The following is a 72,089-nucleotide window of genomic DNA, read 5'->3' on the forward strand; positions in this document are numbered from 1 at the left end:
AATAACTGCCCATGAACTGAGAAAAGTCAAGCGTGCAGCTGCCAAGATGCCACTTGCCACCAGTTTGGCCATATTTCAGAGCTGCAACATCACTGGAGTGCCCAAAAGCACAAGGTGTGCAATACTCAGAGACATGGCCAAGGTAAGAAAGGCTGAAAGACGACCACCACTAAACAAGACACACAAGCTGAAACGTCAAGACTGGGCCAAGAAATATCTCAAGACTGATTTTTCTAAGGTTTTATGGACTGATGAAATGAGAGTGAGTCTTGATGGGCCAGATGGATGGGCCCGTGGCTGGATTGGTAAAGGGCAGAGAGCTCCTAATGACATGGCCTCCTTGTTCACCTGATCTGAACCCCATTGAGAACCTGTGGTCCATCATCAAATGTGAGATTTACAAGGAGGGAAAACAGTACACCTCTCTGAACAGTGTCTGGGAGGCTGTGGTTGCTGCTGCACGCAATGTTGATGGTGAACAGATCAAAACACTCACAGAATCCATGGATGGCAGGCTTTTGAGTGTCCTTGCAAAGAAAGGTGGCTATATTGGTCACTGATTTGTTTTTGTTTTGTTTTTGAATGTCAGAAATGTATATTTGTGAAAGTTGAGATGTTATATTGGTTTCACTGGTAAAAATAAATAATTGAAATGGGTATATATTTGTTTTTTGTTATGTTGCCTAATAATTACGCACAGTAATAGTCACCTGCACACACAGATATCCCCCTAAAATAGCTAAAACTAAAAACAAGCTAAAAACTACTTCCAAAAATATTCAGCTTTGATATTAATGAGTTTTTTGGGTTCATTGAGAACATGGTTGCTGTTCAATAATAAAATTAATCCTCAAAAATACAACTTGCCTAATAATTCTGCACTCCCTGTAATTATTAGTTATATTGTAGCTATATTAGGGTTTATTTTACAGGTAAGTATTTAGTGTTAAATAGGAATACTTTAGTTAATAAGATTTAATTTGTTTCGTTAGATTAAAATTATATTTAATTTAGGGGGGTGTTAGGGTTAGGGTTAGACTTAGCTTTAGGAGTTAATACATTAATTAGAGTAGCGGCGAGGTCCGGTCGGCAGATTAGGGGTTAATACTTGAAGTTAAGTGGTGGCGATGTTATGGAGGGCAGATTAGGGGTTAATACTATTTATTATAGGGTTTGCGAGGCGGGAGTGTGGCGGTTTAGGGGTTAACAACTTTATTAGAGTAGCGGCGAGGTCCGGTCGGCAGATTAGGGGTTAATAAGTGTAGGTAAGGTAGCGGCGACATTGGGGGGGCAGATTAGGGGTTAATAAATATAATATAGGTGTCAGCGATGTTAGGGGCAGCAGATTAGGGGTACATAGGTATAATGTAGGTTGCGACGGTGTCCGGAGTGGCAGATTAGGGGTTAATTGTGTAATGCAGGTGTCAGCAATAGTGGGGGTGGCAGATTAGGGGTTAATTGTGTAATGCAGGTGTCAGCAATAGCGGGGGTGGCAGATTAGGGGTTAATAAGTGTAAGGTTAGGGGTGTTTAGACTCGGGGTTCATGTTAGGGTGTTAGGTGCAGACTTAGAAACTGTTTCCCCATAGGAAACAATGGGGCTGCGTTGGGAGCTTAACGCTGCTTTTTTGCAGGTATTGTTTTTTTTCAGACCAAACTGCCCCATTGTTTCCTATGGGGGAATCATGCACAAGCACATTTTAGCTGCTTTCCGCTACCGTAAGCAACGCTGGTATTGAGGGTTGAAGTGGCGGTAAATTCGGCTCAACGCACCCTTTTTTGAGCCTAACGCAGCCCCTCAGACAACTCTCAATACCAGCGTTGTTTGGAAGCAGCGGTAGGAAAAAAAGTAGCATTAGCTACGCGGGTCTTTACCGACAAAACTCTAAATCTAGCCGATAGTTACCTGTAAAATAAACCCTAAGCTAATATAACTAATAGTTAGATTGCAGCTAGCTTAGGTTTTATTTTTATTTCACAGGCAAGATTGTATTTATTTTAGCTAGGTAGACTAGTTAGTAAATAGTTATTAACTATTTACTAGCTACGTAGTTAAAATAAATACAAATTTACCTGTAAAATAAAACCTAACCTGTCTTACACTAACACCTAACATTACACTACAATTAAATGAATTACATTCATTATTCCTTAAAGGGACATCATCCAAGAAGGTGTCCCTTGAATTCCGATTGGCTGATATAATTCTATCAGCCAATCGAAATTAAAGTTGAAAAAATCCTATTGGATGATGCAATTAGCCAATAGGATTGAGCTTCAATCCTATTGGCTGATCCAATCAGCCAATAGGATTAAGCTTGCATTCTATTGGCTGTTCCAATCAGCCAATAGAATGCAAGCCCAATCCTATTGGCTGATTGCATCAGCCAATAGGATTTTTTCAACTTTAATTCCAATTGGCTGATAGAATTAAGCCAATAGGATTAAGCTTGCATTCTATTGGCTGTTCCAATCAGCCAATAGAATGCAAGCCCAATCCTATTGGTTGATTGGATTGCATCTGCCAATAGGATTTTTTCAACTTTAATTCCGATTGGCTGATAGAATTCTATCAGCCAATCAAAATTCAAGGGATGCCATCTTGAATGATGTCCCTTAAAGGATCCTTCATTCTTCAGTAGCCATCAATAGAAGAGGATGCTCCACGCTGGATGTCTTGAAGATGGAGCCACTCCACGTCAGAAGGATGAAGATAAAAGATGCCGTTTGGATGAAGACTTCTGTCTGCCTGGAGGACCACTTCTTGCCACTTGGATGAAGACTTCTCCCAGCTTCGTTGAGGAATTCTGCCCACTTGGATGAAGGTTTGATGAGGATGGATGTCCGGTCTTCAAAAACTGTAAGTGGATCTTTGGGGGTTAGTGTTAGTTTTTAAGGGTTTATTGAATGGGTTTTATTTTTAGCTTAGGGTTTGGCTGAAAAAGAGCTAAATGCCCTTTTAAGGACAATGCCCATCCAAATGCCCTTTTCAGGGCAATGGGGAGCTTAGGTTTTTTATATAAAGGATTTTATTTGGTGGGTTCGGTTGTGTGGGTGGTGGGTTTTACTGTTGGGGGGTTGTTTGTATTTTTTTTTACAGGTGAAAGAGCTGATATTTTTGGGGCAATGTCCTGCAAAAGGCCCTTTTAAGGGCTATTGACAGTTTAGTTTAGACTAGTTTTTTTTATTTTGGGGTGGGCTTTTTATTTTGATAGGGCTATTAGATTAGGTGTAATTAGTTTAAATATTTTATAATTTCTTTTTTATTTTGTGTAATTTAGTGTTTATTTGTTTTGCATTTTAGCTAATTGTATTTAATTAATGTAATTTATTTAATTGTAGTGTAAGTTTAGGTGTTAGTGTAAGACAGGTTAGGTTTTATTTTACATGTAAGTTTGGGTTAACTTTAACTAGGTAGTTAGTAAATAGTTAATAACTATTTACTAACTAGTCTACCTAGTAAAAATAAATACAAACTTAGCTGTGAAATAAAAATAAAACCTAAGGTTAGGTTAGGTTTTAATTTATAGGTAAGTAATTAGTTTTAAATAGGAATTATTTCGGTATTAAATGTAATTTTTATTTAGATTTATTTTAATTATGTTAAAGTTAATGGGTGTTAGGGTTAAGTTTAGGGGTTAATAACATTAGTATAGTGGTGGTGACATTGGAGGTGGAAGATTAGGGGTTAATAAGTGTAATAAAGGTAGTGATGACATTGGGGGTGGCAGATTATTAGTGATTAATAAGTGTAGGTAGGTGGTGGCGATGTGGGGGGTGGCAGAGTAGGGGTTAATAAGTGTAATGTAGGTGTTGGCGATGTCGAGGGAAGCAGATTAGGGGTGTTTAGACTCGGGCTTTATGTTAGGGTGTTAGGTGTAAACATAACTTTTCTTTCCCCATAGGAATCAATGGGGCTGCTTTACCGAGCTTTACGCTCCTTTATTGCAGGTGTTAGGCCTAGTTAAAATAAATACAAATAAATTCTACTGAGTTAAAATAAATACAAATTTACCTGTAAAATAAAACCTAACCTGTCTTACACTAACACCTAACATTACACTACAATTAAATGAATTACATTAATTATTCCTTTAAGGGACGTCATCCAAGAAGGCGTCCCTTGAATTCCGATTGGCTGATAGAATTCTATCAGCCAATCGGAATTAAAATTGAAAAAATCCTATTGGCTGATCCAATCAGCCAATAGGATTAAGCTTGCATTCTATTGGCTGTTCCAATCAGACAGTAGAATGCAAGCCCAAACCTATTGGTTGATTGGATCAGCAAATAGGATTGAAGCTCAATCCTATTGGCTGATTGCATCAGCCAATAGGATTTTTTCAACTTTAATTCCGATTGGCTGATTCTATCAGCCAATTGGAATTCAAGGGACGCCATCTTGGATGATGTCCCTTAAAGGATCCTTCATTCTTCAGTAGCCATCAACAGAAGAGGATGCTCAACGCCGGTTGTCTTGAAGATGGAGCCGCTCCGCGTCAGAAGGATGAAGATAGAAGATGCCATCTGGATGAAGACTTCTGCCCTACTGGAGAACCACTTCTTGCCACTTGGATGAAGACTTCTCCCGGCTTTGTTGAGGACTTCTGCCCACTTGGATGAAGACTTCTCCTGGCTTGATGAGGATGGATGTCCGGTCTTCAAAAACTGTAAGTGGATCTTCGTGAGGGCCATTGGTAGTTTATTGTAGGCTAGGGGTCTTTTTATTTTGGGGGAACTTCTTATTTTTATAGGGCTATTAGATTAGGTGTAATTCTTTTTTATTTTGGATAATTTGTTATTTTTTTGTAATTTTTTTTTTTTAATTAGATAGGTGTTAGGATTTTTTTAATCTGTAGTTTAGTTTTATTTAATTGGTATTTAGTTTAATTTTAGATTAATAATTATAACAGTTTAATTGTTAGTATAAAATTAATTTTATAAATTTGACAGGTAAGTTTTAATTTAATTTAAGATAGGGACATTGTAATTTTAATTTAAAGTTAGGGGGTCATTAGGTTTAGGGGTTAATAGTTTATTTTAGTATATTCCATTGTGGGGGCTTTTGATTTAGGGGTTATTAGTTTATTTTAGTTTATTTCGTTGTGGGAGGCTTGCGGTTTAGGGGTAATAGGTTTATTATAGTGGCGGTGTGGGTGGATGGCAGATTAGGGGTTAATAATATTTAAATAGTGTTTGCGATGCAGGAGGGTGGCAGTTTAGGGGTTAATAGGTTTATTATAGTGGCAACGATGTCGGGGAGCGGCGGAATAGAGGTTAATACATTTTATTAGTGGTGGCGATGTCGGGAGTGGCAGATTAGGGGTTAATGAATTTATTATAGTGTTTGCGATGCAGGAGGGCTTCTGTTTAGGGGTTAATAGGTAGTTATGGGTGTTAGTGTACTTTTTAACACTTTAGTTATGAGTTGTATGCTACAGCTTTGTACTGGAAAACTCATAACTGCTGACTTTAGATGGCGGTACGGATCTTGTCGTTATAGGGTGTAACGCTCACTTTTTAGCCTCACCGCAAAACTCGTAATACCGGCGAGTGCGGTACTGACATTGCGTTACAGGCTAAAAGGTGTGCGGCACACCTATCCCGACAAGACTTTTAAATGCAGTAGGGAAAAAGATGCTTTATGGGCCACAACGCTGCTATTTGACTCATAACGCAAAACTCGTAATCTAGGTGTATGTTTCCATATACTTATAAATCTATTTAAACCATTCAGCATTATTTATCACTTTTTTTTTCAAATCACTTTTTTAAATACAAGCATAAATGATCATCATGTTATTATGGTATTTTGTTTATGTTATTGCTGATCTTAATGTGAAGCTGAGAATGTTTATGTTAGTGCTTTGTCTCAGTATATAACTTAAAATGGAATTTGTGGCAAACAGGGAAGTAGGTTTATGCTAAGGCTCATTTTATTTATTAGTTTTCTACTTGCATTTGAATAAAGCTGAACAGACGTGACAATATACATTATAGTTAGTGCACAGCTGTGCAACATTTGTTCAGTGGTCCAATTATAATATCACAGAACTTAGTAACTTTACAATGCGTTTTATTGGCTAACTTTCAGATAGATTACGAGCTTTGAGCGCTATAGGGAAATTAACAAGCGCCACAAAAGCGTTGTTATTTAACCTGTCGATAGCACTGCTATTACAGGTTTTGAAAAACCCGGCTTGGGCAGGTGATATGGTGGCATTAAGCTCCATACCTCACCCAAATACAAGCGCTGTTTTGACGTGCTCGTGCACGATTTCTCCATAGACATTAATGGGGAGAGCCGGCAAAAAAAAAAGCCTAACACCTGCAATTGCAGAAAAAAAGCTCAGTTGATGTCTATGGGGAAAGAAAAAGTTATGTTTAAACCTAACACCCTAAAATAAAAACCACATCTAAACATCCCTAATCTGCCACCCCCGACATCACCGCCACCTACATTACAATTATTAACTCCTAATCTGCCGTTCCCGACAACGCCACCATCTAAATAAAGTTATTAACCCCTAATCTGCTGCCCCTAACATCGCGGCCACCTATATTACAGTTATTAACCCCTAATCTGCCGCCCCGACATTGCCACCACCTAAATAAAGTTATTAACCCCTAATCTGCTGTCCCTAACATCACCGCCACCTACATTACAGTTATTAACCCCTAATCTGCCGCCCACGACATCGCTGCCACCTACATTACAGTAATTAACCACTAATCTGCCGCCCCCAACATTGCCGCCACCTACATTACTGTTATTAACCCCTAATCTGCCGCCCCCAATGTCGCTGCCACTATACTAAAGTTATTAACCCCTAAACCTCTGGCCTCCAACATCACTAACACTAAATAAATATATAAACCCCTAAACCTAACCATAACGTAACCCTAAGCCTAAGTCTAACTCTACCCCCAACTTAAATATAATTAAAATAAATCTAAATTAAACTTACAATTATTAACTAAATAATTCCTATTCAAAACTAAATACTTACCTGTAAAAAAAACTAAGCTAGCTACAAAATAACTAATAGTTATATTGTAGCTATCTTATGGCTAGATTACGAGTTTTGCGTATGAGTGAAAAAGCAGCGTTAAGGCTCTTTTTCACTACCGCTGGTATTATGAGTTTTGCAGCTTTAGCTGTACCGCACACTTTTTTGGCTGTAACGCAACGTAACTACCGCAGCTTTCAAAAAGTCCTTTTTCAATGGGACTTCCTTTGCGCCGGTATTACGAGTTTGCCTAGGAAGCCAAAAAGTGAGCGATACAGCCAATACCATCAAGATCCATACCGTAAACTGAAAGTCAGTAGTTATGGGTTTTATGCTACAACGCTGTAATAAAACTCATAACTAAAGTGCTAAAAAATACACTAACAGCCATAAACTACCTATTAACCCCTAAACCAAGGCCCTCCCGCATCGCAAACACTAAAATAAAATTATTAACCCCTAATCTGCTGCTCCGGACATCGCTGCCACTATAATAAACATATTAACCCCTAAACTGCCGTACTCCCGCATAGCAAACACTAGTTAAATATTATTAACCCCTAATCTGCTGCCCCTAACATTGCCACCACCTACCTACATGTATTAACCCCTAATCTTCCGCCCCAACGTCATCGCCACTATACTAAAGTTATTAACCCCTAGCCCTAAGTCTAACCCTAACCCTAACATCCACTAACTTTAATGTAATTAAAATAAATCTAAATAAAACCTAATATTAATAACTAAATAATTCCTATTTTAAACTAAATACTTACCTGTAAAATAAACCCTAAGCTAGCTACAATATAACTAATAATTACATTGTGTCAAGCTTAGGGTTTATTTTTATTTCACAGCTAAGTTTGTATTTATTAACTATTTACTAACTACCTAGTTAAAATAAATACAAATTTATCTGTAAAATAAAACCTACCTAACCTATCTTACACTAACACCTAACCTTACACAACAATTAAATAAATTACATTTATTAAATAAATTACAAAAAACCCCCACTAAATTACACAAAATAAAAAAGAAATTATCAAATATTTAAACTAATTACATCTAATCTAATAGCCCTATCAAAATAATAAAAAACCTAGCCTAAACTAAACTGCAAATAGCCCATAAAAGGGCCTTTTGCAGAGCATTGCCCCAAAGAAATCAGCTCTTTTACCTGTAAAAAAATACAAACACCCCCAACAGTAAAACCCACCACCCACACAACTAAACCCCCCCCAAATAAAATCCTAAGTAAAAAAACCTAAGCTCCCCATTGCCCTGAAAAGGGCATTTGTATGGGCATTGCCCTTAAAAGGGTATTTAGCTCTTTTTTCGCCCAAACCCTAAACTAAAAATAAAACCCAACCAATAAACCCTTATAAAAATCTAACACTAACCCCTGAAGATCCACTTACAGTTTTTGAAGACCCAACATCCATCCTCAACGAAGCAGGGAGAAGTCTACATCCAAGCTGCATGAACTCCTCAATGAAGCCGGGAGAAGTCTTCATCGAAGCGGCAAGAAGTGGTCCTCCAGACGGGCAGAAGTCATCATCCAGACGGCATCTTCTATCTTCATCCATCAGCCGATCGGAATTCAAGGGACACCATCTTGGATGACGTCACTTAAAGGAACCTTCATTCGAGAAGAGCCGTGGAAAGAAGAGGATGCTTCGTACCGGATGTCTTGAAGATGGACCCGCTCCCTGCCGGATGGATGAAGATAGAAGATGTTGTCTAGATGAAGACTTCTGCCGGCTTCGTTAAGGACTTCTGCCCGCTTCGATGAAGACTTCTGATGCCTGGATGAGGATGAATTTCCAGTCTTTGAAAACTGTAAGTGGATCAACGGGGGTTAGTGTTAGGTATTTTTAAGGGTTTATTGGGTGGGTTTTATTTTTAGCTTAGGGTTTAGACAATGTAAAAGAGCTAAATGCCCTTTTAAGGGCAATGCCTATCCAAATGCCTTTTTCAGGTCATTGGTTAGCTTAGGTTTATTTAGATAGAATTTTATTTGGGGCGTTTTTGGATCCATTATTCATATTTGGAATTTTTCATTGTCCCTAATGTAAACCGCACATCGCCGACACTAACTCTAAGTCTAAATCATTAAATAAAGCTATTAACCCCTAAACCACAGTTCCCCGACATTGCCTACACTAACTAAACCTATTAGCCCCAAAACCGCCTTTTCGAAACATTGCTGACAAGAACTAAACCTATTAACCCCTAAACCGCACCCCCCATATCACCAACACTACCTAAACCTATTAACTCCTAAACCGCACCCCCTCCACTTCGCCAACACTAACTAAACCTATTAACCCCTAAACAGCAGTTCCCCGACATCGCCGACACTAACTAAATCACTAAATAAAGCTATTAACCCCTAAACCGCCATTCCCCAACATTGCCGACACTAACTAAACCTATTAACCCCTAAAATGCAGTTCCAAAATATCGCCGACACTAACTAAACCTATTAACCCCAAATCCACCATTTTCAAACATCGCTGACACAAACTAAACCTATTAACCTCTAAACTGCACCCCCCACACATTGCCAACACTAACTAAACCTATTAACTCCTAAACCGCTGTTCCCAAACATTGCCAACACTAACTAAATCACTAAATAAAGTATTCACCCCTAAACCACCGTTCCCCGAATTTGCCAACATGATCTAAACCTATTACCCCCTAAACCGCACCCCCCCTACATCGCCAACACTACCTAAACCTATTAGCCCCTAAACTGCTGGCCCCCACATTGCAACAACCTAAATTAAACTATATTAACCCTTAAACCTAACCGTGACCCTAACACTAAACCTAACCGTAACCCTAACCCTAAACCTAACACGCCCTAACTTTAACATAATTAAAATAGACCTAAATTAAAGTTACAATTATTAACTAAATAACACCTATTTAAAACTAAAAACAAACTTACCTGTGAAATAAAAATAAAACCTTAGCTAGCTACAATATAAATATTAGTTATGTTGTAGCTAGCTTAGGTTTTTATTTCACAGGTAAGTTTGTATTTATTTTAACTAGGTAGACTAGTAAGTAAATAGTTATTAACTATTTTTTACTAACTACCTAGTTAAAATAAATATACAAACTTACCTGTGAAATAAAAGCAAAACCTAAGCTGCCTTACACTAAAACCTAACATTACAACAAAAAAACCCTTAACAAAAATAAAAAAAAACTACCATTACAAAAAATAACAAACAAAAAGATCAAACACAATAAAAATTATTCCTATTCTAATACCCCGTTAAAAAAAAAACAAAAAAACACCCCGAAATATAAAACCCTAATCTATAATAAACTACCAAGGGCCCTTAAAATAAAAAGTACCTTTTGTAGGGCATTGCCCTAAAGAAATCAGCTCTTTTGCTAAAAAAGAAAAACAAACACCACCTAACAGTATACAAACCCCCACAATAAAAATAAAATTAAACCTAATCTACCCATTGCCCTGAAAATGGCATTTGTTTGGGCATTGCCCTTAAAAGGGCATTCAGCTCTTTATACAAAATAATACAAATGATTCCTATTCTAATACCCGTTTAAAAAATTACCACCCCAAAATAAAATAACCCTAATCTATAATAAACTACCAATAGCCATTAAAAGGGCCTTTTGTAGGGCATTGCCCCTAATGAAATCAGCTCTTTTGCTACAAACCCCCCCCCCCCCCCCCCTAACATTACAAACCCCCACCCACAAAATAAAAAAAAAACCTAACTAAAAAAAAAACCTAATCTAACCATTGGCCTGAAAAGGGCATTAGCCCTAATAAAAAAAAAAAAACACTACAAAAAAAACTAAAAAAAAATTAACCCCTCTTTAGGCACTCACAGTTGCTGAAGTCCCGCTTGAACAATATTCGTCCCAGCGGCTCCATCTTCATCCAGGCGGCTCCATCTTCATCCATCGAGGGACTGGCATCTTCTTCATCCCTGCGGAGGCGGAGAGGTCGATGCGTGGAGGTGGAGGTCCAGGTGGTCCATCGATCAAATGTGGAGGTCCTCATTAAATCAGCCAATAGGATTTAAGCATCTCTCATTCCTATTGTCTGATTTACATTTTTCAGCCAATAGGAATGCAATGGTACCCCCAGTATAAAAGGAGTACCTTGCATTTGAATCCTCAGTGTGCGGCAGACGATCACATGAAGAGGACCTCCACGTCGGATCGATGGACCTCCGCCAGGACATCCGCCTTGGACCTTCACCTAGACCTCCGCCTGGACCTCCACCCCCACGCATCGACCACTCCGCCTCCGCAGGGATGAAGTAGATGCCTGTGGAAGAAGATCCCGGTCCCTCAATGGATGAAGATGTAGCTATCTGGATGAAGATGGAGTTGCTGGGATGAAGATCATTCAAGCCAGACTTCAGCAACTGTGAGTGCCTAAAGAAGGGTTAGTTTGCATACAAAGAGAGAAACGCTCTACCAGGAACAAACAACAGCTCATCAGCTAGTTCTATGGTGATTTACCACCCGGAAGTAGCCTCTTTTAGACCAGTGTGCTTTTCACAAAGGAAAACATTCCTGAAGTATATCAGTCTGATCCTGCCAATTAAGGTCAGTCCAGCCCCAAAATACCAGGCAATTCTCCTTTGAACAAGGAACATGACAACCCCAGATGATCGTTTCGGCCTCCTATGGGCCTCGTCAGGTTAGTGTTAGGTTTTTTTAAGGTTTTTTGGGGGTTGGGTTCTTTTTAGATTAGGGCTATTGGGCAATCTTAAAAGAGCTGAATGCCTTTTTAAGGGTAATGCCCATACAAACGACCTTTTCAGGGCAATGGGTAGATTAGTTTTTTTTTAGTTAGGTTAGCATAAATGATCATCATGTTATTATGGTATTTTGTTTATGTTATTGCTGATCTTAATGTGAAGCTGAGAATGTTTATGTTAGTGCTTTGTCTCAGTATATAACTTAAAATGGAATTTGTGGCAAACAGGGAAGTAGGTTTATGCTAAGGCTCATTTTATTTATTAGTTTTCTACTTGCATTTGAATAAAGCTGAACAGACGTGACAATATACATTATAGTTAGTGCACAGCTGTGCAACATTTGTTCAGTGGTCCAATTATAATATCACAGAACTTAGTAACTTTACAATGCGTTTTATTGGCTAACTTTCAGATAGATTACGAGCTTTGAGCGCTATAGGGAAATTAACAAGCGCCACAAAAGCGTTGTTATTTAACCTGTCGATAGCACTGCTATTACAGGTTTTGAAAAACCCGGCTTGGGCAGGTGATATGGTGGCATTAAGCTCCATACCTCACCCAAATACAAGCGCTGTTTTGACGTGCTCGTGCACGATTTCTCCATAGACATTAATGGGGAGAGCCGGCAAAAAAAAAAGCCTAACACCTGCAATTGCAGAAAAAAAGCTCAGTTGATGTCTATGGGGAAAGAAAAAGTTATGTTTAAACCTAACACCCTAAAATAAAAACCACATCTAAACATCCCTAATCTGCCACCCCCGACATCACCGCCACCTACATTACAATTATTAACTCCTAATCTGCCGTTCCCGACAACGCCACCATCTAAATAAAGTTATTAACCCCTAATCTGCTGCCCCTAACATCGCGGCCACCTATATTACAGTTATTAACCCCTAATCTGCCGCCCCGACATTGCCACCACCTAAATAAAGTTATTAACCCCTAATCTGCTGTCCCTAACATCACCGCCACCTACATTACAGTTATTAACCCCTAATCTGCCGCCCACGACATCGCTGCCACCTACATTACAGTAATTAACCACTAATCTGCCGCCCCCAACATTGCCGCCACCTACATTACTGTTATTAACCCCTAATCTGCCGCCCCCAATGTCGCTGCCACTATACTAAAGTTATTAACCCCTAAACCTCTGGCCTCCAACATCACTAACACTAAATAAATATATAAACCCCTAAACCTAACCATAACGTAACCCTAAGCCTAAGTCTAACTCTACCACCAACTTAAATATAATTAAAATAAATCTAAATTAAACTTACAATTATTAACTAAATAATTCCTATTCAAAACTAAATACTTACCTGTAAAAAAAACTAAGCTAGCTACAAAATAACTAATAGTTATATTGTAGCTATCTTATGGCTAGATTACGAGTTTTGCGTATGAGTGAAAAAGCAGCGTTAAGGCTCTTTTTCACTACCGCTGGTATTATGAGTTTTGCAGCTTTAGCTGTACCGCACACTTTTTTGGCTGTAACGCAACGTAACTACCGCAGCTTTCAAAAAGTCCTTTTTCAATGGGACTTCCTTTGCGCCGGTATTACGAGTTTGCCTAGGAAGCCAAAAAGTGAGCGATACAGCCAATACCATCAAGATCCATACCGTAAACTGAAAGTCAGTAGTTATGGGTTTTATGCTACAACGCTGTAATAAAACTCATAACTAAAGTGCTAAAAAATACACTAACAGCCATAAACTACCTATTAACCCCTAAACCAAGGCCCTCCCGCATCGCAAACACTAAAATAAAATTATTAACCCCTAATCTGCTGCTCCGGACATCGCTGCCACTATAATAAACATATTAACCCCTAAACCGCCGTACTCCCGCATAGCAAACACTAGTTAAATATTATTAACCCCTAATCTGCTGCCCCTAACATTGCCACCACCTACCTACATGTATTAACCCCTAATCTTCCGCCCCAACGTCATCGCCACTATACTAAAGTTATTAACCCCTAGCCCTAAGTCTAACCCTAACCCTAACATCCACTAACTTTAATGTAATTAAAATAAATCTAAATAAAACCTAATATTAATAACTAAATAATTCCTATTTTAAACTAAATACTTACCTGTAAAATAAACCCTAAGCTAGCTACAATATAACTAATAATTACATTGTGTCAAGCTTAGGGTTTATTTTTATTTCACAGCTAAGTTTGTATTTATTAACTATTTACTAACTACCTAGTTAAAATAAATACAAATTTATCTGTAAAATAAAACCTACCTAACCTATCTTACACTAACACCTAACCTTACACTACAATTAAATAAATTACATTTATTAAATAAATTACAAAAAACCCCCACTAAATTACACAAAATAAAAAAGAAATTATCAAATATTTAAACTAATTACATCTAATCTAATAGCCCTATCAAAATAATAAAAAACCTAGCCTAAACTAAACTGCAAATAGCCCATAAAAGGGCCTTTTGCAGAGCATTGCCCCAAAGAAATCAGCTCTTTTACCTGTAAAAAAATACAAACACCCCCAACAGTAAAACCCACCACCCACACAACTAAACCCCCCCCAAATAAAATCCTAAGTAAAAAAACCTAAGCTCCCCATTGCCCTGAAAAGGGCATTTGTATGGGCATTGCCCTTAAAAGGGTATTTAGCTCTTTTTTCGCCCAAACCCTAAACTAAAAATAAAACCCAACCAATAAACCCTTATAAAAATCTAACACTAACCCCTGAAGATCCACTTACAGTTTTTGAAGACCCAACATCCATCCTCAACGAAGCAGGGAGAAGTCTACATCCAAGCTGCATGAACTCCTCAATGAAGCCGGGAGAAGTCTTCATCGAAGCGGCAAGAAGTGGTCCTCCAGACGGGCAGAAGTCATCATCCAGACGGCATCTTCTATCTTCATCCATCAGCCGATCGGAATTCAAGGGACACCATCTTGGATGACGTCACTTAAAGGAACCTTCATTCGAGAAGAGCCGTGGAAAGAAGAGGATGCTTCGTACCGGATGTCTTGAAGATGGACCCGCTCCCTGCCGGATGGATGAAGATAGAAGATGTTGTCTAGATGAAGACTTCTGCCGGCTTCGTTAAGGACTTCTGCCCGCTTCGATGAAGACTTCTGATGCCTGGATGAGGATGAATTTCCAGTCTTTGAAAACTGTAAGTGGATCAACGGGGGTTAGTGTTAGGTATTTTTAAGGGTTTATTGGGTGGGTTTTATTTTTAGCTTAGGGTTTAGACAATGTAAAAGAGCTAAATGCCCTTTTAAGGGCAATGCCTATCCAAATGCCTTTTTCAGGTCATTGGTTAGCTTAGGTTTATTTAGATAGAATTTTATTTGGGGCGTTTTTGGATCCATTATTCATATTTGGAATTTTTCATTGTCCCTAATGTAAACCGCACATCGCCGACACTAACTCTAAGTCTAAATCATTAAATAAAGCTATTAACCCCTAAACCACAGTTCCCCGACATTGCCTACACTAACTAAACCTATTAGCCCCAAAACCGCCTTTTCGAAACATTGCTGACAAGAACTAAACCTATTAACCCCTAAACCGCACCCCCCATATCACCAACACTACCTAAACCTATTAACTCCTAAACCGCACCCCCTCCACTTCGCCAACACTAACTAAACCTATTAACCCCTAAACAGCAGTTCCCCGACATCGCCGACACTAACTAAATCACTAAATAAAGCTATTAACCCCTAAACCGCCATTCCCCAACATTGCCGACACTAACTAAACCTATTAACCCCTAAAATGCAGTTCCAAAATATCGCCGACACTAACTAAACCTATTAACCCCAAATCCACCATTTTCAAACATCGCTGACACAAACTAAACCTATTAACCTCTAAACTGCACCCCCCACACATTGCCAACACTAACTAAACCTATTAACTCCTAAACCGCTGTTCCCAAACATTGCCAACACTAACTAAATCACTAAATAAAGTATTCACCCCTAAACCACCGTTCCCCGAATTTGCCAACATGATCTAAACCTATTACCCCCTAAACCGCACCCCCCCTACATCGCCAACACTACCTAAACCTATTAGCCCCTAAACTGCTGGCCCCCACATTGCAACAACCTAAATTAAACTATATTAACCCTTAAACCTAACCGTGACCCTAACACTAAACCTAACCGTAACCCTAACCCTAAACCTAACACGCCCTAACTTTAACATAATTAAAATAGACCTAAATTAAAGTTACAATTATTAACTAAATAACACCTATTTAAAACTAAAAACAAACTTACCTGTGAAATAAAAATAAAACCTTAGCTAGCTACAATATAAATATTAGTTATGTTGTAGCTAGCTTAGGTTTTTATTTCACAGGTAAGTTTGTATTTATTTTAACTAGGTAGACTAGTAAGTAAATAGTTATTAACTATTTTTTACTAACTACCTAGTTAAAATAAATATACAAACTTACCTGTGAAATAAAAGCAAAACCTAAGCTGCCTTACACTAAAACCTAACATTACAACAAAAAAACCCTTAACAAAAATAAAAAAAAACTACCATTACAAAAAATAACAAACAAAAAGATCAAACACAATAAAAATTATTCCTATTCTAATACCCCGTTAAAAAAAAAACAAAAAAACACCCCGAAATATAAAACCCTAATCTATAATAAACTACCAAGGGCCCTTAAAATAAAAAGTACCTTTTGTAGGGCATTGCCCTAAAGAAATCAGCTCTTTTGCTAAAAAAGAAAAACAAACACCACCTAACAGTATACAAACCCCCACAATAAAAATAAAATTAAACCTAATCTACCCATTGCCCTGAAAATGGCATTTGTTTGGGCATTGCCCTTAAAAGGGCATTCAGCTCTTTATACAAAATAATACAAATGATTCCTATTCTAATACCCGTTTAAAAAATTACCACCCCAAAATAAAATAACCCTAATCTATAATAAACTACCAATAGCCATTAAAAGGGCCTTTTGTAGGGCATTGCCCCTAATGAAATCAGCTCTTTTGCTACAAACCCCCCCCCCCCTAACATTACAAACCCCCACCCACAAAATAAAAAAAAAACCTAACTAAAAAAAAAACCTAATCTAACCATTGGCCTGAAAAGGGCATTAGCCCTAATAAAAAAAAAAAACACTACAAAAAAAACTAAAAAAAAATTAACCCCTCTTTAGGCACTCACAGTTGCTGAAGTCCCGCTTGAACAATATTCGTCCCAGCGGCTCCATCTTCATCCAGGCGGCTCCATCTTCATCCATCGAGGGACTGGCATCTTCTTCATCCCTGCGGAGGCGGAGAGGTCGATGCGTGGAGGTGGAGGTCCAGGTGGTCCATCGATCAAATGTGGAGGTCCTCATTAAATCAGCCAATAGGATTTAAGCATCTCTCATTCCTATTGTCTGATTTACATTTTTCAGCCAATAGGAATGCAATGGTACCCCCAGTATAAAAGGAGTACCTTGCATTTGAATCCTCAGTGTGCGGCAGACGATCACATGAAGAGGACCTCCACGTCGGATCGATGGACCTCCGCCAGGACATCCGCCTTGGACCTTCACCTAGACCTCCGCCTGGACCTCCACCCCCACGCATCGACCACTCCGCCTCCGCAGGGATGAAGTAGATGCCTGTGGAAGAAGATCCCGGTCCCTCAATGGATGAAGATGTAGCTATCTGGATGAAGATGGAGTTGCTGGGATGAAGATCATTCAAGCCAGACTTCAGCAACTGTGAGTGCCTAAAGAAGGGTTAGTTTGCATACAAAGAGAGAAACGCTCTACCAGGAACAAACAACAGCTCATCAGCTAGTTCTATGGTGATTTACCACCCGGAAGTAGCCTCTTTTAGACCAGTGTGCTTTTCACAAAGGAAAACATTCCTGAAGTATATCAGTCTGATCCTGCCAATTAAGGTCAGTCCAGCCCCAAAATACCAGGCAATTCTCCTTTGAACAAGGAACATGACAACCCCAGATGATCGTTTCGGCCTCCTATGGGCCTCGTCAGGTTAGTGTTAGGTTTTTTTAAGGTTTTTTGGGGGTTGGGTTCTTTTTAGATTAGGGCTATTGGGCAATCTTAAAAGAGCTGAATGCCTTTTTAAGGGTAATGCCCATACAAACGACCTTTTCAGGGCAATGGGTAGATTAGTTTTTTTTTTAGTTAGGTTTTTTTATTTTGTGGGTTTGGGGGTGTTTGTTTTTATTTTGTAGCAAAAGAGCTGATTTCTATAGGGCAGTGCCCTACAAAAGGCACTTTTAAGGGCCTACAAAAGTCCATTTTAAAGGTCCTTGGTAGCTTATTATAGATTAGGGTTATTTTATTTCAGGGTATTTTTTTTTTTAAAACTGAGTATTAGATTAGGAATAATGATATTAGATTAGGAATAATTGTTATTGTTTTGGATAATTTTGTTTGTTATTTTTTTTAATGGTATTATTATTTTTTTTTATTTTTGTGTTTTTTTTTTGTAATGTTAGGTTTTAGTGTAAGGCAGCTTAGGTATTACTTTTATTTCACAGGTAAGTTTGTATTTAATTTAACTAGGTGGTTAGTAAACAATAGTTAATAACTATTTACTAACTAGTCTACCTAGTTAAAATAAATACAAACTTACCTGTAAAATAAAAACCTAAATTACGAGTTTTGCGTTATGAGTGGAAAAGCAGTGTTATGGGTCATAACGTTGCTTTTTCACTACCGCTGCTATTATGAGTCTTGTCAAAAAAGCTGCACTGCACACTTTTTTGTCCGTAAAGCAAATTAACTAACGCACCTTTCAAAAAGTCATTTTTCCATGGGACTTCCATGGTGCTGGTATTACGAGTCTGCCTGGGAGGCCAAAAAGTGAGCAGTACAGCCTATAACGCCAAGATTCGTAACGCAATCTAAAGTCAGTAGTTATGAGTTTTGTGCTACAAAGCTGTACACTAACACCCATAAACTACCTATTAACCCCTAAACTGAGGCCCTCACGCATCGCAAACACTAAAATAAAATTATTAACCCCTAATCTGCCACTCCCGACATCGCCGCCAATATAATATACATATTAACCCCTAAACCGCCGCACTCCCGCATTGCAAACACTAGTTAAATATTATTAACCCCTAATCTGCTGCCCCTAACATCGCCGCTACCTACCTCCATTTATTAACCCCTAATCTGCCGCTCCGGACATTGCCGCCACTATAATAAACATATTAACCCCTAAACCTAACCCTAAATCTAACCCTAACACCCCCTTACTTTAATATAATTAAAATAAATCTAAATAAAACCTATTAATAACTAAATAATTCCTATTTAAAACAAATAGTTAGATTGTATCTAGCTTAGGTTTTATTTTTATTTCACAGGCAAGTTTATATTTATTTTAACTTGGTAGAATAGTTACTAAATAGTTATTATCTATTTACTAACTACCTAGCTAAAATAAATACAAATTTATCTGTAAAATAAAACCTAACCTGTCTTACACTAACACCTAACCTTACACTACAATTAAATAAATTACCTAAATTAAATACAATTAACTAAATTAAATACAAATAACTAAATTACAAAAATATCAAACAATAAATTACACAAAATAAAAAACTAATTACAAGATATTTAAACTAATTACACCTAATCTAATAGCCTTATCAAAATAAAAAAGCCCCCCCCCAAAATAACCCCCCCCCCAGCCTAAACTAAACTACCAATAGCCCTTAAAAGGGCATTGCCCCAAAGAAATCAGCTCTTTTACATGTAAAAAAAAATACAAACAACCCCCAACAGTAAGACCCACAACCCACACAACCAAATCCCCCAAATAAAACCCTAAGTAAAAAAACCTAAGCTCCCCATTGCCCTGAAAAGGGCATTTGGAAGGGCATTACCCTTAAAAGGGCATTTAGGTCTATTGCTGCTAACCTATAAATAAAAGCCACCCAATAAACCCTTAAAAAAACCTAACACTAACCCCCGAAGATCCACTTACAGTTTTGAAGAGCCGACATCCATCCTCAACGAAGCCGGGAGAAGTCCTCAACAAAGCCAGGAGAAGTTGCAAATTTAGGTCAAATTGTCAGAGAGATTTGACACAAAAGGGTGCACTTATATAGCACTTCTAACACCCCTTAAATTGGAGCACATCAAACTTAATAGAAAAACAAAAACTTGGATTCATAGATTAAAACGTAATTATTAGGACACAATGGAATAAAATAAGTGTGTGTGTATGTGTGTAATTTTAAAATCACATAGAGACTGGACTGGCATAAAGATTTCTATCGATTGGCATAAAAAGCTCAAGATGGAATGTGAACAACACCACTGTATAAGAAAAGTTGACACTGGGATTTGGAAATATCAACTGGGATATTACCGCTATGTCCTTTGTCACGTGATGATGTAACAGTTCTAATGAACTTCGTATCTATAGATAGTGATGTCACGAACCTAAAATTTTGCGTTCGCGAACGGCGAACGCAAATGTTCGCGAACCGGCGAACCGGGCGAACCGCCATTTACTTCAATGGGCAGGCGAATTTTAAAACCCACAGGGACTCTTTCTGGCCACAATAGTGATGGAAAAGTTGTTTCAAGGGGACTAACACCTGGACTGTGGCATGCCGGAGGGGGATCCATGGCAAAACTCCCATGGAAAATTACATAGTTGATGCAGAGTCTGGTTTTAATCCATAAAGGGCATAAATCACCTAACATTCCTAAATTGTTTGGAATAACGTGCTTTAAAACATCAGGTATGATGTTGTATCGATCAGGTAGTGTAAGGGTTACACCCGCTTCACAGTGACAGACCAAACTCCCCGTTTAACGCACCACAAACAACCGCAAACAGTCCATTTGCACAACCACGAGATCGATAGATTTGATAGATAGAAACATAGATTATATAGATCAATAGATGCAATATACATTTGATAGATACCAATTACATAGATCAAAAGATGCAATATACAATTGATAGATATGAATTACATAGATCAAAAGATGTAATATACATTTGATAGATATGAATTACATAGATCAAAAGATGCAATATACATTTGATAGATACGAATTACAAAGATCAATAGATGCAATATATATTTGATAGATACGATTGATAGTTAGATAGATTCGATAGATAAATAGATAGATTTGATAGATATATAATTTCCCTGACAGAGAATTACAAGACGTGCGGTCTGGGACCCGTGGTGTGTTAAGTACTAAGTAGTACTATTCTTAGCAGTTTAATACCTGTTACTCCCCCTATCGGGGGAGGTCAATATGGCCTTGATTTTCGGAACAGGGAGATGGAAGAAGATGCTTGGTCTGTCCTCCTACTTCAAATTTGGTCGAAACACAAGTGGCTGTCACAAAACAGTCCGGCCACGAGATTGATAGATTTGATAGATAGATAGATCCATAGATTACATAGATCAATAGATGCAATATACATTTGATAGATACCAATTACATAGATCAAAAGATGCAATATACATTTGATAGATACCAATTACATAGATCAAAAGATGCAATATACATTTGATAGATACGAATTACATAGATCAAAAGATGCAATATACATTTGATAGATACGATTTTAAGGAGTGTGTGTCACCATAAGCTTACTGGTGTGTTTGTAAAAGCCAGTCCTGAGTGAAATAAAGCAATAGTAGTAGTTCCTTCTGGAACAGGTAGTCCTGTCTGATTCTTTCCGGTATACCAGTTGCAGAGGTTCTGACCCTGCATTCTGGCTGCACAATCAGTAGGTTTCACGACCTAGCCAATCATCCGTTGCCGTTTCTGAACATGACAGACTTCCTGCTTCTGAATGGGGCTTTAACTACATATTTAACCACTTTGCTGGGATTAAAATTGTATTTATCTAGAAGAGCCAGTTCAATCCTATGTTCTGTTGAAATATAACATGCCCTTTTAATGTCCTTTTAAATGTTGTATCATTTAAATATTGGTTTACAGGTTTCTACTGAAGAATAAATTGGAGAAGCAATTGTATTTACATACTATTTGCTTTTATATATTATTTGTATGCCCTTACATAGATCAATAGATGCAATATATATTTGATATATACGATTGATAGTTAGATAGATTTGATAGATAAATAGCTAATTTGAAAGATATATAATTTACCAGACAGAGAATTACAAAGACGTGCGGTTGGGACCCATGGTAAGGTTGCTTCCTTTTGCACAATTGAGTATACCAGTTGCAGAGGTTCTAAACCCTGCATTCTGGCTGCACCTCTCCCTGCAAGAGAGATCTGTTACAGAGTCTGTGGGCCTGTATGCAAAGAGCTGGCCTGTCTGAAAGGAGCAGCAAGGCAGATCAAAAGATGCAATATACATTTGATAGATATGAATTACGTAGATCAAAAGATTCAATATACATTTGATAGATATGAATTACATAGATCAATAGATGTAATATACATTTGATAGATATGAATTACGTAGATCAAAAGATGCAATATACATTTGATAGATATGAATTACATAGATCAAAAGATGCAATATACATTTGATAGATACGAATTACATGGATCAAAAGATGCAATATACATTTGATAGATACAAATTACATAGATCAATAGATGCAATATACATTTGATAGATACGAATTACATAGATCAAAAGATGCAATATATATTTGATAAATACGATTGATAGTTAGATAGATTTGTTAGATAAATAGATAGATTTGATAGATATGTAATTTCCCTGACAGAGAATTACAAGACGTGCGGTCTGGGACCCGTGGTGTGTTAAGTACTAATTAGTACTATTCTTAGCAGTTTAATACCTGTTACTCCCCCTATCGGGGGAGGTCTATATGGCCTTGATTTTCGAAACAGGGAGATGGAAGAAGATGCTTGGTCTGTCCTCCTACTTCAAATTTGGCCGAAACACAAGTGGCTGTCACAAAACAGTCCAGCCACGAGATCGATAGATTTGATAGATAGATCCATAGATTACATAGATTAATAGATGCAATATACATTTGATAGATACCAATTACATAGATCAAAAGATGCAATTTTCATTTGAAAGATACGAATAACAGATCAAAAGATGCAATATACAATACATTTCATAGATACGAATTACATGGATCAAAAGATGCAATATACATTTGATAGATACAAATTACATAGATCAAAAGATGCAATAAACATTTGATAGATACGAATTCCATAGATCAATAGATGCAATATACATTTGATAGATACGAATTGCATAGATCAATAGATGCAATATACATTTGATAGATACGATTGATAGTTAGATAGATTTGATAGGTAAATAGCTAATTTGAAAGATATATAATTTACCAGACAGAGAATTACAAAGACGTGCGGTCTGGGACCCATGGTAAGTTTACTTCCTTTTGCACAATCGAGTATACCAGCTGCAGAGGTTCTGACCCTGCATTCTGGCTGCACCTCTCCCTGCAAGAGAGATCTGTTACAGAGTCTGTGGGCCTGTATGCAAAGAGCTGGCCTGCCTGAAAGGAGCAGCAAGGCAGATCAAAAGATGCAATATACATTTGATAGATACGAATTACATAGATCTAAAGATGCAATATACATTTGATAGATACGAATTACATAGATCAAAAGATGCAATATACATTTGATAGATACGAATTACATAGATCAAAAGATGCAATATACATTTGATAGATACGAATTACATAGATCAAAAGATGCAATATACATTTGATAGATACGAATTACATAGATCTAAAGATGCAATATACATTTGATAGATACGAATTACATAGATCAATAGATGCAATATACATTTGATAGATACGAATTACATAGATCAATAGATGCAATATACATTTGATAGATACAAATTACATAGATCAATAGATGCAATATACATTTGATAGATACGAATTGCATAGATCAATAGATGCAATATACATTTGATAGATACGAATTCCATAGATCAATAGATGCAATATACATTTGATAGATACGAATTGCATAGATCAATAGATGCAATATACATTTGATAGATACGAATTCCATAGATCAATAGATGCAATATACATTTGATAGATACAAATTACATAGATCTAAAGATGCAATATAAATTTGATAGATAAGAATTACATTTTTCAATAGATGCAATATACATTTGATAGATACAAATTACATAGATCAATAGATGCAATATACATTTGATAGATACGAATACCATAGATCAATAGATGCAATATACATTTGATAGATACGAATTGCATAGATCAATAAATGCAATATACATTTGATAGATACGAATTGCATAGATCAATAAATGCAATATACATTTGATAGATATGATTGATAGTTAGATAGATTTGATAGATAAATAAGTTTTCTCTGTGAAAAAAAATCACAAAAAGACAAAGGCGCCTCCTAGTGTAATACAGTTGGTGAAAGAGATTTGATAGGTAATCAAAAAGGTACTCACAAGTGGAGCAGCACCCAATTGTGCTAAATCAAACAGACTGGGATCTCACAGTGCCCCAGCTCACTGACACTGCAAGGAAACTGGTTTCTCCAATGTCTTGCCGGACTGACAGAGCTCAGACTCTCACAAAGAGGTTTACATAAAACCAAATTTTATTAATAAAATAAAAATCTCAGTGTCTCATGACACTAGATATTAAAAGAACAAACAACGTGTTTCTCAGACTGCTGTCTGTTTCATCAGGCTTCTATTGATACAATGAGAGTACTGGCTTAAATAAAAACATATGACCAATCCCAGTTCATTAACACCTGACACACCCAACCAGGTGTACTAAGACCTAATTGGTCTCAATATAACCACTGACATAATAAACAAAATAGAATAACAATTTCTAAACATCTAAAAACATTTTAAAAAATTAATCATGAGAATGAGTATATATACATACACACACATAAATACATATATATATATATATACACATACACACATACACATATACATATATACACACATACACACACATATATACACATAAGGGTTAACATAATGAGTCTATCCAATCTTGTGAACAAGGTCTTATCATAGACATATATATTCCTTTAAAATAAAATTACTAAAACTAGACCCACATTACCTCTGTATTAAAACTGTAAAAACAAAAGTCAAAATAAAATGTTAAAATACAATATATTTGTCAAAACGGAACCTATGTGCATTCTATGCTTAATTACAGATATGTATATAAATAGAAAGATATTAAGCAATGTGTGCATTATAATAATCTTATTTCCATTATTGCCTCTAATTATGACTTTTGACATATGTTTTTAAAAATACCTTTTTTCATTCAGATCAGCAATGTACAATTTGCTCTAAGTTTGTCTGATCCTAAGAGTGATTTACTTCCTGACACATGGTTTACTTCCTTATACATCATAAGTCACAGGGCCACTGAGGACCTATCATCAATTGTTAAGGGATGACCACAAAGCCAATCAGGGCTAGGCTAATACAGCCCACATGCATAGCATAGTTGTTATGTTTAGAAGGGGACAGCCTAATATGGGAAGAGTCCACAACCTGAGCCTACAAAAAAAATGTTAATTAATAAAAAATTGATTATACTATGTTCTTATTTATACAAATATGTGGCTGCTAGTGAGATACTATTAGACTCTAATATACATGTTGTTCTAAAAATAAGACCAAAAAGTGAAAGAAATGTGATCATAGTACAGGGCAATAAACTATAATGTGTGCAAATAACAGAGTAGATTTGCAACTTATAGAACTGTGATTTATAATGTGTGAGATTCAGTGCTAATAAATGTAACTAGACTTACTGAAAAATAGTCTAAATGTGTAAATGTGTTTACATGTGAAAAAAAAAAAAAAAAAAAAAAAAATCCGGGTAGAGTCCACAACCTGGACCTACATTGCATTATTATTTTGAAAAACTATCCTTTTGAGTATTCTAATAGATATAAAAGTGTATTTAGAAGTATATTGACATTGAACAGTTGTGAAAATATAACTGTGAAAATATATAGTATATCATATATATGATTAAAGTGTTTAGCAGTGAAATTAATGAAACTAGTAAAATACTAGTATCTATTATAAATGTGTTATATAGGTAACAGCAGAACTAAAAAAAAAAAAAAATTATAATAAATAAAATAATAAATATGTGGTTACGTGAAAGTGGATTATTAAACAAACTAATATAAATATGATGGTTACCTAAAAGTTTGTGACCCTATTTAAAAAAAAATAAAAAAAAAATTGGCCAGTATAGCAAACCATATAATAATTTCAATTTCATAAGGGGCAAAAAAAGAAATTGAAATTATTATATGGTTTGCTATACTGGCCAATTTTTTTTTTTTTTTTTTTAAATAGGGTCACAAACCACACACTTTTAGGTAACCATCATATTTATATTAGTTTGTTTAATAATCCACTTTCACGTAACCACATATTTATTATTTTATTTATTATTATTTTTTTTATTTTTTTAGTTCTGCTGTTACCTATATAACACATTTATAATAGATACTAGTATTTTACTAGTTTCATTAATTTCACTGCTAAACACTTTAATCATATATATGATATACTATATATTTTCACAGTTATATTTTCACAACTGTTCAATGTCAATATACTTCTAAATACACTTTTATATCTATTAGAATACTCAAAAGGATAGTTTTTTCAAAATAATAATGCAATGTAGGTCCAGGTTGTGGACTCTACCCGGATTTTTTTTTTTTTTTTTTTTCACACATGTAAACACATTTACACATTTAGACTATTTTTCAGTAAGTCTAGTTACATTTATTAGCACTGAATCTCACACATTATAAATCACAGTTCTATAAGTTGCAAATCTACTCTGTTATTTGCACACATTATAGTTTATTGCCCTGTACTATTATCACATTTCTTTCACTTTTTGGTCTTATTTTTAGAACAACATGTATATTAGAGTCTAATAGTATCTCACTAGCAGCCGCATATTTGTATAAATAAGAACATAGTATAATCAATTTTTTATTAATTAACATTTTTTTTGTAGGCTCAGGTTGTGGACTCTTCCCATATTAGGCTGTCCCCTTCTAAACATAACAACTATGCTATGCATGTGGGCTGTATTAGCCTAGCCCTGATTGGCTTTGTGGTCATCCCTTAACAATTGATGATAGGTCCTCAGTGGCCCTGTGACTTATGATGTATAAGGAAGTAAACCATGTGTCAGGAAGTAAATCACTCTTAGGATCAGACAAACTTAGAGCAAATTGTACATTGCTGATCTGAATGAAAAAAGGTATTTTTAAAAACATATGTCAAAAGTCATAATTAGAGGCAATAATGGAAATAAGATTATTATAATGCACACATTGCTTAATATCTTTCTATTTATATACATATCTGTAATTAAGCATAGAATGCACATAGGTTCCGTTTTGACAAATATATTGTATTTTAACATTTTATTTTGACTTTTGTTTTTACAGTTTTAATACAGAGGTAATGTGGGTCTAGTTTTAGTAATTTTATTTTAAAGGAATATATATGTCTATGATAAGACCTTGTTCTCAAGATTGGATAGACTCATTATGTTAACCCTTATGTGTATATGTGTATGTGTGTATATATATATGTTTGTATATATGTATGTGCATGTGTGTGTATGTATATATACTCATTCTCATGATTAATTTTTTAAAATGTTTTTAGATGTTTAGAAATTGTTATTCTATTTTGTTTATTATGTCAGTGGTTATATTGAGACCAATTAGGTCTTAGTACACCTGGTTGGGTGTGTCAGGTGTTAATGAACTGGGATTGGTCATATGTTTTTATTTAAGCCAGTACTCTCATTGTATCAATAGAAGCCTGATGAAACAGACAGCAGTCTGAGAAACACTGTTACGGTTGCCTCCAGGCTGGCTGGAAGTTGGACCGTAGAAAAGGATGCTCCTAGCGCTCACCAAAGAATCATCAGCACCATAGTCAGCAATCCCTGTAGTGATATTAGCTGAAGCTGTCCCCTACAAACATGAGTCAAAGCTGCAAGTTAGAGGGACAGAAAATAGGTCTGATGTGCTGGAGCACACAGCCTGCTTTTATTCAGGTTACATGCAAACAGGACACTCTCAGGGGGAGGCATAAAATCCCCCATCACACATTTGATATTAGATAGAGAGACACTCCCTTTGACAGGCCACAACATTTACTTCAGCAGAAGAAGGATGTTGACGTTCATCGGGTTGTGCTTGTATTAAAAGGTAAAAGGTTAGTTCGCAATAAAACAATGCAGTCCACCTTATCAATACTAGTCTGATTAGACAATGGGAAAGTTTTATCACTAAACCTAATTAGAGCTGATCCCAGCAAACTTGTATTTAGAATAGGTTTCTTGAAGCTGAACAAAATTTAACTCTTAATGGCACACAATGAAACTGAACCAAGTGGGAGAAAGCCAGGGACAAGTCATTTCACAGGTCTGGGGACATAGTCTTAACGGGGCATTGTTCATCAAAGTCACAATATGTCCCCAGATGGTTCTTAAAGGGCCACACACACCCAACAAAAGTCAATATGTCCTCAGGGGCACAATCTTCCAGGGGCCATAGTCATGTGGAAGGAGGCTGGCAAATAGGCTTCTCCAAAATCCAGGGAAGCAGGGCAATTTTTCATTTAAAGGGCCAGTTACAAACAGCAGTTTGTAACATATCTCCCCTTTTGGAGGGAGACTAACCAGGCACCTGACCTTCTGCCGGTCAGTGCCCAAGTTAGTCTCGCAACCCACCCACAAATAATCGCTAGCAGCAAAGTAGTAGTAGTACTGGCCTGTAAGTTCCAGGTTGCAGGATGAAAGTGCAGCATCCTCGGCCTTCCTGGCGCAGCTGGGCAAATAGCTGATGGTACTTGGGGGGCAGAGGCCAGCGGCACTCTGCCCTGGTGCCAGCGCTTCTGCTGGGGTGAGGGGTTTGCAGGCCAGTCCTGTAACAAGGGGGTCTGTAGGGCAGAGGCCAGCAGCGCTCTGTCCTGATGCCAGCTCTTCTGCTGGGGGAATTGGGGCATAGTCCTGCCCGGTGGCAAAGGGAACGTGGGGGTCAGAGGGGGTTAACATCTCCACTGTTAACCCTGGGCCCAAGTTAGGAGTTAGCTGGGAGGGGGAGATTGGCTTACCTCCTCCTCCTGATACTCCGGTGGCCGTTGGGAAGGGAGGTCGATGCTCTCCGCTTCCTGTGGAACATGCTGCGGCTGGGGAGAGAGACCGGTTGTCTCCTCTCCCTGGAAGGCACACTCCGGCTGGGGAGGGAGGTCGATGCTCTCCCCTCCCTGTAGCTGGGTCTGTCGCTGGGGATCTGGGCCGCCTGCCCAGCATCCCTGTAGGGCCGGTAGAGAGACTGCGGTCCCATCTCCACCTGCCTGCTGGGGGTCCTCCCAGGACCAGTCTATGAGGCCTGCTGCCTCTGGTATCTCTGGTTGGGGAAGGAGACTGGTTGTCTCTTCCCTCTGCACAGTATACTGCCGCTGGGGAGGGAGGTCGCTGCTCTCCTCTCCCTGTGGAACATGCTGCGGCTGGGGAGAGAGACCAGGTGTCCATACCCTCAAACTCCACAGTTGGCGCTCAAAGGCTCGTGCTGCTTCGTTCTCAGTAGCCAATTCCCGGATGAGGCGACTGACTACCTCCTGCGCAGGGTCTGGACCATATCGGACTAGCCGCCTCTTTACCTCTGGAGCGAAATCCGCGCCCTCATAGCGACGGATCAGGTTGAGGTGCTCTTCACAGGGTTCTGACCAGTATCTTGTCAGCTCCATGCTGCTGTAGGTAGGGACGCTGTGCAGTGGCTAGCGTTGCCCTCAATAACTTTCCTACGATACCAGTGCTGTTGTGGTGCTGCTCCTTGCGCTAGACGCCAATCCCACCGCTGCCGCCAAATGTTACGGTTGCCTCCAGGCTGGCTGGAAGTTGGACCGTAGAAAAGGATGCTCCTAGCGCTCACCAAAGAATCATCAGCACCATAGTCAGCAATCCCTGTAGTGATATTAGCTGAAGCCTGTCCCCTACAAACATGAGTCAAAGCTGCAAGTTAGAGGGACAGAAAAATAGGTCTGATGTGCTGGAGCACACAGCCTGCTTTTATTCAGGTTACATGCAAACAGGACACTCTCAGGGGGAGGCATAAAATCCCCCCATCACACATTTGATATTAGATAGAGAGACACTCCCTTTGACAGGCCACAACATTTACTTCAGCAGAAGAAGGATGTTGACGTTCATCGGGTTGTGCTTGTATTAAAAGGTAAAAGGTTAGTTCGCAATAAAACAATGCAGTCCACCTTATCAATACTAGTCTGATTAGACAATGGGAAAGTTTTATCACTAAACCTAATTAGAGCTGATCCCAGCAAACTTGTATTTAGAATAGGTTTCTTGAAGCTGAACAAAATTTAACTCTTAATGGCACACAATGAAACTGAACCAAGTGGGAGAAAGCCAGGGATAAGTCATTTCACAGGTCTGGGGACATAGTCTTAACGGGGCATTGTTCATCAAAGTCACAATATGTCCCCAGATGGTTCTTAAAGGGCCACACACACCCAACAAAAGTCAATATGTCCTCAGGGGCACAATCTTCCAGGGGCCATAGTCATGTGGAAGGAGGCTGGCAAATAGGCTTCTCCAAAATCCAGGGAAGCAGGGCAATTTTTCATTTAAAGGGCCAGTTACAAACAGCAGTTTGTAACAAACACGTTGTTTGTTCTTTTAATATCTAGTGTCATGAGACACTGAGATTTTTATTTTATTAATAAAATTTGGTTTTATGTAAACCTCTTTGTGAGAGGTCTGAGCTCTGTCAGTCCGGCAAGACATTGGAGAAACCAGTTTCCTTGCAGTGTCAGTGAGCTGGGGCACTGTGAGATCCCAGTCTGTTTGATTTAGCACAATTGGGTGCTGCTCCACTTGTGAGTACCTTTTTGATTACCTATCAAATCTCTTTCACCAACTGTATTACACTAGGAGGCGCCTTTGTCTTTTTGTGATTTTTTTCACAGAGAAAACTTGCTCTTAGATCCTGATTTCCCTGACAAAGCAGCTGACTCCAGTCATTATCTGTGTTCCTGATCATTGATCATCCTGGTATTTGATCACATTCATCATTTGGGACTATACCCACCCCAATTGGGACATTTACCATCTATATAACATTGCAGAAGAAGACAGCATTTCCAGATAAGAACCTTTCAGGAATTTCTTATTACTGTATTTGTTATTATTTGTGTTGTATCCTATGTTTCTCATAGTCCCATATTTATAAGAATTGTTTCTTTTTTGTTTACATTATTCCGTATAGTATATTTTATTATAGTTATTATATGTAATATCTTGTTCTCTTCTCTCTTAGCCTATTTACATAATAATCATATAAGGTCCTGTGCGCCCCCTAGTAGTAACACACCCTTAGTGTTACTGATTGTTTCTTTTGATAGATAAATAGATAATTTGAAAGATATATAATTTCCCAAACAGAGAATTACAAAGACGTGCGGTCTGTGACCCATGGTAAGGTTACTTCCTTTTGCACAATCGAGTACAGGTTGGGGTCCGGGATTGCCTTTTTGTGCTGTCTGATTCTTTCAGGTATACCAGTTGCAGAGGTTCTGACCCTGCATTCTGGCTGCACCTCTCCCTGCAAGAGAGATCTGTTCCAGAGTCTGTGGGCCGGTATGCAAAGAGCTGGCCTGCCTGAAAGGAGCAGCAAGGCAGAGGGATCGATTCCTGCCTATAAGAAACCAGAGGGCACGCTACCTGCTGGAAGTGTGCAGTGAGGCAGAGGGATCTATTCCTGCCTAGAAGCAGACAGGCAGAGGGGATGCTACCTGCCTGGGAGCCCACTGAGACCAGCCCAGCTGGGGGAGATACAGCCGCTGGCTTGACCCCGGTCTCAGCTACGATAGCCCTGGTCCCACTATTTGGAGGCAGAGGGATCTATTCCTGCCTAGAAGCAGACAGGCAGAGGGGATTATACCTGCCAAGAAACAGCTGCAGGGCAGAGAGGACGCTACCTGACTGGGAGCCCACTGAGACCAGCCCAGCTGGGGGAGATACAGCCGCTGGCTTGACCCCTGTCTCAGCCATGATAGCCCTGGTCCCACTATTTAGAGGCAGAGGGATCTATTCCTGCCAAGAAGCAGCCTGGCAGGGGGAATTATTCCTGCCTAGAAGCAGACAGGCAGAGAGGACGATACCTGCCAAGAAAGAGGTGCAGGGCAGAGAGGACGCTACCTGACTGGGAGTCCACTGAGACCAGTCCAGCTGGGGGAGATACACCCGCTGGCTTGACCCCGGTCTCAGCAACTATATCTCTGGTCCCACTATCCGGTGGCCACCCCTGGGTTTGGACAGAGGAAGGAAGACTTCCTAGTGGAGTACCGCTACATCCGGGAGATGGAAAAAGATGTTTGGACACCCAGTACAGGTCGTTCTCCTTCCACCTTTTTATACGAGGGTCCCCGACCCTCAACAGGCACGACAGCATGAAAGACCCCATATGCCATGGCTTCCATTTGCACAATCGAGTACAGGTATGGCATCACTTTTAGGAACCCGGAGATAATTTTTAGGAACTGGGAGATGGAAAAACATGCTTGGACACCCAGTACAGGTCGTTCTCCTTCAGCCTTTTTATACGAGGGTCCCCGACCCTCAACAGGCGCAAAAGCATGAAATACCACATATGCCATCCTTTTGCACAATAGAGTACAGGTATGACATCGATTTTTAGGAACCCAGAGATCATTTTTAGGAACCGGGAGATGGAAAAAGATGCTTGGACACCAAGTACAGGTCGTTCTCCTTCAGCCTTTTTATACGAGGGTCCCCGACCCTCAACAGAAACAACAGCATGAAACACCACATATGCCATCCTTTTGCACAATCGAGTACAGGTATGGCATCGATTTTATGAACCCGGAGATAATTTTTAGGAACCGGGAGATGGAAAACGATGCTTGGACACCCAGTACAGGTCGTTCTCCTTCAGCCTTTTTATACAAGGGTCCCCGACCCTCAACAGAAAAAACAGCATGAAACACCACATATGCCATCCTTTTGCACAATCGAGTACAGGTATGGCATCGATTTTAGGAACCCGGAGATAATTTTTAGGAACTGGGAGATGGAAAAACATGCTTGGACACCTACAGGTCGTTCTCCTTCAGCCTTTTTATAAGAGGGTCCCCGACCCTCAACAGGCACAACAGCATGAAACACCACATATGCCATCCTTTTGCACAATAGAGTACAGGTATGGCATCAATTTTAGGAACCCGGAGAAAATTTTTAGGAACCGGGAGATGGAAAAAGATGCTTGGTCGGTCCTCCTACTTCAAATTTGGGGCACTGTGCGTGCAATCTACTGTGCCACCAGATATGAGTGGTGTGTTAAGTGGTACTATTCTTAACAGTTTAATCCCTGTTATGTGCCTTTTTTTGGTTTGGGTTTTGTAGCCACAGTGCAGCACCAGAGGCCAGAAAAATTAGGCATGTACAAATGCCTGAAAAATTAGCTATTGTTGCAGACGCTGCTGTAGCAGCGGCCAGAAAAATTGATGTTTGTTTGACAGTGCCCTAAAACATTGGGGCTTGAACCCTAGTTGTTGGCAGATAAGTCACGTAAGTCATCCGGCATTCGAAGATAAAATACAGCAGCGTGTGTACCATTTGTAACCCAAGGCAGCTAATCTCATCAGGCCTTTTTTACTCTAATGTATCGCACAATGTCAGTCCCTTCGAGATCCCATCCCTCATTTATTTTAATAAAGGTGAGATAATCAAGACTTTTTTGACCTAGGCGACTTCTCTTCTCAGTGACAATACCTCCTGCTGCACTGAAGGTCCTTTCTGACAGGACACTTGAAGCGGGGGCAGGCCAGAAGTTCGATTGCAAATTGGGATAGCTCAGGCCACATGTCAAGACCTGCACACCCAGTAGTCAAGGGGTCCATCGCTCCTCAGAGTGTCGAGATCCGCAGTTAATGCTATGTAAGTCTGCTACCTGTCGGTTGAGTCCTTTCTCTGAGGCTGGATCCCGAAGGGCTGTGGCGATGCATAGGAGTTAAAAAGGTCCGCATGTCCTCCATCAACAACACATCTGGAAAGCGTCCTGTCCTTGCCGGCGTGGTCGTGGGAGGAGGAGGATTACTTTCATCTCTTCCCCTGTTAGATTCACGTTGTGCTGTGACATCACCCTTATACGCAGTGTAAAGCATAATTTTTAATTTGTTTTTCAACTGCTCCATCCTTTCCAACTTGCGGGAATTTGGTAACATTTCAGTCACTTTATGCTTATACCCGGGGTCTAGTAGCGTGGACACCCAGTACAGGTCGTTCTCCTTCAGCTTTTTTATATGAGGGTCCCTAATAGGCACGACAGCATGAAAGACCCCATTTGCACAAGGTTGGATGCCAAGCTAATCATGTCCCATTCCTCGTCCTCACTGATCTCACTGAAGGTATCTTCTTCCCCCCAGCCACGTACAACACCACGGGTACCCGATAGGTGACAACAACGAGCACCCTGGGATGCCTGTTGTGCTTTGTCTTCCTCCTCAAAGCACATTCCATCCTCTGACTCCTCTTCCTCACAATCCTCTTTCTGCGTTGCCGCTGGTCCAGCAAGCAATGCTGATAAGGCTGTTTCTGGTGGTGATGGTGACCACAACTCTTCCTCTTTCTCTTCACGCTCATCTACGGCCTGATCCAGCATTCTTCGCAGGGCACGCTCCAGGAAGAAAACAAATGGTATGATGTCGCTGATGGTGCCTTCGGTGCGACTGACTAGGTTTGTTACCTCCTCAAAAGGACGCATAAGCCTACAGGCATTGCGCATGAGTGTCCAGTAATGTGGCAAAAAAATCCCCAGCTCCCCAGAGGCTGTCCTAGCACCCCGGTCATACAAATACTCTGTGACGAGACCAATCTCGCCACTGTGCATTGGAGGGCCTGTTATGGAACATTCTTTGGGCTGGAGGTACATGGGCTTAAGGATACCCAGAGACTGCATGGAAATGTGGAATTTTATATGCTGGACACCCCATGTACTTTCATAACTCTGTCTTATGTCCATGTCACCCTGTATCCATAAATACAGGATGGGTACAGGGTGTGAGTGCACCTTGTGGGAGCAATTGTGACTCTATAAACCAAGGGGGCATAAAGGACTTAATAGCTAATAAGAACTGTTCTTATATTCTGTAATAAGATGTATTTTATTTATGTTTCAGATCTGATTGTGTCTCAGGAGTCTGTCTGGGTAAACTGATTGTGTCCCTGTGTGATTATGTTAACTAGAGCTGCCCAACATCAGATTGCCTGAGTAAACTTTCTTTCCCCAGTTAATTAACTTACGCCTAGATTTAGAGTTCTGCGTTAGCTGTCAAAACCAGCGTTAGGTGGTCCTAACGCTGGTTTTGGCCGCCCGCTGGTATTTAGAGTCAGTCCGGAAAGGGTCTAAAGCTCACTTCCAAGCCGCGACTTTTCCATACCGCAGATCACCTTACGTCAATTGCGTATCCTATCTTTTCAATGGGATCTTTCTAACGCTGGTATTTAGACTCCAGCCGCAGAGAAAAGCCAGGAGGTTAAGAGCTTTCTGAGCTAACGCCGGTTCATAAAGCTCTTAACTACTGTGCTCTAAAGTACACTAACACCCATAAACTACCCATGTACCCCTAAACCGAGGCCCCCCCACTTCGCCGCCACTCTATTAATTTTTTTTAACCCCTAATCTGCCGACCGCACACCGCCGCAACCTACATTATCCCTATGTAGCCCTAATCTGCTGCCCCTAACACCGCCGACACCTACATAATATTTATTAACCCCTAATCTGCCCCCCCCAATGTCGCCGCTACCTTACCTACAATTATTAACCACTAATCTGCCGACCGGACTTCACCTCTACTCTAATAAATGTATTAACCCCTAATCCGCCTCACTCCCGCCTCAAAAAACCCTATAATAAATAGTAATTAACCCCCTAATCTGCCCTCCCTAACATCGCCGACACCTAACTTCAAGTATTAACTCCAAGTATTAAAAAAAAAGGCCTTATAGGGGCCGAAACGCGTCGATACTGGGTAAGCAAAATTCCAATTATTGTCATTTTATTTGTACTATCTACACTATGTTGGTTTATTTTTTATAGGACACTACATCAAATAGGATTTACAGTCATAATCACTACTAGGACCACTTCTGGAAGATTTTGTTGTTGTTTTTTGGTCTCACTTGTTTTTTTGCTATATATATTTTTTCATCACATATATTTTTTCATCACTTTTCTACACGTGCATTTTTAAATCATTTTGTTTTTTGTTTTTGTTTATATATATATATATATATATATATATATATATATATATATATATATATATATATTCACTTATTTTTTCCATATTTTTTCCATTTATTTTATATTTTTAAAATAAAGTTTTTCACATATTTTCCACATACCTTTCACATTTTTTGATTCTATCATCGTTTTGATTTTATCATTGTCTTCATCACTTCAGTTCTGCTATCGTCAACACTTGGAGGACAAACCCTTTGTGACTTTGTGAATTTTAACAAGTACTTTTTGGACTTTACCCATAGGACAGTTATTGGACATTTATTGAACATTTTATGGAGACTAATTAGATCCGGATATTATATATTACTATTATATGTTTATATGTTTTTATGTTATTAGTATTTGTAATAAATTAATATTTTAACATCCAATCCCTTATTATGGGCTTTTATACTTCATTTTAATTCATTTTTATATATTAAGGGCTTTTCAACCATATTGGTGTCTGGTCAGTACGTTTGGTCAGACATTACCCAGCCTTTTTAGGCGCTTTATACACATTTCTTACTCCTTATACCGTTACATACTCGTTAACAGCTTTTTCTTGTTGTAGCAGGCGGTCGAACATTAGGAGTGTTGAATTCCAACGTGTCGGGCTGTCGCAAATCAAGTGCCTCACTGGCAGGTTGTTTCACCGCTGGATATCTGACAAGTGCGCCATGGCCATGTAGGAACGCCTGAAATAGCCACACACCTTCCTGGCCTGCTTCAGGACGTCATGTAAGCCTGGGTACTTATGCACAAAGCTTTGTACAATCAAATTACACACATGTTCCATGCACGGCACAATGTGTTAACTTGCCCAATTTCAATGCCGCAATCAATTACTTCCATTATCAGAAACAACTTTGCCAATCTCCAGTTTGGTGCGGAGTCAGCCACTGATCCACCTGTGCGTTCAGGGCGGACAGGAGTGCTGGTGCGGTGTGACTCTCGGCTTTCAGGCAAGTCAACCCCAAGACGGCGTGACACTTCCGTATCCGGGATGTTGAATAGTACCTGGGGAGCTGGGGGGGGGTGCCGTAGATGTGGAACAAGACGCAGCAGCAGAAGAGGACTCAGCCGAGGAAGAGGTTATGGAAGAGGATGGAGTAGGAGAGTAGAGGAGGTAGCAGCAGGCCTGCCTGCAAGTCGTGGTGGTATCACCAACTCCTCTGCAGAGCCACGCATGCCATCCTTGTCAGCCATCAGAAGTTTTACCCAATGCGCAGTGTAGGTGATATACCTGCCCTGACCATGCTTTGCAGACCAGCTATCAGTGGTCAGATGGACCCTTGCCCCAACGCTGTGTGCCAGACATGCCATTACTTCCTTTCGCACAATCGAGTACAGGTTGGGGATTGCCTTTTGTGAAAAGAAATTTCGGCCGGGTACCTTCCACTGCGGGGGTGTCCCAATAGATACAAATTTTTTGAATGCCTCAGACTCCACCAGCTTGTATGGTAAAAGCTGGCGGGCTAAGAGTTCAGACAAGCCAGCTGTCAGACGCTGGGCAAGGGGGTGACTTTGGGAAATTGGCTTCTACACTCAAACATGTCCTTGACAGACACCTGACTGTGGGCAGATGACCAGGAACTGCTACGTAAGAGAGACTGAGTGGCGGATGGTTGAGAGGGGGCAAGGAGGACAGCAGTTGTTGACGTGGCTGAAGATGCTGGACCAGGAGGAGGATGGCGGCTTTGAGTTTGTGTGCTGCTTCTACTCATGTGTTCATCCCATCGGCGTTTGTGATGTGAGACCATGTGCCTTCGCAAAGCAGTTGTACCTAGGTGGGTGTTGGACTTCCCATGACTCAGTTTCTTTTGGCACAGGTTGCAAATGGCATCGCTGTTGTCAGAAGCAGACACACAAAAAAAATGCCACACTGTTGAGCTCTGCGATGACGGCATTCTGGTGGTGGCAACAGCATGCGTTGATTGGTGTGCTGTCTGGCTGACCCTGGGTGCCGATGCATGCTGTCTGACTGTGCCACTATCTCCTTGCGACTACCTCCCCCTGCTTCCAACTCGTCTCCTCCTCCTCCTCCTCCTCCTCTCTGTCTCCCCATCTGAACTTTCCCCCTCTTCTTCTTCTCTTCTAGCAGGCACCCACGTGACATCCATGGATGCATCATCATCAACCGCTTCACTTGTATCTGACAAATCAACAAAGGAAGCGAGCAGCGGGTACAACATCACCATCATCATCACACCGTACGTCCATGTCTGTAATGCTGCCTGACTGAGACATATCACTGTTATCTACATCCTCTGTCAATGATAGTTGCACATCACTCATTTCTTCCAACTGATGTGTCAATAACTCCTCTGACAGATAAAGTGAAGCGGCTGTGGTGCTAGGGTTGGTGGCAGGCGGGGCGAGTGGCACTGGTCACTTGAGAAGTGCCCGAAGCTAAGCTGGAGGTGTGATGGTGCGTCAAGGTTAGGAGCGGAAGCTGTAGAAGATTGGGTGTCCTGTGTTAGCCATTCAACTAGGTCCTCCTCAGAACTTTTCACGTTCATGGCACGTGGCCTCTGAACACTGTGCATAGTTGTAGGGTCAAAGGGAATCACAGCACCACGACCACGACGGCACCTGCGGGGTGGCCTGCCTCTGCCTGTCATTTTTTTTTTAAATGTACACTTACACTACTATTAAACAAAATATGAGTGGTGCTACTGGGCAAGTTGGCACAGTATACGCTGTGAGCCTGACACAAAAAAGCACACTGATGTTTCACAATCCAAAAAGTTTATTTTTTTTAAATGTACACACACTAATATTAAACAAGATATGAGTGGTGGCACTGGGCAAGTGGGCACAGTAATACGCTGTGAGCCGGACACAAAAAAGCAGTCTGATGTTTCACAATCCAAAAAGTTTATTTTTTTTAAATGTACACTTACACTACTATTAAACAAGATAATGAGTGGTGGCACTGGGCAAGTGGGCACAGTATACGCTGTGAGCCTGACACAAAAAAAGCAGACTGATATTTCACAGTCAAAAATGTTTATTTTTTTAAATATTTAAACTACTGTTAAAACAAATATGAGTGGTGCCACTAACTTGACAAGTGGGCCTGGCACACACGCTGGCAGGCAGGCAAATGCAATAAGATTACAATAGCAGACTGATGTTTCACAGTCCAAAAATGTTTTATTTTAAATATTTACACTACTGTTACAAACAAATATGATAGGTGGCACTAGTTGGCAAGTGGGCCTGGCACACACGCTGGCAGGCAGGCAACTTCAATTAGATTACACTAGCAGACTGATGTTTCACAGTCAAATTTTTTTTTTTTTAAATATTTACACTACTGTTATAACAAATATGAGTGGTGGCACTAAGTTGGCAAGTGGGCCTGGCGAACACGCTGGCAGGCAGGCAACTGCAATTAGATTGCACTAGCTGACTGATGTTTCACAGTCAAAAATTTTTTTAAAAAATATTTACACTACTGTTACAACAAATATGAGTGGTGCCACTAACTTGGCAAGTGGGCCTGGCACACACGCTGGCAGGCAGGCAACTTCAATTAGATTACACTAGCAGACTGATGTTTCACAGTCAAAAAATTTTTTTCTTAAAATATTTACACTACTGTTATAACAAATATGATTGTTGGCACTAGTGGCAAGTGGGCCTGGCACACACGCTGGCAGGCAGGCGACTGCAATTAGATTACACTAGCTGACTGATGTTTCACAGTCAAAAAAGTTTTTTTTTAAATATTTACAATACTGTTATAACAAATATGATTGGTGGCACTAGTTGGCAAGTGGGCCTGGCACACACGCTGGCAGGCAGGCAACTGCAATTCAATTGCACTAGCAGACTGATGTTACACAGTCAAAAAAGTTTTTATTTTAAATATTTACACTACTGTTACAACAAATATGAGTGGTGCCACTAACTTGGCAAGTGGGCCTGGCACACACGCTGGCAGGCAGGCAACTTCAATTAAATTACACTAACAGACTGATATTTCACAGTCAAAAAAGTTTTTTTTTTAAATATTTACACTACTGTTATAACAAATATGATTGGTGCCACTAACTTGGCAAGTGGTCCTGGCACACACGCTGGCAGGCAGGCAACTGCAATTAAATAACACTAGCAGACTGATGTAAAAGGTTTTTTTTACAAAAATTACACTAATGTTACAACAGATAGGAGTGGTGGCACTGAGGATGGAAGTAGGCACAGTATATGCTGGGAGCCTGACACACAGGCTGGCACTTGTGGCAGGCTGGCCTGGCAAATAAAATTAAATAACACTAGCAGACTGATGTAAACGTTTTTTTAAAAAAAAGATACACTAATGTTACACCAGATATGAGTGGTGGCACTGAGGATGGAAGTAGGCACAGTATATGCTGGCAGCCTGACACACAGGCTGGCACTAGTGGCAGGCTGGCCTGGCAACTAAAATTAAATAACACTAGCAGACTGGATGTAAAAGTTTTTTTTTTTACAAAATTTAAACTAATGTTACAACAGATAGGAGTGGTGGCACTGAGGATGGAAGTAGGCATAGTATATGCTGGGAGCCTGACACACAGGCTGGCACTAGTGGCAGGATGGCCTGGCAAATAAAATTAAATAACACTAGCAGACTGATGTAAACGTTTTTTTAAAAAAAATTTACACTAATGTTACAACAGATAGGAGTGGTGGCACTAGGATGGAAGTAGGCAGAGTATATGCTGGGAGCCTGACACACAGGCTGGCACTTGTGGCAGGCTGGCCTGGCAACAAAAATTAAATAACACTAGCAGACTGATGTAAAAAAAGAAAATTAAAAAAATTTACACTAATGTTACACCAGATATGAGTGGTGGCACTGAGGCTGGCAGTGGCAGGCTGGCCTGGCAACTGCAATTAGATTACACTAGCAGACTGATGAAAAAGTTTTTTTATAAAAAATGTACACTAATGTTACACCAGATATGAGTGGTGGAAAACAGAGCAATTAGGCACAGTATATGCTGTGGGCCTGGCACACTGGCCTGATGGAAAATGAAATTTGATTACACTAGCAAAGTAGCAAACTGATGTAAAAGTTTTTTTTTTTTAAATTTACACTAATGTTACACCAGATATCAGTGGTGGCACAGAGCAATTAATCACAGTATATGCTGTGGGCCTGACACACAGGGCCTAATGGAAAATGAAATTAGATTACACTAGCAAACTGATGTAAAGTGTTTTTTTTTAAATTTACACTAATGTTACACCAGATATCAGTGGTGGCACAGAGCAATTAATCACAGTATATGCTGTGAGCCTGACACACAGGCCTGATAGAAAATGAAATTAGATTACACTAGCAAAGTGATGTAAAAGTTTTTTTTTTTAAATTTACACTAATCTTACACCAGATATCAGTGGTGGCACAGAGCAATTAATCACAGTATATGCTGTGGGCCTGACACACAGGCCTGATGGAAAATGAAATTAGATTACACTAGCAAACTGATGTAAATTTTTTTTTTTTTAAATTTACACTAATGTTACACCAGATATCAGTGGTGGCACAGAGCAATGTATCACTGTATATGCTGAGGGCCTGACACACAGGCCTGATGGACAATGAAATTAGATTACACTAGCAAACTGATGTAAAAGTTTTTTTTTTAAACTTACACTAATGTTAACCAGATATAAGTGGTGGCACAGAACAATTAATCACAGTATATGCTGTAAGCCTCACACACAGGCTGACAGGCAGGCAAATGCAATTAGATTACAAAAAAAAACAAAACGACTGAAGTTCTAGCCCTAAAAAGGGCTTTTTGGGCTGAAGTTCTAGCCCTAAAAAGGACTGTAGTGGACACTGAATACACTAGCCTAGCTATCAATGTCCCTATAAAATCACCAGCAGCAGCACTAACTCTCCTCTCACTAAGAATGCAGGATCGTAATGAATCTAAAATGGCTGCTGCCCAGGAGCTGGGAGGGTCTGGGAGGGAGTGTCTGCTGCTGATTTGCTGAAATGTGTCTGCAGACTGTGAGATACAGGGTCAAAGTTTACTCAATGATGATGAATAGGGGGCGGATCGAACATCGCATATGTTCGCCCGCCGTGGCGAATGCAAACAAGCTAAGATCGCCGGGAACTGTTCTCCGGCGAACAGTTCGCGACATCACTATCTATAGATAAGGTACAAATTCCTATATAGAATCTAGGTATATAATATGCCCAGTGTTGCAAACTTATGTACTCCTTCACCACAATATACTCAAAGTGAATAATTTGATGTCAAGAACTATATCTTTGGAGTAGATATAGGGAGAAAGCCACTCAATATCAATGGCTTTACTTCACAGGTATTCACACTAATATATTCATGGTTGTGCTGAATTAATTACTCATTTTGTATGGATAGTGTCTAAACTTGGATATGGTAATATTCGGCTAGATTACGAGTTGTGCGTTAGGGTTAAAAAGCAGCATTGAGAGGCCCTAATGCTGCTTTTTAATGCCCGCTGGTATTACGAGTCTTGCAGGTACAGGTGTACCGCTCACTTTTTTGGCCAGACTCGGACATACAGCAAATCCCCTTACATCAATTGTGTATCCTATATTTTCAATGGGACTTGCATAGCGCCGGTATTACGAGTCTGACCAAAATTGAGCGGTAGACCCTCTCCTGTCAAGACTGATACCGCATTTAAAAGTCAGTAGTTTAGAGTTTTACACTACAACGCCGTAGCATAAAACTCTTAACTAAAGTGCTAAAAAGTACACTAACACCCATAAACTACCTATTAACCCCTAAACCGAGCCCCCCACATCTCAAACACTAAAATAAAAATTGTAACCCCTAATCTGCTGAACCAGACATCGCCGCCACTAGAATAAATATATTAACCCCTAAACCGCCGCACTCCGGTATCCCAAAACACTAGTTAAAAATTATTAACCCCTTATCTGCCGCCCCCAATGTCGCCGCCACTATATTAAAGTTATTAACCCCTAAACCTATGTCTAACCCCTAACCCCCACTAACTTAAATATAATTTAAATAAATTTAAATAAAATTACTATAATCAACTAAATAATTCCTATTTAAAAACTAAATACTTACCTATAAAATAAACCCTAAACTAGCTACAATATAACTAATAGTTACATTGTAGCTAGCTTAGGGTTTATTTTTATTTTACAGGCAACTTTGTATTTATTTTAACTAGGTACAATAGTTATTAAATAGTTATTAACTATTTTATAACTACCTAGTTAAAATAAAGACAAATTTACCTGTAAAATAAAACCTAACCTGAGTTACACTAACACCTAACACTACACTACAATTAAATAATTACCTAAATTAAATACAATTAATTACAATTAAATAAAATGACCTAAAGTACAAAAAAACCAAAACACTAAATTACAGAAAATAATAAAAATAATTACAAGATTTTTAAACTAATTACACCTACTCTAATCCCCCTAACAAAATAAAAAGGCCCCCCAAAATAAAAAAAGGGCCTTTTGTGGGGCATTGCCCCAAAGTAATCAGCTCTTTTTACCTAAAAAAAAAATTACAATCCCCCCGCAACATTAAAACCCACCACCCACACACCTAACCCTACTCTAAAACCCACACAATCCCCCTTAAAAAAACTAACACTAACCCCCTGAAGATCACCTTAACGGGAGACGTCTTCACCCAACCGGGCCGAAGTCCTCAATGAAGCCGGGTGAAGTCTTCATCCAACCGAGCAGAAGTGGTCCTCCAGACAGGCAGAAGTCTTCATCCAGACGGCATCTTCTATCTTCATCCATCCGGCACGGAGCAGGTCCATCTTCAAGACATCTGACGCAGAGCATCCTCTTCTTTCCACGGCTACAACAGAATGAAGGTTCCTTTAAATTACGTCATCCAAGATAGAATTCTATCAGCCAATCGGAATTAAGGTAGAAAAAATCCTATTGGCTTATGCAATCAGCCAATAGGGATTGAACTGGCATTCTATTGGCTGATTGTAACAGCCAATAGAATGCCAGCTCAATCCTATTGGCTGATTGGATCCAATCAGCCAATAGAATGCAAGCCTAATCCTATTGGCTGATTTGATTAGCCAATTGGATTGAAGCTCAATCCTATGGCTAATTGCATCAGCCAATAGGATTTTTTCAATCTTTATTCCGATTGGCTGATAGATTCCGATTGACAGAATTCTAAGGGATGCCATCTTGGATGACGTCATTTAAAGGAACCTTCATTCGTCGGGAGTCATAATAAGAAGAGGATGCTCCGTGCCAGATGTCTTGAAGATGGACCCGCTCCGCACCGGATGGATGAAGATAGAAGATGCCGTCTGGATGAAGATTTCTGCCCATCTGAAGGACCACTTCTGCCGGCTTGTATGAAGACTTCTCCCGGCTTCGTTGAGGACTTCTTGCCACTTCGCTGAGGACTTCTCCCATCTTCGTTGAGGATGGATTTTGGCTCTTCAAAACTGTAAGTGGATCTTCGGGGGTTAGTGTTAGGTTCTTTAAGGGTTTATTGGGTGGGTTTTTATTTTGAGGTTAGGGTTTGGGGCAGCAATAGAGCTAAATGCCCTTTTAAGGGCAATGCCCATCCAAATGCCCTTTTCAGGGCAATGGGGAGCTTAGGTTTTTTACTTAGGGTTTTATTTGGGGGGTTTGGTTGTGTGGGTTGTGGGTTTTACTGTTGGGGGGGTTGTTTTGTATTTTTTTTTACAGGTAAAAGAGCTGATTTATTTGGGGCAATGGCCCGCAAAAGGCCCTTTTAAGGTCTATTGGTAGTTTAGTTTAGGCTAGGGTTTTTTTTTTTTGGGGGGGGGCTTTTTTATTTTGATAGGTGTAATTAGTTTAAATTTCTTGTAATTAGTTTTTAATTTTGTGTAATTTAGTGTTTGTTTTTTTGTAATTTAGGTAATTGCATTTAATTTAGGTCATTTATGTAATTGTATTGTAATGTTAGGTGTTAGTGTAAGACAGGTTAGGTTTCATTTTACAGGGTAAATTTGTATTTATTTTAGCTAGGTAGTTATTAAATAGTTAATAACTATTTAGTAACTATTCTACCTAGTTAAAATAAATACAAACTTGCCTGTAAAATAAAATAAAACCTAAGCTAGATACAATGTAACTATTAGTTATATTGTAGTTTGCTTAGGGTTTATTTTATAGGTAATAGACATGTGCGGTTCGATTCGTTCCGAATCGAAATTCGGGCCGAATTTGTGAATTTGGAGATTTCGTATCGATTCGTATTTCGAATTACAGTAGTACCGAATCTACCGAATAAATCCGAATTAGTTCGGATTTATTCGGTAAATTCGGATGCCATGGATTACACTAGTATTGTACAGTATATTAGGTTATATCACTCTGCTATGGGTTACACCTAATATACAGTACATACTACTAGTCTAATACACAGCACATCCCACCTAACACATACCGAAATTCCGAATTTCCGAACCGAACTGAATCGAACCGAATCCAGCCGAATTTTATTTGAATCCGAATGAATCCGAAAGGAATCCAAAACGAATTAATTCGAATTTTTCCGAATTCGAATCGATCCGAACCGAAATTCGAAAAAATCCGAATAGATCCGAACCGAACCGAAATGAATTTTTCGATCATGCACAAGTCTAATAGGTAAGTATTTAGTTTTAAATAGGTATTATTTAGTTATTAATAGTAGGTTTGATTTAGATTTAATTTAATTATATTTAAGTTAGGGGGTGTTCGTGTTAGGGTTAGACTTAGGGTTAGGGGTTAATAACTTTAGTATTGTGGCGGCGACGTTGGGGATGGCAGATTAGTGGTTAATAAATGTAGGTAGGTGGCGGCAAGGTTAGGGATGGCAGATTAGGGGTTAATACTATTTAACTAGCGTTTGTGATGTGGGAGTATGGCGGTTTAGGGGTTAATATGTTTATTATAGTGGTGGCGATATCCGGAGCAGAAGATTAGGGGTTAATAATTTTATTATAGGGTTTGGGATGCGTGAGGGCCTCGGTTTAGGGGTTAATTGGTAGTTTATGGGTGTTAGTGGTACTTTTTAGCACTTAAGTTATGAGTTTTATGCTACAGCTTTGTAGTGTAAAACTCTTAACTACTGACTTTAGAATGCGTTACAAATCTTGATGAGATATGGTGTACCACTCACTTTTTGGCCTCCCATTATAAGCTTGTAATATCGGCGCTATGAAAATCCTATTGAAAAAAGACATTACGCAATTTGCGTAAGTTGATTTGCGTTATGGCCAAAAAAGTGTGTGGTGCCTCTAAACCTGCAAGGCTCGTATGCCAGCGGGAATTTAAAAAGCAGCGTTATGAGGCTTAAACGCTGCTTTTTCAGTCATACCGCAAAACTCGTAATCTAGCATAACATAGCTATAATATAACTATTATTTTTTATTTCACAGGTAAATTTGTTTTTAGTTTTAAATAGTTATTATTTAGTTAATAATTTTAACTTAATTTAGATCTATTTTTTTTTATATATTTATTTTATTGAGATTTGTAGTACATACAACATAGTCAATATGTTCAAAACAGTACAAAAATAAAGTCATACAAATGTTTTAACAGAAACAATAAACATATTATGAAATACATGTTTGCAAGCGCCTGTGTTGAACTGGCTAATATGAAATCTCATTTTTTAGGATATAAGAGAGAAACCTCTCCTGTGAGTGGTAAAGCCACCCTAAAGATACAATATGCCTGGAGGAGGGTTAATTTTATGTAAATAGGAAAATTGATCCCCACATGGCCATGGGTAACATTCAAGGAGTTATATAGGTCTGGTGAGATTGAGGCAAGGGGGTTAGCTTTTCTGCTTTGGTCACTCTTGAACCAAAGTGAATGAGAGAAGGAAAGGGGGAGTTCAGCGTGAAGAGCTGCTCTAAATAAAGTGGGGGAAGGGTATGGGGAGCGGAGCCATCTAGGATGCCAGGGCGATATAGTGGAGGGGAGGAATGAAGATCATGTTATATGATAAAGAGGTGGATTCAGGGGGGGGATGACTCTCTACTAATCTCCCGAAAGGGAGGGGCGGGATCATATCAAGGCATCACTTTTAGGCGTTATAGTAGCTAAGAATAAACAGCGGATAAGCACTGCTTAGGATATGAGATATATGATAAAGCAAGCTGTGTGGGGACAGGGACGAAGATAATATGTGGGAGGCTCAATGCTCATTATAGAGAAATCTGCATCTTAGAAAATGATATAAAATATATTATGGGGCCAACAGATAAAGAGGCAGAGCATACATATCTGTATCACATCTGTATATGGTAAGCTACAGAGGAGGTTACCTATATCATATGGGGAAGTTGGAAGATGTTATGTGAGCAATATCATCTAAATAGGATATGAACTGGGGTATGCTAGCCTAAACAGATATCTGAAGTTAATAAATGTTCCTGTTGAGGGTGCTCAAACTAATGAGATCTATGATAGCGACACAAGCTGAACCTTAAGACTAAAGCCATAAAACATATTCACTTAGAAGTCTGTTATAGACACGAGAGAATGGAATACTGATTCCTAAATTGAAGTATAATAGGTCCACTCCTGGCGTCCCGGCTGCAGGTACCCCAAGATGAACCTTTCACCACAGTGTGGATACAATATATGTATTATATGGCTAATAGGCTATAAGCTTAGATCTAGCTAGAGAAAAACTATTATTCCTCTTATCAAATAGACCCATAGATTGCATATTAAACAAGGATATAAATTATAGCATACCTCAGATTATTACCCGTGGAGTAGTTAACAGGAAAATTATATGTATAGTAACTATATAAAGTGAGGGCTATACGTATTGCATAGGTATTATGTTCATACAGTCCTCACGACCAGTTTCAAGCTATGCACCAACTGTAAAAATGCATTAAAAACCATAAATAGAAATTCACAGTCCGACCCACCTACATGTATTGCCTCAAAAATAAATAACTGCATCATTAGAGCATTCTGAAGGGGCAAAATCCCTCTGCACAATTAATTAGGTACAACATCTATAGTTATGTAGAATACAATATAACCAACCAACAGAGCTTATACATTGCATTTCTCATAACTAATAAAGTTGTTTGTATACCAACATCTTCTCAGGGTGTATTGCTGCTTATGAAGTTAATAACAGGGGTAGACATAAGTGTGAAAAGAACCGACTCTATTATTATTATTATTATTATTATCATTTATTTGTATAGCGCCGCCAAATTCCATAGCGCTGGGTACAGTGATAGGGTATACAATGACAATGATTTGTGTTAAAATACAAAACATAACAAAACAAACAAATCTAGTACAGCAGGAGAAGGGCTCTTCTCTGGAGAGATCACAAGTCCTATAGGTTTAGGGTGCAGAGACATAAGGTTGGGGTTAGCTTGTTACATCGGTTGTATTTGCAGCAGTGAGTCAGGCAGTTCATGTACATGTATTAGTTTGGTTCAGATGCGGGATGGAGGAGAGATGGGTAAGCCTCTCTGAATAGGTGAGTTTTCAAGGATCGTCTGAAGCTATACAAGGTTGGAGACAGTCTAATAGAGCAGGGTAGGGAGTTCGAAGTGCAAAGTCTTGGAGGGCGGGAGTGGGACGTAGAGATAACAGGAGTGTAGAGACGTAGGTCAGAGGTTGATCGAAGAGGACGGGATGGGGAATATTTCATGATATGAGAGGAAATATAGTTGGGAGTTAGACTGTTGAGTGCTTTGTTGTTAGGGGGCTAATACTTAAATTGTATTCTGGAGTGTATGGGGAGCCAGTGTAGAGACTGGCAGAGCGGAGCAGCTGATGTAGATATTGTCGACTTAGGTGGATGAGTCTAGCAGAAGCATTCATAATAGATTGGGAGGGAGGAGAGGGCGGTGTTTTGGAAGGCCATTTAGGAGTAGATTAGCAATAATCAAATGCGTGACAAAATGAGGGAATGAATAAGTATTTTTGTAGTTTTTTGAGTAGGAAGGTACGAATTCTGGAAATGTTGCGTAGGTGGGAACGGCAGGATTTGGTAAGCGCTTGTATGTGTGGGTTGAATGTGAGTTCTGAGTCTAGTGTGACCCCAAAGCAGAGGACCTGGGGTGAGGTGTTGAGAATAGAGTATCCAACCATCAGAGAAATGTCAGGTGTTGGATGTCTCGAAGAGGGGGGGGGGGATAAGAAGCAGCTCAGTTTTGGACAGGTTTGAGTTGGAGGTAGTGTGAAAGACATCCAATAGAAAATTGCAGAGAGGCAGTAAGAAATCTGGTTGAGTAAAGAGGGAGAGATATCAGGAGAGGAAAGATAGATTTGGGTATCATCAGCATATAAGTAGTACTGGAATCCAAAGGAGGCTATAAGTTTTCCAAGGCAGAATGTATAAAGAGAGAAAATCAAGGGGCCCAAGACAGAGCCTTGCAGTACCCCAACTGAGAGAGCCATAGGATCACAAGATATGTTGTTAAAGGAAACTGAAAACGAGCGGTTTAAAAGATATGATGCAAACCAGGAGAGGGCTGTGTCTCGGATGCCAAATGAATGTAGTATTTTTAGGAGGAGAGGATGGTCAACTGTGTCAAAAGCTGCGGACAGGTCAAGGAGAATTAGTAAGGAGTAATGGCCTTTTGCTTAGCTGATAAAAGGTAATTTGTTACTTTAGCAAGAGCGGTTTCTGTTGAGTGTTTAGGGCGGAAACCAGATTGTAGTGGATCAAGTAAGGAGTTAGGTTGTGAGAAATTGAGTTAGCCGATTATAGAACTAGTCGTTCCAATTAATTTGAAGGCAAAGGGAAGTAAGGAGACCCGGTCGTGGAGGCGTGGAGGGGGTCAAGCGAGGGCTTTTTTAGGATTGGGAACAATTGACGCATGCTTGAATGTGGTCAGGAAATGTGCCAGTGGTGAGAGATTGGTTATAAAGAGATAAGTTAGGGTAGGGGTTAGTGAAGCAGAGAGAGATGGAATAAGTCGTGAAGGAATAGGGTCAAGTGGGCAGGTTGTGAGGATGAGCCAAGGATAGGGAGTGCAGAGACTTCTTCCTCTGTACTTTACGAGTGGTAGTAGCATAGGTTTTTGTTATTAGAAGGGGTGGGTAGGATTGCTGGGTTTAGGGGTGTGAGGTGCAGATCTCTTTTCTAATGTGTCAATTTTATTTTTTGAAGTGATTAGCAATAATTTGAGCAGTGAGGTTTGCTAGTGGGCGGGGGCAGGCAGGACGTAGAAGGGAGTTAAAGGTTTGAGAAAAGTTTTCTGGGGTTGGATGCGTGAGAATGACACAAGGGAGGAGAAATTTGACTTGTTTGGCCAGGCTGAGCGCAGAGTTTGTAGGACTAAGGGTGAATTATATAATGTCGGAAATCAGCACAGGTGCGTGATTTCCTCCACTGCCATTCAGCAGCCCGGTGAGCATCGCTGAGGATAGTCTGGTCTGTTTTAGTGTGCCACGGTTGCCGTCGAGTGATTGATGTATCTCGAAGAGGTGAGGGTGTAGTTTTGTCAAGTGTTGAGTTTTAGTGCCGAATTATACAGTAGAGGTCACGAGGTTTGGACAAGAGAGAGATGATATGTCAGAGAGCAGAGGGAACTCAGTTGAGTGAAAAGTCTGTGAGATCCAAGTCATATTAAATTCCTGTAAGGTAGCAGTTTTTTGGGGCTTGCAAAGATATAGCAGTAGTGTAAGAGAGAAAGTTAGTAGATGGTGGTCAGAGAGAGGGAAAGGGGAAGTTAGAGGGAGGTTGGAAACATCACAGAGACTCTATAACCACGGAACAGCATGTGCAATAATTAATGCAGATGCTTTTGATTCTAGAGACTGCACAAACTATTGTATTTGGTTCTCCCCAGTCAGCAGACCCAGAATATGGGAAGGGAATATATATATAGGGGCAGTGTCTAACATCCCACATACAGAGAGATACAACATTCTAAAGGGAGTATGTCCCCTTTGCGATTAACCATTAGAGGTATAAGGTATATAGTAAAGGTAGAATCAACTGTCACATAACTAAACTGCTACTCAGCAATTCGTCCCCTCTTCCCTCTGCACCAGGATATGTGCTTGTATATTGTTAGGTACATTGCAATGCGACTGCAGTGCTCAGTGTATGTGGGCAGATTGCGTAAAATGATATTCGAAAGGTTGTTGCCCTACTCGTAGTGTCTTCAGTAGTTAAGCTATAGGAGTATTAAACACTAACCAACAACAAGCATGAGTTCTAAATGTGTTTTTTTATTTATTTATTTTTACAGAGGAACCTCCTGCAACTATAACCTAAATAAAACAATATGAGCACTTATATAATTGTGTTGGTACATAAAAAATATATATTAGTGTAACACACCTGTAAACATATATATGAACAAATAAACCAATATAGTAATAGCACATGAGAGACTTGTAAAATAACTTAACATGGGTCAAAAAGAAGTCCGATACTAGCCCACTCCTACGCTTGCACAGTACCCTCCATTAAAGGTTGTGAGTTCCTTCTGAAGATAAGTCCTTCATAAAATATGCTGCCCCTTTCCATCTGATGGTCATCCATGAGCAATAGGATACTGTCACCTCCCTTACCCTGACATCTCCACCATGAATAGAGGGCTATTATTGCAGTCCCAAACAAAAGGCAGTTTAACATCCATCTCAATAGGCATCAGGGTTACTGAAAATTGTGACAGAATGAAAGCCCTTCTTCAAGTATTTGAGATCGATAGTTCAAATAGGTGTCAAGCCTGGAGCCCCCACTTCATCTGCTATCTTTGGAGTTGATGCAAGGGAAGAGCTTGTTTATCTCAGCAGAGTTCACTGGACCTCTGAGCCTGAAGTCGTGCCAGAGTGCTGCTGGAGTCTACTTCAGTGGGCGCAATCCCTGGGCCTCCATACCAGTAATCTCCCGACCGTGCCGATGTCTGTGGGACTGACTCCTCAGGGCGCCCAAATGCATTCACCTGTCACCTTGCCGTCACCCACAGTAGTGTCCCTCGCATAGACTGATCTTCTGTGCGAGGGGGCCGTACGAGGCCTTTATACAAGGTGAGGAGCCAGTATATTCTGATAGATGTTCGTTAAACCCATCCCAGGTTTTGCCGGAGGTAAGTCTCAATGTCTGGTAAGCACTATATGCTGAGCGCGAGCCTGACATAAGATTGCGCAGTGCTTTGAAGAAAATGCGCCTCCATGTTAAGTTGGGTTGTAGCAGATATATTAAATAGCCTTTCTTGGTTTAAAGTTACCATGGGGGAGCTAACACCGTTAACGGCCATTGAAGCTCAAAAAAGCATAGAGTCGGGCTGATTGAAAACAGATCTGCTGTGGTAGGATAGGTGTCTAGGGTCCAAGATGGCGCCTCGCTCCTCTGTTGCAAGCTCTTCACTGAGATCCGGTATCCCTTTTAGATTATTAGCTATCCTAGAAGGAGGTAGAGGGGGATGGATTCCATATTAACTGTAGTCAGAGTCTTAATAATGTCCTAAATAGCTCTTAAGGAGTGTCTGGTTATAAAAGGCAGTTATTTAAATTGAATTTCCTTGTGGGAGCTCTGAGAACTTGCGTTTCCTCTCATGGGCTGTTGGCTCTTCGCCCCTCAATTAGATCTATTTTAATTATGTTAAAGTTAGGGGGTTTTAGGTTTAGGGTTAGGGTATAGGGTTAGGTTTAGGCGTTAATATAGGTTTTTATTTAGGTTAGTTGCGATGTGGGGGGCCAGAGGTTTAGGGGTTAATAAACTTGATTTAGTGGCGTGATGTCGGGGAGCGGCAAAATAGGGGTTAATATCTTTATATAGTGTGGGTGATGTTGGGGGTGGCGGCGGGAATAGGGGTTAATAACGTTTAGTAAGAGTGGCAGCAATATCGGGAGTGGCCAGATTAGGGGTTTAATAATTTATTTAGGTGTCTGCGATGTCGGGTCGGGAGATTAGGGGGTGTTTAGACTTTGGGGTTTATGTTAAGGGTTTAAACATAACTTTTTTCCCCCCATAGATATCAATGGGGTTGCGTTTATGGAGCTTTTCATTCCACAATTGCAGGGTTTAGCTTTTTTTTCTAACACGCTCTCCCCATTGATGTCTATGGGGAAAAGCGGTGCACGAGCATGTCAAAGCAGCGCTTGTATTTTGTGAGGTATGCAGCGTAAAGCAACCATATCGCACCCACAAGGGCAGCGTTTCAAAAAACTCGTAAGTGGCAGCACTATGGGGTGTGAAATAACGCAACTTTTGAAGGCTGCGCCGTAAACAAGGGGCATCAAGCGCCTTACGGAGCTTGATAAATAATCGCCATAGAAGTTGAAAGTATATGCGTTTTGCTTGAGCACAACTGAATTTAATGTGGTGCTGGGGATACCGTGACTTCTGAGCTCTGGTCAAATGTAACGCTTGACTGAAAAGGTTGAAAAAAAGCCCATAAAAATACATTTAAAAGTACAAATACACTGTATATTATTTAAAATAAATATCGGTTACAAGATGGTTTTTGAGGGCTTTAACGTATGGTGTCTCGGGTGTTAGAAGAAAAACGTCTGCAAAGGACTTTGACATAGAGATACACACATATACTGTACATAACTAAATATGTTATGTTTGTGTATATAATATATACAAGTGGGTGCAATAAATAACTCATCACTCATAACTTTACCCTTTTATTCTTTCTAACAATAACTGTTTGAATATCTGCTGACACTCTAGAACAAGAAGGAAATGTCATAGAATGAAATGTTTTTCTTCTTATAGAAAACATTTACATTTGCTCAGATACATTGGGACTAGGGAATTATAATTGCACGTTTTCTGTCCAGTTATAAAAGCAGCATGCACAGACCTATGTCATATTGTCTATTTATGGGCTGCGCGAGTGATGAGCTTACAATGGTAATGTTATTGTGTTCTTAGGTGACATAATTATTACTTGTTTCCTTCTTCTTACTGGTATGATCTGAATATATATAATTAATATAGCAACAAAAGAACATGAAAGAACTTTTCTGTAAAAAAAAGTTAAAGCATGCCTAATATTTTAATGAACATGGCATTTCTACAGATACAAATCTATTCTGAAATTTATTTTGTGCAAGGTGTGCGCTTTAGAAAATACTTTATAGGTGATTATGTATTTAGCAAGTGTATCCAGTATTGTCCCTAAAATTATAAGTGCCTATATATAATTCATATGTTGAGATTCAGGGGAACTATGGGTTTTTATTACTCTTAACCCTGTACGACGCTGGTCATTAAGCCCTTAAAGGAACATGAAACCCCCAAATTTCCTTTCATTAATCAGATAGATCATACAATTTTAAACAACTTTCTAATGTACTTCTATTATTTAATTTGCTAACTTTTCTTGTTATCCTTTGCTGAAAGGTTTGTCTAGGAAAGATCAGGATGTGCAAAGAACCTAGGTTTCTCACTGCTGATTGGTGGCTGCATATATATACCGATTGTCATTGGCTTACCCATGTGTTCAGTTAGAAACCAGTAGTGGCATTGCTGCTTCTTCAATAAATGATACCAAGATAATACAATACATTAGATAATAACATAGAAATTTGTTTAAAATATTATTCTCTATCTGAATCATCAAAGACAATTTTTGGGTTCCATGTCCCTTCAAGGGCCAGAGCCATAACCTGTACGCGAGCTAGCATTATTTATGCATGCCCCATGAGTGAGGCAGTGCAGAAATAGCAGGGGGCGATGATCAATGATGCAGAGGAGGAAATTCTGTGCCCTTCCCTGCATCAGTTTTGCAATGGTGCCATATGTTAGTGTTGTCAGAGGGTAAGATGGGGGTAAGATGGGTGGGGCCAGAGAGGGAGGGAGTGGGTGGGACAGTTACACAGCTACACTGCAGAAAAGATTTCCACAGTGAGAGGGAGGGAGGGAGGGGAGGGGAGGGGGAGAGAGAGAGGAAGGGAGGGATCCACTATCTACAGTTAATGTGTTGGGAGAGGGGGCACTACAGAACATAGCTTGGAGGGGGAAGGGTGATGGAGGCGTCTACACTACAGGAAAATATGTTGTTTTTTAAATAAATAACAAAGGTAAACATGTATATGAATAAGTAATGGCAGACAGCTGCCAGTACCAAAGATGGCTGATACTAGTTAGAGGGGGATGGTTAGAGAGCTGTTTGGGGGGATAATAAAAAATAATAACAATAATAATATAATAAAAAAAAAAAAAGATTAAACTTCACATTGGCAGATGGTGGTGACAAGTGGGGGGGGTTAAGGGGAGGGAGGGAGAAAAAAGCTGTTTACGGAGGGATCGAGTATGGATCAGGGGGTGGGAGTTTAAGGTGGGAAGGTAATCTCTACACTTATAGAAAAAGCTACTGGATTATAACCAGCTTCACGACAAGAAATTTAAGAAGTGTGGGTGAGCAATCCTTCTAATTACCAAAAGGCAAAACCATGTATGCCTGCGATTTCTAAACAAAGGGAATTCATAGAGAGCTTTTACAACCATTTAATGTTATGATTGCACAAGTGTATGCAAATAATTTCATGTGAGAAAAAAGTTAACATTCTTTTTTAATTTGATTGCATTTGGCAGCAAAATGGTGGCATTAAAGGGACAGTCCAAATACCAAAATTTTTGTTGTTTTAAAGATAAATAATCCCTTAATTACCCATTCCCTAGTGTTTGCATAACCAACACAGTTATAATATTATACTTTTTCCCTCTGTAATTACCTTGTATCTAAGCCTCTGCAGACTGCCCCCCTTATTTCAGTTCTTTTGACAGACTTGCATTTTAGCCAATCAGTGCTCACTCCACGGTAAAATTCACGTGCATGAGCTCAATGTTATCTATATGAAACACATGAACTAATGCACTCTAGTGGTGAAAAATTGTGAAAATGCATTTAGATTATAGGTGGCCTTCAAGGTCTAAGAAATTAGCATATGAACCATTTCTAGGTTTAGCTTTCAACTAAGACTACAAAGAGAAACAAAGCAAAATTGGTGATAAAAGGAAAATTGGAAAGTTGTTTAAAATTACACGCCCTATCTGAATCATGAAAGTTTTTTTTGGACTTGAGCTGTCCCTTTAAATACACTACACTACACTAAAATGGGCCGAGATTAATACCTTGGGGGAGTCTGCTAATATATATAATAGATCAGTGCCCCAGAGGCATGAAACGTGTATGATGTCACAGGAGGGTGATGTTCCCCCTGTTTTCCCTGTTCTATACATGATTTTATCAAGCTGCTGTATGTGGTCTATGTTTTTACTATGCTAACCAAATAAAGGACTGTTTTTACCTATCCCACCTTTAGATTTTGACAGGTAAATAAAGGCTCTTTTTCTGTTTCAATAGAGTGATAGAAAACATGCTAAAATGTTCTGATCTTTTTAGTACGTTTTTGTCTGAAATTCCTGGTCCTTAAGGGGATAATAATTAAGCCTTTACTTTCAAACGGCTAGATTATGAGTTTGGCGATACGGTTTTTAACGCTGAGAAAAAATGTAAAAAACAGTAACGCAGCCATTACGAGGTCATGTCGGTATAGCTATACCGCAAGCATTTTAGCGCTGTAACGCAACGTCAACCAACACTCTAAAAAATTACGTTTTGTGGTGGGGATTTTCCTAGTGCCGGTAGTACATGTTGTGCGTGAGGGCTAAGAAGCTAGCCTTACAGGCCTATACCGACACAATCCATATATGAGTTTTGCGCAACAAAAATGTGTCACAAAACTCATAACTAAAATGTTACAAAGTACACTAACACCCATAAACTACCTATTAAACCCTTAAACTGCAGCCCTCCTGCATTGCAAACACTATTAAAAACTTTTTTAACCTCTAATCTGTCACCCGCCCACATCCCTGCCACTATAATAAAGTTATTTACCTACCCCTATTCCGCTGCTCCCCGACATCCGCCACCACTAACTAAGCCTATTAGCCCCTAAACCGCCAGCACCCCCCACATCGCGGGTGGTTATAAACTATTATACTAAAATTAAAATAACTACCAATTAAAAAACTAAATTACACATTTAAAAAAAACTAACCACTACTAAAAAAAGTTTGTCTAAAATTACAAAAAAATTAAAAATACTAAATTATGAAAAATAACAAACACTAAATTACGAAAAATAGCAAACGAAATTATCACAAATAAAAACAATTGCATCTAATCTAATAGCCCCAAAATAAAATTAAAAAAAACAGCCTACAATAAACTATCAATGGCCCTTAAAAGGGCCTTTTGTTGGGCATTGCCCTAAATAAATCAGCTCTTTTACCTTGAAAAAAATACAAACACCCCCAACAGTAAAATCCACCACCCAACCAACCCCCCCCAAAATAAAAAAAACAAACTCTAAAAAAGACCTACATTGCCCTGAAAAGGGCATTTATATGGGCATTGCCCTTTAAAGGGCATGCAGCTCTTTTACATTGCCCTGAAAAGAGCATTCAGCTCTTTTAAAAAAGCCTAAACCCTAATCTAAAAAAAACCACCCAAAAAAAGTAAAAAAAACCCCACTAAGCACCAAAGATCCACTCATGACATCACTTACATCAATACTCATCCAGGTGATGAGAAGTCTTCATCCAGGTGGAGAGAAGTCTTCATCCAGGCGGCGTCTTCTATCTTCATCCTGGCTGTGTGGAGCGGATCCATCCTTGAAGACATCCGGCGCGGAGTGTCTTTCATTCCTATTGGCTGATTTGATTCTTGAAATTCAAATCAGCCAATAGGATGGGAGCTGTTCAAAACAGCCAATAGGATGAGAGCTAATGAAATTCTTCTGGCTATTCAAATCGGCCAATATAATTTCAGTAGCTCTCATCCAATATATTGGCTGATTTGAACAGCCAATAGGATTTCAGTAGCTCTCATCCTATTGGCTGATTTGAATTTCAAGAATCAAATCAGCCAATAGGAATGCAAGGGACGCCATTTTGAAAATGATCCGCTCCGTGCTGCCGGGGTGAAGATAAAAGAATGCCGCTGGAATGAAGATAGAAGATGCCACTTGAAAGACTTATCGCCGCCTGGATGAAGACTTCTTTTTGCCGCCTGGATAAGGATGAATGTCCGGACTTTAGAAACTGTGAGTGGATCTTCGGGGGTTTCAGGGCAATGGGTAGCTTAGGTTTTTTTTAGAGTTAGTTTTTTTTATTTTGGGAGGTTGGTTGGGTGGTGGGGTTTTACTGTTGGGGGTTGGTTGGGTGGTGGGTTTACTGTTGGAGGGTCTTTGTAATTGTTTTTATTTTTGATAATTTCGTTTGTTATTTTCATAATTTAGTGTTTGTTATTTTTCGAAATTTAGTATTTTTTATTTTTTGTAATTTTAGACTTAAATTTTTTAATAGTGTTAGTTTTTTAATGTGTAATTTAGTTTTTCAATTGGTATTTATTTTTATTTTAGTATAATAGTTTTGTATAATAGTTATGTTAGGTAATTGTTAATTTAAACTTACGGGTAGAAGTTTAGAGTTGGCGTTAGCCATCAAAAGCAGCGTTAAGGGGTCCTAATGCTGCTTTTTACCCGCCCGCTGGAGTTTAGAGTCAGCCAGGAAAGGGTGTACCGCTCACTTCCTTTCCGCGACTCCAGGCTACCGCAGACCCCTTACGTCAATTGCGTATCCTATCTTTTCAATGGGATTTGCCTAACGCTGGTATTTGGAGTCTTGGAAGAACTGAGCGGTAGAGACTCTACCGACAAGACTCCTACCACCAAAAAAAGTCAGTAGTTAAGAGCTTTATGGGCTAACGCCGGAATATAAAGCTCAAAACTACTGTGCTATAAAGTACACTAACACCCATAAACTACCTATGTACCCCTAAACTGAGCCCCCCCCACATTCGCAAACCCTCTAATTAAAAATTTTAACCCCTAATCTGCCGGACCGGGATACACCGCCGCCAACCTACATTATCCCTATAAACCCCTAATCTGCTGCCCCTAACATCGCCGACACCTATATTATATTTATTAACCCCTAATCTGCCCCCCCAACGTCGCTGCTACCTTACCTATACTTTATTAACCCCTAATCTGCTGACCGGACCTCGCCGCCACTATAATAAATGTATTAACCCCTAAAACCGCCGCACTCCCGCCTCGCAAAACACTATAATAAAGTGGGTATTAACCCCTAATCTGCCCTCCCGTAACATCGCCGCCACCTACCTACAATTATTAACCCCTAATCTGCCAGCCCCCAACGTCGCCACTACTATAATGAAAGTTATTAACCCCTAAACCTAAAGTCTAACCCTAACCCTAACACCCCCCTAACATAAATATAATTTTAATTAAACGAAATAATATTCCTATAAATTAAATAAATTATTCCTATTTAAAACTAAATACTTACCTATAAAATAAACCCTAATATAGCTACAATATAACTAATAGTTACATTGTAGCTATTTTAGGATTTATATTTATTTTTACAGGCAACTTTGTATTTATTTTAACTAGGTACAATAGCTATTAAATAGTTATTAACTATTTAATAACTACCTAGCTAAAATACTTACAAAGATTACCTATAAAATAAATCCTAACCTAAGTTACAATTAAAACCTAACACTACACTATCATTAAATTAATTAAATAAATGACCTACAATTAGCTAAACTAAAATACAATTAAATAAAATAATCTATAATACAAAAAAAAAAACCCACTTAATTACAAAAAATAAAAAATATTACAAGAAGTTTAAACTAATTACACCTAATTTAATCCCCCTAATAAAATAAAAAAGCCCCCCAAAATAAAAAAAAATCCCTACCCTATTCTAAATTACAAAAGTAATCAGATACTTTTTGCGGGGCATTGCCCCAAAGTATTCAGCTCTTTTACCTGTAAAAAAAAAATACAACCCCCCCAACATTAAAACCCACCACCCACATACCCCTACTCTAACCCACCCAAACCCCCTTAAATAAACCTAACGCTAACCCCCTGAAGATCTCCCTACCTTGAGTCGTCTTCACCCAGCCGAACCGAATCTTCATCCAAGGTGCGCAGAGGAGGGTCCTTCATCCGGTAGAAGTCTTCAATCCAGGCGGCGTCTTCAATCTTCATCCATCCGGAGCGGAGTGGAGCCATCTTCCAAGGAGCCGACGGCGGGAGCCATCCTCTTCATCCGGAGTCTTCGTACACAATGACGGTACCTTTAAGTGACGTCATCCAAGATGGCATCCCTTCAATTTCCGATTGGCTGATAGGATTCTATCAGCCAATCGAAATTAAGGTAGGAAAAATCTGATTGGCTGATGACGTCCCTTAAAGGAACCTTCATTCGTCGTTCACGTCGTCAGTTGAAGAGGATGGCTCTGCGTTAGCTCCTTTGAAGATGGCTCCGCTCTGGATGGATGAACATTGAAGACGGCCGCCTGGATGAAGAAATCTACCGGATGAAGGGACCTCCTCTGCGCACCTTGGATGAAGAATTTGGCTCAGCTGGGTGAAGACGACTCAAGGTAGGATGATCTTCAGGGGGGTTAGCGATAGGTTTTTTAAGGGGGGTTTGGGTGGGTTAGAGTAGGGGTATGTGGGGTGGTGGGTTGTAATGTTGGGGGGTATTGTATTTTTATTTTTAGGTAAAAGAGCTGATTACTTTGGGGCAATGCCCCGCAAAAGCCCTTTTAAGGGCTGGTAAAAGAGCTGATTACTTTTGTAATTTAGAATAGGGTAGGGCATTTTTTTATTTTGGGGGGATTTTTTATTTTATTAGGGGGCTTAGATTAGGTGTAGTTAGTTTAAACTTCTTGTAATTTTTTCTTATTTTTTGTAATTTAGTATTTGTTTTTTTGTATTATAGATTAGTTTATTTAATTGTATTTTAGTTTAGCTAATTATAGTTAATTTATTTAATTAATTTAATGATAGTGTGAGTGTTAGGTGTATTTGTAACTTAGGTAATTTTGTACTTATTTTAAATAGGTAGCTATTAAATAGTTATTAACTATTTAATAGCTATTGTACCTAGTTTAAAATAAATACAAAGTTGCCTGTAAAATAAATATAAATCCCTAAATAGCTACAATGTAATTATTAGTTATATTGTAGCTACATTAGGGTTTATTTTATAGGTAAGTATTTAGTTTTAAATAGGAATAATTTATTTAATGATAGGAATATTATTTTGTTTAATTTAAATGATATTTAAGTTAGGGGGTTGTTAGGGTTAGACTTAGGTTTAGGGGTTAATAACTTTATTATAGTAGCAGTGACATTGGGGGCAGCAAATTAGGGGTTAATAAAATGTATTATAGTGTTTGCGAGGGCGGAGTGCGGTGGTTTAGGGGTTAATACATTTATTATAGTGGCGGCGAGGTCCGGTCGGCAGATTAGGGGTTAATAAGTGTAGGTAAGGTAGCGGCAACGTTAGGGGGCAGATTAGGGGGGTAATAAATATAATATAGGTGTTGGCGATGTTAGGGGCAGCAGATTAGGGGGTTCATAGGGATAATGTAGGTTACGGCGTTGTCCGGATCGGCAGATTAGGGGTTAATAGTATAATGCAGGTGTCAGCGATAGCGGGGGCTAATAAGTGTAAGATTAGGGGTGTTTAGATTCGGGGTTCAGATAGGGTGTTAGGTGTAGACTTAGAAAGTGTTTCCCCATAGGAAACAATAGGGCTGCGTTAGGAGCTGAACGCTGCTTTTTTGCAGGTGTTAGGTTTTTTTCCAGCCAGCTCAGCCCCATTGTATCCTATGGGGATATCGTGCACAAGCATATTTTTCCAGCTTACCGCTACCGTAAGCAACGCTGGTATTGAGGGTTGAAGTGGAGCTAAATTATGCTCAACGCTCCCTTTTCTGAGCCTAACGCAGCCACTCAGACAACTCTAAATACCAGAGTTGGTCTTAAGGGTGCGCTGGGAATAAAAGCAGCATTAGCTATGTGGGTCTTTACCGACAAAACTCTAAATCTAGGTGTTAGTTTTTGTTTATTTCACAGGTAAGTTTTTTATTAATTTAAGATAGGGATATTATAATTTTAATATAAAGTTAGGGGGTTGTTGGGTTTAGTGGTTAATAGTATTAATTTAGTGTTTTGCGATGTGGCGGGCTGGCAGTTCAGGGTGTTAATAGGTTATTTATTAGTGGCGATGTGGGGGGCTGGTGATTTAAGGGTTAATAACATAATTTATGTAGGAACTTACCTGATAAATTAATTTATTTCATATTGGCAAAAGTCCATGAGCTAGTGACGTATGGGATATACAATCCTACCAGGAGGGGCAAAGTTTACCAAACCTCAAAATGCCTATAAATACACCCCTCACCACACCCACAATTCAGTTTAACGAATAGCCAATAAGTGGGGTGAAAAGGAAAGGAGTAAAAAGCATCAACAAAGAAATTTGGAAATAATTGTGCTTTATAGAAAAAATCATAACCACCACAAAAAGGGTGGGCCTCATGGACTCTTGCCAATATGAAAGAATTTAATTTATCAGGTAAGTTCTTACATAAATTATGTTTTATTTCATGTAATTGGCAAGAGTCCATGAGCTAGTGACGTATGGGATAGCAATACCCAAGATGTGGAACTCCACGCAAGTGTCCCTAGAGAGGGAGGGGATAAAAATAGAACAGCCATATTCTCACTGAAAAAATAATCCACAACCTAAAATATAATTAATTCTCATTAAATGAAAAGAAAAAAAATTTAAAAAAACATGAGCAGTAAGAATCAAACTGAAAACAGCTGCCTGAAGAACTTTTCTACCAAAAACTGCTTCCGAAGAAGCAAATACATCAAAAAACGGTAGATTTTAGTAAATGTATGCAAAGAAGACCAAGTTGCTGCTTTGCAAATCTGATCAACTGAGGCTTCATTCTTAAAAAGCCCACGAAGTGGAGACCTATCTAGAAGAAATGAGCTGTAATTCTCTGAGACGGGGCTTGACCCGACCCCAAATAAGCTGAATGAAACCAAAACTTAACCACAAAGCCAAGAAAATGTCAGAAGCCCTCTGACCTTTCCTAGAACCAGAGAAGATAACAAATATACTAGAAGTCTTCCTGAAATCTTTAGTAGCTTCAAACATAATATTTCAAAGCTCTTACCACATCCAAAAGATGGAAGGATTTTTCCAAAGAATTCTTAGGATTAGGACACAAGGAAGGGACAACAAATTCTCTATTAAAGTTGTTAGAAATCACAACCTTAGGAAAGAATTTAAATGAAGTCCGCAAAACCGCCTTATCCTGATGAAAAATCAGAAAGGAGATTCACAATAAAGAGTAGATAATTCAGAAACTCTTCTAGCAGAAGAGATGGCCAAAAGGAACAACACTTTCCAAGAAAGTAGTTTAATATCCAAAGAATGCCTAGGCTCAAATGGAGGCGCCTGTAAACCCCACAAAACCAAATTAAGACTCCAAGGAGGAGAGATTGATTTAATGAAAAACTGAAAAATGTTTATGAAGATACAACATCCTCGACACCTCTAAAGCCAAATCCCAGAGAAAACAAATGGTTTAACCTCTAAATACCAAATTAGAACAAATGAGATTAAAATTCTGGGGTGGCGCTCAACAAAGGAGAGCTAAGAGAAAGGAATTGGGGAAATTAGAAATATAAAATATAAAAATTAGGTGATTAAATCTATGAGAAACTCTAGTATAATTTGTAAATACCTAGTGATACTTAGGAGTCTAGTACAGGAGTGTATATGCTCTTAAATAAATTTCGGTATGGTAAATAGCAAACCAAACAAGTCCGATATATATAAAATAGGAAAGCAGTTTAGAGCAGATCGAACTAATTGAATAAAATATTTATTATTTAAGTTAATATCACATCAATAAAAATAAGACGATGCCGGCATCTAAAACAAACACCAGTGTAAAACAGTGAGGAATAGCAATGTAAAATTGTATACAAATATGTGTTCTCATCTGTAGCAAATAGTAACAAATACGGGGTACATAAGGATTCTTAAACCTGTATCGTCCTGTTAGAATGCAACAGTGTCCAAAGAATGACTGTTCTTTGGGCAAAACTTGTAACCAGAGACTCCGGGTTTATATATGTCCTTCCTTTCCTCGGTGCTGGAAGTTAGTGCAGCGTTCTCTGCAAGCGATGGGGGATACTGTGATCCACGTGTGCACACAAACAGTTCCGGGCTGTAATGATATGGTGGTTCCGGTGCAGGTAACTCTTAATGTTCACACAGGGTGAGGTAAAGAACCGAAGTTCCAAACAGAATATTAATTACACAGATTGATTAGTATGAGTAGGTCCCGGGGCAGGAATTACACATCTAGAGACAGCTCAAACCAGGTTTTAATAGCTGCTCAATGTACCTGTCCTACCTACGTACGTATCCGATCTGTAGTTGACACTTAGGTTTTGTCCCACAGGAGCAATCGGCAAATTCTACTGCGTTTCAGCCGCCAGGGGCCTTTATCAAGATCAATTAGTTCGATCTGCTCTAAACTGCTTTCCTATTTTATATATATCGGACTAGTTTTGTTGCTATTTACCCATACCAAATTTATTTAAGAGCATATTACACTCCTGTACTAGACTCCCTAAGTTATCACTAGGATTACAAATTATACTAGAGTTCTCTTCTCATAGATTTAAGTCACCTAATTTTTATATTTTTATATTTCTAATTTCCCCAATTCCTTTCTCTTAGCTCTCCTTTGTTGAGCGCCACCCCAGAATTTAATCTCAGAGATTGATTTAATGACAGGCATGATACAAACCAAAGCCTGTTAAAAACCATGAATATCAGGAAGCTTAGAATCTTTCTGTGAAAAACGACATAAAAAGGTAAAGATTTGTCCCTACACAGGAACTTGCAGACAAAACCTTATCCAAACCATTCTGAAGAAACTGAAAAAACTCTAGGAATTCTGAAAGAAGGCCAAAGCGAATTTATGAAAAGAACACCATGAAAATAAGTCTTCCAAACTCGATAATAAATCTTTTTAGAAACAGATTTACGAGCCTGTAACATAGTATTAATCACTGAGTCTGAGAAACCTCTATGACTAAGCACTAGGTTTTCAATTTCATACCTTCAAATTTTAAGATTTGAAATCCTGATTGAAAAAACGGACCTTAAAACAGAAGAATCCAACCTAAATGGAAGAGGCCAAGGTTGGCAACTGGACATCCAAACAAGATCCGCATACCAAAACCTGTGAGGCCATGCTGGGAGCTAAAAGCAATACAAATGACTGTTCCATGATGATTTTGGATATCACTCTTGGAAGAAGAACTAGAGGTGGGAAAATATATGCAGGTTGGTAGCACCAAAGAAATGTCAATGCAACCACTGCTTCCGCCTGAAGATCCCTGGACCTTGACAGGTACCTAGGAAGTTTCTTGTTTAGATGAGAAGCCATCATATCTATTTCTGGAAAACCCCACATCTGAACTTTCTGAGAAAACACATCTGGATGGAGAGACCTCTCCCCCGGATGTAAAGTCTGACGGCTGAGATAATCCGCTTCTCAATTGTCTACACCTGGGATATGTACCACAGAAATTAGACAAGAGCTGGATTCCGCCCAAGAAAGTATTCAAGATACTTCTATCATAACTAGGGGTACTGTGAGTCTCACCCTGATAATTGACATATGCCACAGCTGTGATATTGTCTGCCTGAAAACAAATGAATGGTTCTCTCTTCAACAGAGGCCAAGCCTGAAGAGCCCTGAAAATTGCACGGAGTTCCAAAATATTGATTGGCAATCTCGGTCTCTTGAGATTTCCAAACCCCTTGTGCTGTCAGAGATCCCCAAACAGCTCCCCAACCTGAAAAAACTCACATCTGTTATGATCACAGTCCAGGTTGGATGAACCAAAGAGGCCCCTAGAACTATACGATTGTGAATCTAACCACCAAGTCAGAGATAGTCAAACACTGGGATTTAAGGATATTAATTGTGATATCCTTGTATAATCCCTGCACCATTGATTCAGCATACAAAGCTGGAGAGGTCTCATATAAAGACGAGAAAAGAGAATCACATCTGATGCTGCAGTCATGAGACCTAAAACTTCCATGCACATAGCTACTAAAGGGAATAATAGAGACTGAAGGTTCTGACAAGCTGAAACCTATTTAAATTGTCTCTTGTCTGTTAGAGACAGAGTCATGAACACTGAATCTATCTTAAAACCTAAAAAGGTGACCCTTGTCTAAGGAATCAAGGAACTTTTTGGTAAATTGATTCCTCCAACCATGTACTTTGAAGAAACAACAGTAGTTGATTTTGTGTGAGATTCTGCAGAACGTAAAAACTAAGCAAGTAGCAAGATATCTTCCAAATAAGAAAAACACTGCAACACCCCACTCTCTGATAACATGAGAGAAGGACAGCACAAGAACCTTTGAAAAGATTCCTAGAGCTGTCGCTAGGCCAAAAAGGAAGAGCAACAAATTGGTAATGCTTGTCTAAAACAAGAGAATCTCAGAAGTTGAAAGCAATCTGGATGAATCAGAATATGAAGATATGCATCCTGTAAGTCTATTGTGGGTATATAATGCCCTTACTGAACCAAAAGCAGAATAGACCTTATAGTCACCATTTTGATAGTTGGTACTCTGAATGAAATTACTTACTTTGGGACAATGAATAGATTTGAATAAAACCCCAGACCCTGTTCCTGAAATGGAATTGGCATGATTACCCCAGATAATGCCAGGTCTGAACATACAGGAAAGCCTGAGACCTTTACCGAGTTTGCTGGAATGTGCAAGAGAAAAAATCTTCTCACAGGCGGTCTAATAACATAATTAATGTAGGAACTTACCTGATAAATTAATTTCTTTCATATTGGCAATAGTCCATGAGCTAGTGTTGTATGTAATTTACAATCCTACCAGGAGGGGCAAAGTTTTCCAAACCTCAAAATGCCTATAAATACCACCCCTCACCACACCCACAATTCAGTTTAACGAATAGCCGAGAAGTGGGGTGATAAAGAAAGGAGTAAAAAGCATCAACAAATAAATTTGAAATAATTGTGCTTTATACAAAAAAAATACCATAACCACCTCAAAAAGGGTGGGCCTCATAGACTCTTGCCAATAGAAAGAAATTAATTTATCAGATAAGTTTCTTACATAAATTATGTTTTTCTTTCATATAATTGCAGTAGTCCATGAGGTAGTGATGTATGGGGATATGCAAAACCCAAGATGTGGAACTCAACGCAAGAGTCACTAGAGAGGAGGGAGGGATAAAAATAAAAACAGCCATTTCTTCACTGAAAAAAATAATCCACAACCCAAAATATAAATTAATTCTCATTAAATGAAAAGAAAAAAATAAAACATAAGCAGAAGAAATCAAACTGAAACAGCTGCTGAAGTACTTTTCTACCAAAAAACTGCTTCCGAAGAAGCAAATACATCAAAAACGGTAGATTTTAGGTAAATGTTATGCAAAGAAAGATCAAGTTGCTGATTTGCAATCTTGATCAACTGAGCTTCATTCTTATAAAAGCCCACAAAGTGGAGACCTATCTAGAAAAGAATGAAACTGTAATCTCTGAGAACGGGGCTTGACCCGACCCCAAATAAGTTGAATGAAACCAAAGCTTAACCACGAAGCCAAGAAAACGTCAGAAGCCCTCTGACCTTTCCTAGAACCAGGAAAAGATAACAAATAAACTAGAAGTCTTCCTGAAATCTTTAGTAGCTTCAAAATAATATTTCAAAGCTCCCAAAGAATGGAAGGATTTCCCCAAATAATTCTTAGGATTAGGACACAAGGAAGGGACCACAAATTCTCTATTAAAGTTGTTAGAAATCACAACTTTAGGAAAGAATTTAAATGAAGTCCGCAAAACTGCCTTATCCTGATGAAAAATCAGAAAGGAGATTCACAATAAAGAATAGATCATTCAGAAAATCTTCTAGCAGAAGAGATGGGCAAAAGGAACAACACTTTCCAAGAAAGTAGTTTAATATCCAAATAATGCAAAGGCTCAAATGGAGGAGCCTGTAAAACCCACAAAACCAAATTAAGACTCCAAGGAGGAGAGATTGATTTAATGACAGGCTTGATACAAACCAAAGCCTGTTAAAACAATGAATATCAGGAAGCTTAGCAATCTTTCTGTGAAAAAAGACATAAAAAGTAAAGATTTTGTCCCTACAAGGAACTTGCAGACAAAACCTTATCCAAACCATTCTGAAGAAACTAAAAAAAACTCTAGGAATTCTGAAAGAAGGCCAAGTGAATTTCTGAAAAGAACACCATGAAAATAAGTCTTCCAAACTCAATATAAATCTTTTTAGAAAAAGATTTACAAGCCTGTAACATAGTATTAATCACTGAGTCAGAGAAACCTCTCAGACTAAGCACTAGGTTTTCAATTCCCATACCTTCAAATTTAATGATTTGAAATCCTGATGGAAAAAATGGACCTTAAAACAGAAAATCCAACCTAAATGGAAGAGGCCAAGGTTGGCAACTGGACATCCAAACAAGATCCACATACCAAAACCTGTGAGGCCATGCTGGAGCTAAAAGCAATACAAATAACTGTTCCATGATGATTTTGGATATCACTCTTGGAAGAAGAACTAGAGGCGGGAAAATATAAGCAGGTTGGTAGCACCAAGGAAGTGTCAATGCAACCACGGCTTCCGCCTGAGGATCCCTGGACCTGGACAGGTACCTAGAAAGTTTCTTGTTTAGATGAGAAGCCATCATAGTCATGGACACTGAATCTATCTTAAAACCTAAAAAGGTGACTCTTGTCTGAGGAATCAAGGGAACTTTTGGTAAATTGATCCTCCATCCATGTCTTTGAAGAAACAACAGTAGTGGATTTGTGTGAGATTCTGCAGAACATAAAAACTGAGCAAGTAGCAAGATATCGTCCAAATAAGTAAACACCGCAACACCCCACTCTCTGATAACAGAGAGTAGGACACCAAGAACCTTTGAAAAGATTCCTAGAGCTGTCGCTAGGCCAAAAAGGAAGAGCAACAAATTGGTAATGCTTGTCTAAAAAAGAGAATCTCAGAAGTTGAAAGCAATCTACATGAATCAGATATGAAGATATGCATCCTGTAAGTCTATTGTGGGCATATAATGCCCTTGCTGAACCAAAAGCAGAATGAACCTTATAGACACATTTTGAAAGTTGGTACTCTTATATATCGATTCAAAATTTTTAGATCCAAACTGGTCTGAATGAAATTACTTTCTTTGGGACAATGAATAGATTTGAATAAAACCCCAGACCCTGTTCCTGAAATGGAACTGGCATGATTAGCCCAGATAACGCCAGGTCTGAAACACACTTCACTTACAACCCTGTGTGCTGTTTGAACAGAATAGTCTCACAAATATTCTAGAATGACCATACAGAAAAGAAGATAAACAGCGCTTAGCCTATATTAAAATATAGGATAGCTAGGGATGTGGAACAACCAAGTTAAAAATTAATGTTAAAAGTTAACTAAATATAATGCTATAGATCTGATATAATAAATAAAAAAAAAATATTATTACACAAACGAAAGCAGACAAATTATCTGATAATGCATGTGCTTAAAATAAACTAAAATTAGCAAATGTTAAAAGTCAATAAAAAAACATAGAGAGGGGAGGACATCTCCTTAGCCTCTAATGTTGCATTATTACCACTTCAGCTTTTTGATTAGACCACCTTTAGGTATGATACTATTAAATCCAACTCAGTCCGAGTGTCATGGGTTGTAACTTCTGTTTAGACACCCTTTAGTAATATAAATCTGGATAATATCAGAGAATGTTTCAATTTGCCTTTCACTCTAGAGTTCAATAAATTGTTGCAATTAATAGGCTTGTATAAGATATTTCAGCAACAAAGTCCCATAACAATAATAAAGCAACAACAATATGCTTTTCAAGCACCAATATCCTTTTTCTGTGAAAACAAACTTCTGAGATAATTAAACAGTCTGTTTGGGTGCCAAAGGTTGGATTGAATCGATCAATAGCGGGTTAGACCTTATTCGTCATATACATTCAGGAGCCGTTCAGCATTTAGAAGCAATCGGACACACTTTTACAATAAAAAGTTTACAATGAAAGTTCAGAGTTACTTCAATGTGGGATTGATGTGACAAGCGGGTATACTTTTACCGGTCCCATGGCTGTTTGGATTACAGCGTTGGTCATGTTGCGTCTCCGCGGTCTATCATGGACCTGTCGGCATTCGCTCTCACCGCTGACCTTGTTGGTATGGTGACGTAACGGCTCTCGTTAGTGTAGATCACCACCGCTTTGGTCCCTTCAGGTGTCTGATTTGCTTTGGGGGGTTAACCGGTATCCTCTCCGCTTGCACCAATAACAATCCACTCCAAGCTCTTGCGGTCCACATTATCCGTGATACACTCTGCGCAAAGAATTTGGAAATAGCTGACTTAGACTGCCAGCAAGGATAATCGTAATAGTGGATAATCTTCTTTTTGCTCCTTGAATAAACGTCTACGCGTTTCACCTCAGTTTAGGCTTTATCAAGACTGATATTCGCAGGAGCTAGATGTAAAATTTAAATAACCCGCCTTGGATATCTATTGGTTGCAAACTTCTCTTCATTGAAGGGATCTTTCTTTTAAGGTGGTAATAGCCGCTAAAGGTGGTATTGTTGCTTGTACTCCATATACAACAAGATGAGTCATTCATTGTTCCTATTTTTGGCAATATAACTCTATTTACAGTGTTATAGCATGCAGGATTAACATTCACCTTAAAGTATTATATATATATATATATATATATATATTATATATATAATATAATCCTATAACTATTCTAAAAAAAACATATTAGAAATATATTTAAAACTATATGAAATGTTAAAAATACATATTGGAGAAACCCATATATTTATTATTTTATACTAAATATAGGAATAACGTACTGTATTTAATATAAAAAAATATAAAAAAATATAACAATAAATATATATAAGGGTTTCGTTTAAGAATCCCTACAGTTTAAGATGGAATGATCTTTCTAATGGTATATGGATATAATTTGATATATGTTTTTTTCCAAAAAACTTATATCCTAATCTATTACCTAATCTATTACAAATGGGATTCAAATCCAATTCAGAATTGAGCCCTTTTGGATATAGAGTGCCCATATTATAAATATATTCTGCCTCCTTCTTTAATATAACTTTTTCAAAGTTGCCTCTTTTCCAAGGTTTCTGAACTTTCTTAATACCCCAATACATTAGATCTTTTGTGTTATTGTTATGCACTGATCTAAAATGTTTGTAAAGGTGTGTTTCTTGGTGACCTTTCTCTATGTTCCATAGGTGTTCTCTGATACGTGTACGGAGACATCTGGTCATCTCGCCTAAATATTGTAATTTACAGCTACATTGTAATATGTATATGACATTCTGGTCACTGCACCTAATGGTTTCATTTATTTAGCTGTAAAATTATTGCTTGTTGCTTCAATTTCCTTTTTCTTATTACTATGCTTACATGCTTTACAGCTGTAGCAGGGGTAAAACCCTGCTAGTTTCTTTCCTTGAGATTTTATCTGCCTTCTTATTCCCTTGTGTAAACTCACTAGGAGCTAACATACTCTTCATGTTTTTTGCTTTTCTGTATATAAAATTAGGGTTTGTTGTCAATTTGTCACCAATAACCGGATCATCCTTTAATAAATGCCAATGTTTCTTAACTATTTTTTCCATAATTTTATGGTCACTATTGAAGTTGATAATGAAGGGTACTTTTAACCTATCTCCATCCTCTTCTTTCCTTTCTTTTATTGGTACACCTATCTCATATCGGTCCCTCCCAGATTTTATAGCTGATTGTACTATCTCTTGATTATAGCCCCTTTCCGAGAATCGCTCCTCTAGGATTTTTATTTGTGTATCATAATCAGTTACCCTAGAGCAGTTTCTACTAATTCTTAGGCAT

The sequence above is a fragment of the Bombina bombina genome, chromosome 4, assembly GCF_027579735.1.
Source record: "Bombina bombina isolate aBomBom1 chromosome 4, aBomBom1.pri, whole genome shotgun sequence".
Taxonomy (NCBI): domain Eukaryota; kingdom Metazoa; phylum Chordata; class Amphibia; order Anura; family Bombinatoridae; genus Bombina; species Bombina bombina.